Below are 72,089 nucleotides of genomic sequence, written 5' to 3' on the forward strand. Positions count from 1 at the left end.
CATTAAGGATGGGCAGTTTGGAGCCTACATGCAGGTCCACATTCACAATGACGGACCCGTTACCATCGAGTTGACATCACCCACTGGTCCCACAGACTCTAGACAGCTGTCCAAGCTGGAGAAGCAGCAACAGAGAAAGGAGAAGACGCGCGCTAAGGCCCCCTCTGAGTCGAGCAGAGAGAAGGGCTCCCAATGCTCTAGACAGGACCCTAATGCCAGCAGCAGTGCCGACAGCAACGTGTCATCAGAGAAAGCCCTGTAGGCAGTAAGACACCATGTTGCATGATGTGACGTGAAGCCATGTTTCCGGAGGATGTTCTTTTTTTTCCCCCAACATTTATTTTTGGGCTTTTATTTGACAGGACAGTAGGCTGACAGGAAATGGGGAGAGAGATGGGGGGGTGACAGGCAGAAAAGGTCGTCAGGATCGGGGGTCGACCCGCGACACGCTGTCAGGCTGGATTATCAGCCTAGGTGCCCAGACGGTTACGCCAACCGTCCGGGCCGTCTGAGAATGTTCTTGAACCTAAGGAACTCCGACACCTGAACTGAACTTCTGCAAAAACCTGCAACAAACCCATTTGTCCGTTTTGGCAACTAGAAAACTAAAATTACTAAAAAACTAAAAAAATTACCTGTCACGGGCAATAGGGCAGCCCTTTGTGTCAACCCCTGGTTAATGCCCTTATATGGACATGCGTAACATCACAGCACAGCCCATGGCTAATATGGAGATCCCAACGCCAGCCCAATGCAAGAGGCATCTAATCAGCATTTAATCTCATGACTTTCTTCTCAGCTGTAAACTGTGCCTTATAATCACAGGGAACTCAACCGCAAATAATTCCCCCTCATGAACAGCTATTACTTTACTTCAGTGGTTCTCAAACATTTCAATTTCAAGGATGCCCAGTTTATTCAATTAGGCCACGGAACCCCATAACTCTGAGAGTGTACTCTCTCTGAGTTACGGACATGTAGGCTAAGGGTCCATTTGGTTCCTAACTATCAATTTATATGGGGGACCTCTGGGGGTCCCGGACCCAAGAACCACTGCTTTACTTCATATGTCATTTCCACCTCTTGGTGTTTTTCTGTCTGTCTAGAGAGAGGTACTGTAAAGCTTTGTGGTGGTGGAGGACCTTACAAACAGAATGGAAAGTATTGAGGTGTAGAATGACAAGCCAGGCAAAGATGGTTTCAGAGTTGTGCCATTTACTGAATTAACCAACACATTTACAAATATTTCACTCACAAAGGCTACAGCATAACCCCAGGACGACAGATACAAAAAAAAAACCTGCTCATTTCCCTCAGCTGGTACACATAAATACAAATGAACTCCGGACTATACCATCACCTCCATAATACAGGGCACTGTCACATTCCCCCTCTAACTCTAATACACCTTGCCTTCAAGAGCAACATTTACAGACACTCAATTACTAATTGCAAATACAATGCCATTACAAGTCAAAACATGTGTCTAATCAACTAAAGAAATACCAAACAAAACCCCAAACCAACAAAACCCCTCCAACCAACACCCCTATCTCTTCCCTGGACCCATTGGTACGGCCTGACAAGTTAATTGCCAGGCATAGCCAAGGCTATGATAGAAGAAGGTACAATCAGTCCGGGGGCCAGTCAGGCGCCATTGACGTGCATGGGAGGCAAACTGGATCCGGAAGTTCAGTGAAATAGGCGGGTGCATATATGAAAAAAAAAGCACCTAACCCAAAAAAAATTGGAACAAAAGGTTTCTCAACAGTTTTTTGTAGTATGTGGTGTCCTGAATAACATACTAAAAGTCTACCAAAGTTTGACCACTTTTAAGGTGTTATTTTCAAGATGGCGTCCAAGATGGCCAAAAAAACGTTAAAATAGCTTAATTCCTTCATTATTTATCCTAGACAAGTACTTTTTGTGTCTAACCCCATGTTTTTGGGGCCTGGGAATCCATTGGACTTGTCCAAATTGCAGAGATACAATTAGATAATTGTGAAATCCTATATTTTGTTTGCGACTCTATTAACACCCTCTGAAATGGTCACCCGTTTCAAGTTAACTTAACTAATTATATAATAAATGTCCAACAACTTATTTTTATTTTTTACTGGAACAAGGCTTTAAAGGGGAAATCCACCCCTTTTCAATATTTAACTATGTCATTAATATATATTAACATTGCAAATTACACCATGATGAGTCATCACAGTGTAATTTGCAATGTTAAACCCACAATCAATCCTCCAGTTCAAGGCAACACAGAAAGGGGGGAACTTTTTTCTTATTTCCACACAACTCCTTTATGCTATATTAATGACATGGTTAAATATTGAAAAGGGGTGGATTTCCCCTTTAAGATATCCTCAAAACACAACACAACAAATAGTCACAATTTGCAGAAGGTGGTGGCAGAGATTATTGTCAGTTGCAATATAGTATTGTTTTCAGTATTGCCCAAACTAAATTCATCTTTGACTACACCCCACCCAAAAACAATTTCTTGCATTTTGAACCAATCTCTCTGCACCCCTCCCCTTACCCACCCCACAGGAACTTCATAACTCCTCCCCTACATACACGAGAATATTTATTTTTCTCGTGGACAAGCGCAGTGTCATCTTGTAGACACACAATTTTGAAAAACATTGAATAGATGTTTATAGAACTTTTTAACACATTAGGAAAGCAATCAGTGTGAGTTTGCAAAGAGGGATGGGGTGGTTATGGACAACACATTCTCACTCCCAACTAGTCACTTAATGAAGAACCGTCAGTAGCCCCTAAACGTCCGATTATGAAGGTCCTGGTTCCCCTAAAAGTCCGATTTTGCAGTCCTGGTTATTTCTCCCTAACGCCCTAAAAAGTCCAAACGGGACTATGTCGTTTGCGCATGCGCAAATGAACGTTCACCATAGTGTGATGGGTGTGGTGGATTGCTCCATTTACAACGCTAACGTCCAGGTCATAAACGATCAGATTTCAAATATGAAGTGCTTAACTAAAGGCCACGGATGTTATAATTGTGTACGTTCCAGCTTGAGTACCCATATCTTCCGTATTGTTCAATAAAAAGCCTTTTAATCCGATCGACGGCCATTTTCTCCGTCTTTTCATCAGCTTTCAACTATGCGATCCTATCGGTCGGGAGGTGTATTGCACATTATAACTCTATGCGAAAATGGCCGACGATCGGATTAAAATGCTTTTTATCCAACAATACGGAAGATATGGGTACTCATGCTGAAACGTCGGCATGTATAACATCCTGGGCATTTAGGTAAGTACTTCATATTTGAAATCTGAACGTTTGTGTAGACGTTACAGTTGTAAATTGAGCAATTCATCACACCAGGTTGAAGAATGTCCATGACCGTCATCTTTCAGGCCTACCGCTGATAACCATTAGCACATTGGTTCTCAAAGTGGGGTCCGGGGACCCCCAGGGGTACTTGAGGGGGTTCCAGGGGGTCCCCAGCTAAATGATGGACAGGGACCAAATGGACCCTTATGGGTCTGTAACTCTGAGAGTGTACAAATGTAACCAAATGGACCCATTTGGTTCCATTTGTACACTCTCAGAGTTAAATTAACATTGATTTTACAATATGAATGTGGGTCCCAGAGACCTACATGCCATTAAATGGGGGTCCGTAGCCTAATGCATGTCAAACTGGGGGTCCTTGAAATTAAAATGGTTGAAATCACTGCTAGAGAGTCGTAAAAATCTTCTCTTATGGGGGTCCCTGGCTTATCTTTTGAAATGGGGGTCCGCGGTCTAATAAGTGTCTATTTGGGGGTCCTTGGCACGAAAAAGTTTGAGAACCATTGCATTAGCACATGAAGTCAATTCATTGTTTAATTTCAAATAAGTTTAATTTCACTTATACCACTTCATTCTGTTGATGTTTCTATTTTACTGCTACAGCAATTCATCACAAGGCTTTTTCTTTACTATTTAGCATAAATATAGTCCTGGTTATTTCTCCCTGGTTATTTGCCCCCCCCCCTCCCCCTTTTTTGTACATACTTTTTATTTTATTTTGATCATGTTTTGTTTTGTATATATTTCATTATTTTCTCATGACCTTTTTTGTACATAATGGTATATATTTTTTTCCCCCTCTGTATTCTTATGTTGATTTTTGAACTGTTTGGTTGCTACTACATATGTCTATGAAATTAATTCAAGGACCCCAATGGAAACAAGCCCGCAAGGACTTTTTTGGCCGGACCTTTTAGACAAAAGCATTATAAATGTAACTGTGTTGTTTTACATTCTTTTGCCTAATAAAAATTTCAATCAATCAATTCAATCAATCAATCCCTAACGCCCTAAAAAGTCCAAACGGGACTATGTGGTTTGCGCATGTGCAAAGGAACGTTCAACATGGTGTGGTGGGTGTGGTGGGGATTGCTCCATTTACAACGCTAACGTCCAGGTCATAAACGATCAGATTTCAAATATGAAGTGCTTAACTAAAGGCCATGGATGTTAAAATGGTGTACGTTCCAGCTTGAGTACCCATATCTTCAGTATTGTTCAATAAAAAGCCTTTTAATCCGATCGACGGCCATTTTCTCCGTCTTTTCATCAGCTTTCAACTATGCGATCCTATCGGTTGGGAGGTGTATTGCACATTATAACTCTATACGAAAATGGCAGCCAATCGGATTAAAATGCTTTTTATTGAACAACACGGAATATACGGGTATTTTTGAGGGATCGTACATAATTTTAACGTCCGTGGCCATGGGGTAAGCACTTTATAGTTGAAATCTAGACGTTTATGTAGATGTACGGGCCGTAAATGGAAAAAATGCAAACATCAGGTTGAAGTGTCATGATATGAAATCTATCTATCTACATTGGACTGACACAACGTGAGCTAAGAGACGTGGTTTAAATGCAACATAACACACATCACCACCCAAACAAACCTGGAAATATTCTGTGCATTTTCATATTTTGTTGATCATTTTTCGATAAGTGTTTGTTGAGAACGAGAGATTTGTTTAACTTTTCCAACCCCGTGACGTCACGTCAGATTACTTCCGCATTCCGCGTGTTCGTACTCATGTCTCTGTCAGTGTCAATAAAGATCTGACAAAACAAATGTTTTATGATCTATCTAAACGTTCAAATGTTTTAAAAAGGTGCTGACCCTATGGCCACGGATGTTACAATTATGTGCGGGCCCTTAAAAGTACCCGTATCTTCCGTATTGTTTAATAAAAAGCATTTTAATCTGATTGGTGGCCATTTTATCAGAGAGTTGTAATGTTGCGTGAGTGCAGTACACCTTTCAACCCATAGGGTCAGGTGAAAACATATGGAGAAAATGGCCAGCAATTGGATTAAAAGGCTTTTTATTGAACATCACAAAAGATAGAGGTACTTTTGAGAACCCATACATGATTTTAACATCTGTGGCCATGAGTTAATAATTTTATATTTAAAGTGTGAAGAGTTATGTTGATGTACAGGATGTAAATGCAGAAGTGCAAACACCAGGTTAAAGTTTCGCCATGACTGCCATAATGTATTATGGTTTCCAAGTGCTATACTGCCACCGGACATAAACATTAAAACAGATCAAATAATTAAAATCTTTTTTTATTGTTTTTTAACACCCTCCCTCACTAATTGGATGACGCTGAGTCGAATCGTGGGTTACATCAATAGTCTACAATTTTTCAATTAGAAGTTATAGATTTTTGAAATATAAAGTTAAGCTTTTCTCACATTTTTCAAAAAAAAATTTTTTTTAATTAAAAAACACATTTTCAGACTCAGAAAAGGACGTTGAATTGAATGGGATAGGTCTCGATTTTTTTTAACTTTTGGGAAAGTGGTTTAAAAAAGCGTTAAATTGTCATAAACGTGAGGCTTTTTTCACAAAAATATTTTTTTTATTTTTTTATTTTTTCGACCGTTCCAACCGCTTACTGAGATGATTTCGAGTCGAATGGTAGGTTACATCAATAGTCTAGAATTCTTTAATAAGAAGTTATCGATTTTTGAAATAGTTCAAGGTTTAGCTTTTCTCACATTTTTTTTTAAATATTTTTTTTTTATATTAAAAAACACCTTTTCAGACTCAAAAAAGGACACTGAATCGAATGGGATAGGTCTCGATTTTTGTAAACTTTGGGAAAGTGGTTTTGTCAAACATTGATTTGTACGTGCGGTATCGAGCACCTAATCTGTGATAAATCAATGGAGATATTTTTCAAAAATCTGAAACTTCTCTCCATCCATGTTGAGAGTAAGCCGGATTTATTGGAACCAATCCTGATTTTTTCTGACACTGATAAGTTCAAAAGTTCACCGAAAAGACTGCAAAGGTCGACGCGGCCGAAACAATCGCATTTGTTTTAATATCTCAAATACGATAAGGACTTATAGTCCAATGTTTGGATATGTTGTTCAACTTGCCAAGACGCACGCATGGATATCTTGTTTGTCCCTAACCGACATTTTTACCAATTTCTGAATTTGGCTCTCAGTATGGGTGAACGTTCTACGACTCCATGTACCTTATGTCATTGTCAGAAGCAAACGTTAGAAGTGTCGTAGCGGGACAAACAAGACATCCATACGTGCGTCTCGGCGAGCTGTACAACATATCCGAACGACGGATTCTAAAAACGTATCGTTAAGGAGATATGTCGTGTTATTTTGCGAAATAAGTTGAGATTAGTCCCCAGCCATTTAAGGAGAACGGTAAGGCCGTGTGCGAGAAGAGTTATACGAGCACGTTCGGGGTGGCGCGCTGATGCATATACTGGTGTCCGATTTTGTTTTTACTATTTTTGAACAGTTTTTCGCTATTATCTCAGCCACTAGGGGGCGAAAACACAATCGGACAACGGATTCCGTATCTGTTAATCAGCCCAAACGCGCCAATATAAGTTTCCTCACACGAGGACATGTGGTTGCGAAAGCTAGGGTTACGCGCTTTCTCGATTAACTTGGCCACTAGGGGGCGAAAACACGATCGGACAATGGATTATTTATCAGCTCTTCAGCGCGAACGCGCCAATATAAGTGTCCTCTCACACGGACATGTGGTTGCGAAAGCTAGGGTTACGTGCTTTGTTGATTAACTTGGCCACTAGGGGGCGAGAACACGATCGGACAATGGATTATTTATCAGCTCTTCAGCACGAACGCGCCAATATAAATTTCCTCTCACACAGACATGTGGTTCTGAAAATTAGGGTTACGGTCCTTCTAGAATAACTTGGCCACTAGGGGGCGCCGAATCGGACAATGGATTATTTATCAGCTCTTCAGCTCAAACGCGCCAATATAACTTTCCTCACACATGTTATTATTATTATTATTATTATTATTACCCTTATTATTATTATTACCCTTATTATTATTATTATTATTATTATTATTATTATTCCAGTGTGTTACTGCTCTATACATTACATTATTATTCCAGTGTGTTACTGCTCTACATTCAATTATTACCCTTATTATTATTATTATTACCCTTATTATTTCAGTGTGTTACTGCTCTATAATTACATTATTATTATTATTATTATGATTATTATTACCCTTATTATTATTATTATTATTATTGGAATACAATACACACGGGGTGCCTTAAATATTATAAAATGAATTACAAAAGCGATATCAGCGTTGCATCATTTCGTTTAAAGTACTGAGAATTGGGAAATACTCCAGTAAAGTAAAAATACCTCAAAATTGTACTTAAGTACAGTACTTGAGTAAATGTACTTAGTTACTTTACACCAACGCCCTATAGAACCACAAACAGCAATTATTTGATCTGTTTTAATGTTGTAATGTTTATGTCCGGTGGCAGTATAGCACTTGGAAACCATAATACATTATGGCAGTCATGGCGAAACTTTAACCTGGTGTTTGCACTTCTGCATTTACAGCCTGTACATCAACATAAATCTTCACACTTTAAATATAAAATTATTAACTCATGGCCACAGATGTTAAAATCATGTATGGGTTCTCAAAAGTACCTCTATCTTTTGTGATGTTCAATAAAAAGCCTTTTAATCCAATTGCTGGCCATTTTCTCCATATGTTTTCACCTGACCCTATGGGTTGAAAGGTGTACTGCACTCACGCAACATTACAACTCTCTGATAAAATGGCCACCAATCAGATTAAAATGCTTTTTATTAAACAATACGGAAGATACGGGTACTTTTAAGGGCCCGCACATAATTGTAACATCCGTGGCCATAGGGTCAGCACCTTTTTAAAACATTTGAACGTTTAGATAGATCATAAAACATTTGTTTTGTCAGATCTTTATTGACACTGACAGAGACATGAGTACGAACACGCGGAATGCGGAAGTAATCTGACGTGACGTCACGGGGTTGGAAAAGTTAAACAAATCTCTCGTTCTCAACAAACACTTATCGAAAAATGATCAACAAAATATGAAAATGCACAGAATATTTCCAGGTTTGTTTGGGTGGTGATGTGTGTTATGTTGCATTTAAACCACGTCTCTTAGCTCACGTTGTGTCAGTCCAATGTAGATAGATAGATTTCATATCATGACACTTCAACCTGATGTTTGCACTTTTTCCATTTACGGCCCGTACATCTACATAAACGTCTAGATTTCAACTATAAAGTGCTTACCCCATGGCCACGGACGTTAAAATTATGTACGATCCCTCAAAAATACCCGTATATTCCGTGTTGTTCAATAAAAAGCATTTTAATCCGATTGGCTGCCATTTTCGTATAGAGTTATAATGTGCAATACACCTCCCAACCGATAGGATCGCATAGTTGAAAGCTGATGAAAAGACGGAGAAAATGGCCGTCGATCGGATTAAAAGGCTTTTTATTGAACAATACTGAAGATATGGGTACTCAAGCTGGAACGTACACCATTTTAACATCCATGGCCTTTAGTTAAGCACTTCATATTTGAAATCTGATCGTTTATGACCTGGACGTTAGCGTTGTAAATGGAGCAATCCCCACCACACCCACCACACCATGTTGAACGTTCCTTTGCACATGCGCAAACCACATAGTCCCGTTTGGACTTTTTAGGGCGTTAGGGATTGATTGATTGAATTGATTGATTGAAAATTTTATTAGGCAAAAGAATGTAAAATAACACAGTTACATTTATAATGCTTTTGTCTAAAAGGTCCGGCCAAAAAAGTCCTTGCGGGCTTGTTTCCATTGGGGTCCTTGAATTAATTTCATAGACATATATAGTAGCAACCAAACAGTTAAAAAATCAACATAAGAATACAGAGGGGAAAAAAAAAAATACCATTATGTACAAAAAAGGTCATGAGAAAATAATGAAATATATACAAAACAAAACATGATCAAAATAAAATAAAAAGTATGTACAAAAAAGGGGGAGGGGGGGGCAAATAACCAGGGAGAAATAACCAGGACTATATTTATGCTAAATAGTAAAGAAAAAGCCTTGTGATGAATTGCTGTAGCAGTAAAATAGAAACATCAACAGAATGAAGTGGTATAAGTGAAATTAAACTTATTTGAAATTAAACAATGAATTGACTTCATGTGCTAATGCAATGGTTCTCAAACTTTTTCGTGCCAAGGACCCCCAAATAGACACTTATTAGACCGCGGACCCCCATTTCAAAAGATAAGCCAGGGACCCCCATAAGAGAAGATTTTTACGGCTCTCTAGCAGTGATTTCAACCATTTTAATTTCAAGGACCCCCAGTTTGACATGCATTAGGCTACGGACCCCCATTTAATGGCATGTAGGTCTCTGGGACCCACATTCATATTGTAAAATCAATGTTAATTTAACTCTGAGAGTGTACAAATGGAACCAAATGGACCTGTTAGGGTCCATTTGGTTACATTTGTACACTCTCAGAGTTACAGACCCATAAGGGTCCATTTGGTCCCTGTCCATCATTTAGCTGGGGACCCCCTGGAACCCCCTCAAGTACCCCTGGGGGTCCCCGGACCCCACTTTGAGAACCAATGTGCTAATGGTTATCAGCGGTAGGCCTGAAAGATGACGGTCATGGACATTCTTCAACCTGGTGTGATGAATTGCTCAATTTACAACTGTAACGTCTACACAAACGTTCAAATTTCAAATATGAAGTGCTTACCTAAATGCCCAGGATGTTATACATGCCGACGTTTCAGCATGAGTACCCATATCTTCCGTATTGTTGGATAAAAAGCATTTTAATCCGATCGTCGGCCATTTTCGCATAGAGTTATAATGTGCAATACACCTCCCGACCGATAGGATCGCATAGTTGAAAGCTGATGAAAAGACGGAGAAAATGGCCGTCGATCGGATTAAAAGGCTTTTTATTGAACAATACGGAAGATATGGGTACTCAAGCTGGAACGTACACAATTATAACATCCGTGGCCTTTAGTTAAGCACTTCATATTTGAAATCTGATCGTTTATGACCTGGACGTTAGCGTTGTAAATGGAGCAATCCACCACACCCATCACACTATGGTGAACGTTCATTTGCGCATGCGCAAACGACATAGTCCCGTTTGGACTTTTCAGGGCGTTAGGGAGAAATAACCAGGACTGCAAAATCGGACTTTTAGGGGAACCAGGACCTTCATAATCGGACGTTTAGGGGCTACTGACGGTTCTTCATTAAGTGACTAGTTGGGAGTGAGAATGTGTTGTTATGGAGGTTAGTGTAGAGCTGTCAGAACTCGCCTCGGTGCCTAGACAGAGGGGAGTATGAGGGGTGGGTTTGGTCTACAGTTTATTGGGCCTAGGGTTCCCCTCAGGTGGGTAGAGGGGAGTATGGGGGTTACTGGATTGCTTCCTGGGCACTTGGAGCACAGAAGAGCAAAGTTAGGAGCAAAGGAGACCCTGAGCTTCTGATCTCCCCCATGTCCGATGTGCAAAACCTCCAACAGAAATGATATGCCATTTCAACGACAGTTCATGTATCATTTCAACGACATGTATCGTTTGCAGACAGTTCTGCAAACGATACATGAAAGATAAACGCCTTTGCCAGATCTCACTCCAAGTGGCAAGCCTGCGCTCTCCTCGTTCTCAGCTCCTCCAAAAGCAAATTAGCATTTGGGATGCAAACGATTTCTAAGCCACGGCACGCTGGAGGACGGAGTGAGGAGGAGACAGAAATTAAGGTATTGGAATTTAGCTAATGCGTGAGGCTGAGAGGAGTGTCCCTATGTCGCCTGGCTCACTGGATAGTCCCACTGGTCCCAAGTGAACCTCCACGCTGGCTCCCGAGATAGGCACTCCCAAAATAGGCACTCTTGAGTTAGCATACTGATAGGTAGCCAGTGGTGGTGGTTGTAAGACCTCCACATGTTGCAAGACTGTGTCAGGCAGACAGTCGTGTCCCTATGTATGTTGGTCCCAAATGGACTTCCTGGCGGGTCTGGCTCCTATGCCCGAGATAGGCGCTTGTGAGTGGGCATAGGTAGTGAGGAGGCGGGTGTATGCCGAAAGCAATGCCTGTTTGTTGGATAGCAGCAGGGACACAGCCCCTTATGGGCGTGGAGGTCGGTTAGATTGGGATTATATGGGGAGACTGGAGCCAAGGGCGTCATGAGCTGTCCCCTATACGTACCTTCTTGCTGTTATAATTATCCAGAAAAAAAGATCAAGGTTCAAGCTTATTGCCAGCAGTACCAATCACAAGACAAAGACATGTGAAATTAATTTTGCTCTAAAACCTCACACAACTACTCACAGGAATAAGGAGATGTCTGTGACAAGCAAATCTGAACCTTATCCACACCACACTCCTCCACCACCCCTGTCTAGACACCCAGTAGAAGACACTAGATACATGTGGTGATAGCTCTGTACTGACATGCACACCCTCTCTAGGCCCACAAGTGGCCATTTTTTTCCTACTGAGTGTAGTGCTGTGAGCTTGTACATCGGCTATTTTCACAATGTTTGCCTCTTTCTTACCTAATATTTGAGACAATATATATATAGATAATATAGTCTTAAGAGTAATTAAATTGTAACTTTAGAAATGTGCAGATACCCTGTATACACTTATACTGTATGTTGGTTTGTTTACTGTTGAGTGAGAAAACAATGTTGCACATTAAGCTAACCATCTGGGGACCCCCCAAAATCATTTGGGGGACCCCCAGTTTGGGAACCAGACACCTTTACAAACAAATTGGTGAAGACATTTCTCGGTAAGGAATTTCTTCCAAGATTTGTGTAATATTCCCAGTCTATCACTTGGCAGCCATGTTTTACAAATGTCACAGTACCACCCAGTAATAATTAATTTATTCCTTATTGGTATCCAAAGAAATTTTGAAAGCTTCAACAGAATGTGAATTACATGTATAGGTGATGAATTCACCAATCCTGGGCATTATGACATGTAGAAAAGGGAGAAATGTCAAATTACATTGTTAAATATGCTTATAACCAATTGCTTCAATATTTAATTGTACTTATAATCACTTGACTATAATGTTTATATGCTAATTGGATTCCTAGATCACCAAAACATGGGGTGAGGCACCATAATTACTTGTGTAGGGCAAATAATGAAGGAGTAATGGTCTTTTAAGGAACTGGTGGCGGCCATCTTGGAAATTTGACATTTCTAATGATCAGATTTCGGTAGACTTTTGATATGTTATTAAGTACACATGATACTACAATAAACCATTGAGAAACCTTTTGTTCCAATTTTTTTTGGGTCAAACCATATTTGCACCCGCCTAAAATACTTTGGAGTCAATGAGAGCCGACTGGACCAGTTTGTGAACAAACACTATTTCTGAACGATTGCGTTCTGTCAGTTAATCAGTTCAGGAAAATAAAAGAAGACATGGCAGGTTGTTTTTATTTTATTGAGGCATCTAAACAGCGCCATGAATTGTTTCTTGCTCATCAGCAACGCTATACTTTGGCATGTTCAAAAACATACTTTGTGCTCTTTAGATACCTCAATAAAATTAGACAGTGTGCACATCGAAAAGCAACACAGCAGAAAACAATGTGTGATACAGTATGTCTTCTTTTATTTTCCTGCACCGAGTATTTTACAAGGGTCTCAATCATTCAGAAATATTGTTTGTTCATAAGCTGTTCCACCTGGCCCTCATTGACTGCAATGCACTCCAGGCTGCAGTTTGCCCCCCAGTGCGACGAATCTGTCAGCTGGAATTGCTGGATAGCGAAAATGACGTAGACGACTATACCTTCGTTTGAATTACCTTGGGCATAGCATGTGACAATGCCCTGTATTATGGATATTAAGGAGTTGATGGTACAGTCCGGGGTTTATATGTACCAGCTGAATGTGCATGGTCTGTTTTGGTATCTGCCTGGGCTTATGCTGTAGCCTCTGTGTGTGAAATGTTAGTTAGTTGTGTTGGTTAATTCAGTAAATGGCTCTGAAACCATCTCTGCCTGGCTTGTTATTCTACACCTAGCTGTAGGTTACACCTCAATCCTGCTTTCCATTCTGTTTGTAAGGTCCTCACACAAATAGACCTAGCCCCAAGCTAGAAAAAGTGCTCCACGGAGCGCAGGTCTCCGCCAGGTCAGGTTATTGTAGGCCAGCAATGTTCGGAATTTGCCAATCAGCATGGAATATGAAAAATCGGACGGAACGATCAAGACACACTGTCTTGATCACTTGACTATAGAGATAATGTGTACCGATTTGCAAGATGTTTGGGAGTTACATTTTTAGGAGTAATATAAAAAAGAAAAGTGTTGCAAAAATCGTCCTGGTGGCGCTATGATAGGGCAATGTTAAAAGGGTGGCATTTGTTCCTCAACGTAGTGTGAATGTGCGTGCCAAGTTCCACCGCAATCGGACACTGCGATTATGATTTGCGACATTTTGTTTAAGACGAGCCACTCCTGCAAACTTTAGATGTCAATCTTAGCCAATCAGGATAGAATATGAAAAATCTAAGAAATCCCTCTTGATCACATGACTATAGAGATCATGTGTACCGATTTGCGTGAAATATGGATAAAATCTGAAGACTTAATATCAAAAAAAATGTTTTACATAAGACTGGTGGCGCTATAAAAGGCAAATGTGAAAAATGCAAGGCAAAGGTTTTTCCTTGTTCTCTAGAGAGTGTGCGAACAAAGTTTTACACAGATCGGTGCATTTATAGGTAAAAACACAAATCGGCCTGTTATAGCGCCACCATGAGGCAGATTTGAAACATTTTAAGTGGCATATCTTCCTGGGCCTAGTGGGAATGTCTGTGCAAAATGTCACAGGAATTGCAAGCTGTGTTCATGATATGAGGCATTTTGTTCAAAACGGACTACTCAAACTTTGGAAGCCAATTTTAGCCAATCAGGGTTAGGGTTAGGAATATGAAAAATCTGAAAGACCCGTTTCGTATTATGACCATAGAGATACTGTGTACCGATTTGCGGGTTTTTGTACAAAATCTGTAGGAGAACTGTCAAAATATTTGTTTTGCGCAAATCGGCCTGCTGGTGCCGCTATTAAAGGCCAATGTGAAAACTTTGGGGCAGAGGTTCTGCTCTGGCATCCAGGGATCATTGTCTCCGCCATACCTTTCGGCCTGGCGGAGACAATGATATCAGTTGTTAATGCAGTGCCATCTGAGGGAATCAGAGGGATCAAAGGTCACAGGCATTCAATGTTGTTTTTTGGCCTTGCCCCTATAAAAACTTTCTATATTGTGCAGAGATGTATTTGATTTTTTTTTGTTATGAACTGTAGGTGGTAAAAGTCCTACATTTTTAGCAATTTTGTGTCGAGAAATGTTTTTAAACTTTTTCACTATTTGCCCACTATTTGCAAACTGGTGAACTTCACCCCATTCTTGCTTGTGACTGACTGAGCCTTTCAGGGTGTTCCTTTTACACCCAGTCATTACACTATCACCTTTCCAATTAACCTCATTAATCGTTTTTTGAGCATTCAAATCCTCAACTTTCCTGGTTCCTTTTGCTGCCCCTGTCCCAACTTCTTTTGAAAGATGTTGCTGGCATCAAATTCAGAATAAGAATATATTTACAGAGATCAACACATTTGGCACGGAAAAACATTACATATACTATTGGCTTTGCACTGTTTTCGTTTAAATGTATGTCTAAAACGTATTCGCAAATCAACGGATTTGGGGTGTATGTATCAGTTCAGTACTGTGGCAGACAGTCCCATCCAGGTGGCTGCTGACTCAGTCACCCTCTCTGTTCTTTCAATCATCAACCCTTAACCCAGGGCATATAAAGGCCACATGGGATAAACAAATTATAACCAAATTGTTGTTGCCTGTGGTATATGGAAGGCTGATGAAACCCTGCCAAAGTTTAGATAGCGACTGTCCAGGTGATCAAGTATACATTTCCATAGATTATCTGTGCAGGAGTACAACAAGCAGTATATACAGCGGAAGGAGGAGGAGTGAAGGGAATGGTTAGAGGAGGTTGTTGTGAATATATTGTATGTGAACTCCTCGTATGCAGTTTCACATCACTGACATAATGAAAAAGTAAAGGCTTTCTTTATGTTAGGGGTGCAACCTGTCCTGGGACCTGGATGGAAGTGCTGAGGTGCAGTGCTTCTTAAACTTATTTCCTGTCCCCTTTGTCACCCTAACGTTTCTTAGTAAAACGCTAGCCTAGAACTGTTTACATGTTTGCAGAAATGACAGTTATCTACAGAATACATCTACAAGACTTCCTGTAAATCGGGGAGGCTATAGCGCCCCGTGCGGGAGGCCATATTGCACCCGTGGTGAAAGCCTGCTGATGTTGCTCAACATCGGGTCCCTGTTAGCCACAGCACATCCTCCCATCAGCACATCTTTCTGACAATCCAGGATGTGGCAAAGGGGCCCTGCCGATGACTTTGCTTATCTCACCTGATGAACTTTTGCACTTCACTCACTTACACATATAGGCATAATTTATTTGTGTAATAGCTACGCCCATACGAGACCGCCTCGGTGGGCTGTCCAACACTAATTCTGTTGTATATATGTGACTGCTTGTCTTTCAATAAATTAGAACATGTTAACTTGGACGCTTGTTTGAGACTTAATGTGTTCCCGATGCATCGCTCTTCTTCTATGCTGCTATAACTGAGACATCACCTTGTATTTTCCTATGAACTTCTCTCATCCACATCATCTGACCAGACTTTGAATGACCTAGAGAATAAAATCATTACAGAGGTAAAGCAGAGAGCATCATTCGGAGGACAGTGACTGAAGAAGAGACTTCACCAAAACACCCAACTCAGAGATCTGAGACACTCTGCTGGCATCCAAAACGTAAGATCACTTTAACCTTGTGTTCATTGTTAGAATTAAAATTTTTGATATTAAGTCTTCAGATTTTATCCATTTCACGCAAATCGGTACACATGATCTCTATAGTCATGTGATCAAGAGGGATTTCTTAGATTTTTCATATTCTATCCTGATTGGCTAAGATTGACATCTAAAGTTTGCAGGAGTGGCCCGTCTTAAACAAAATGTCGCAAATCATAATCGCAGTGTCCGATTGCGGTGAAACTTGGCACGCACATTCACACTACGTTGAGGAACAAATGCCACCCTTTTAACATTGCCCTATCATAGCGCCACCAGGCCGATTTTTGCAACACTTTTCAGAGGTTCTGCTCTGGCATCCAGGGATCATTGTCTCCGCCATACCTTTCGGCCTGGCGGAGACAATGATATCAGTTGTTAATGCAGTGCCATCTGAGGGAATCAGAGGGATCAAAGGTCACAGGCATTATGTTGGTTTTTGGCCTTGCCCCTATAAAAACTTTCTAAATTGTGCAGAGATGTATTTGATTTTTTTTTGTTATGAACTGTAGGTGGTAAAAGCCCTACATTTTTAGCAATTTTGTGTTGAGAAATGTTTTTAAACTTTTTCACTATTTGCCCACACAGTTGTTCACAAACTGGTGAACTTCACCCCAGTCTTGCTTGTGACTGACTGAGCCTTTCAGGGTGTTCCTTTTACACCCAGTCATTACACTATCACCTGTTTCCAATTAACCTCGTTAATCGTTTTTTAAGCATTCAAATCCTCAACTTTCCTGGTTCCTTTTGCTGCCCCTGTCCCAACTTCTTTTGAAAGATGTTGCTGGCATCAAATTCAGAATAAGAATATATTTACAGAGATCAATACATTTGGCACGGCAAAACATTACATATACTATTGGCTTTGCACTGTTTTCGTTTAAATGTACTAGACCATACCCGGTCGACGCATCCGTGGGGGGATATGCGCACATGATCTGGCAACCCGTGAGGCGACATTGTTTGACACATAAACGCTAATAAGAAGCTGAGATTTGATGAAATCGAAAAACGGGCTTCACAGTTAAGTTCAGATGGTAATGGTCAATGGCTGTGTGCAAAATCAGAGCAATTGCTCCAGCCAGTGAGGAGAACCGGGTAGCTTCACCACTACAGAGGTTACTAGAATTATAGTAGGACTAGACCATACCCGGTCGGCGCAGCGCATCCGTGGGGGGATATGCGCACATGATCTGGCAACCCGGGAGGCAGTTTGTCCCATAGCTGGGCAGCCGCAGCTATGGGACGACATTCTTTGACACAAAAACGCTAATAAGAAGCTGGGATTTGATTAAATTGAAAAACGGGCTTCACAGTTGCGTTCAGATTGTAATGGTCAATGGCTGTGTGCAAAATCAGAGCAATTGGTCCAGCCAGTGAGGAGAACCGGGTATCTTCACTCACGTACCACTACACTCACGTACCACTACAGAGGTTACTAGAATTATAGTAGGATGTCTAAAACGTATTCGCAAATCAACGGATTTGGGGTGTATGTATCAGTTCAGTACTGTGGCAGACAGTCCCATCCAGGTGGCTGCTGACTAACCAGCGCAAGCTGGTCAGTCACCCTCTCTGTTCTTTCAATCATCAACCCTTAACCCAGGGCATATAAAGGCCACATGGGATAAACAAATTATAACCAAATTGTTGTTGCCTGTGGTTATCCTATATGAAAGGCTGATGAAACCCTGCCAAAGTTTAGATAGCGACTGTCCAGGTGATCAAGTATACATTTCCATAGATTATCTGTGCAGGAGTACAACAAGCAGTATATACAGCGGAAGGAGGAGGAGTGAAGGGAATGGTTAGAGGAGGTAAAGCAGAGAGCATCATTCGGAGGACAGTGACTGAAGAAGAGACTTCACCAAAACACCCAACTCAGAGATCTGAGACACTCTGCTGGCATCCAAAACGTAAGATCACTTTAACCTTGTGTTCATTGTTAGAATTCAAATTAAAATAGTTGTTTTCAGAAGAACATTGAGAAGAGTTGTTTAAAATGTTTGGTTGTGACATTGTTATATTCAGCCAACTGCACAAAAAAAAAACATTTATGTCTTACTCTTGGGTTACAGGGCAAACACAGTCTTCAGATGAATGGCACACTGGAAAACGGCAACTCCTCCATCCCCTTCATATCCTCAGAAGACGACACTTATCTGGCACTAGCAACTGCTATCAACTATATCTACCTCATCCTGAGTCTCCCCACTAACAGCTATGTTGTGTGGCTGATACTCAGTGGAGTTGGTGGGCCAATAGCCTCAGAGTTCTTTTATCTCAACCTGACTGCATCTATGATCATCGTTTCACTGGCCTCTGTCTTTTACTTTGCATGGCGCTTCACAGGCAACTTAATTTATCAAATGGTTGATTCCTTTGCTGTTTTTTTTTGCTGGTTCTCTGTTCCATCGTTCCAGTGTTGTATCTGTGTGGAGCGTTACATAGCGGTGGTTCACCCTGTGGTATTTCTCAGGTACAAAGCTCTTCGGTACAGGGTGGCCCCTTGCTGCATTGTCTGGCTGATGGTTTTTGCATTCAGCTCGCTATATTTTTGGTCAGAAACAGTGGTGTCATACATCTTTCTGGGCTTTGCCATTGTGTGCATTTCTGTGGTGTCTTTCTGCTGCTTCTCGGTCCTCAGAGCTCTGAAACAGCCTGGACCAGCTGAAGGACAGAGGGACAGTGGGGAGGGAAACAACATGAAGAGAAGAGCTTTTAGACTTATTCTAATCAGCTTGATAGTAATGTTACTGACTACAGTGTGCTGTATCATTTATCTTCTATCTTCACTAATCAATCTCAGCCCAGTTGCTATTTACATCACATATACAATAGGCGCAATGTCAGGCCTTGTTCATCCTTTGATCTACATCCACAAAGCTGGGAAACTGCCATGCTTCAAGGAGCTCTGAAAGCAGGATAGATCTCTTACCAGACCTGTGTGTGATGTTATGTTTTAAATCAAATCTAAATTTTCCACTGTGTCAGAGAAACTAATTAAAATTATTCAGCTATTTTTTAAGTTGTTGTTCATTAAATGACTCATGGTAGAGAAAACTGTTTCAGAAAATTACATTTTAACTAGAAAAAGTGCTCCTCGGAGCACAGGTCTCCGCCAGGTCAGGTTGTGGCCTCCTGTTGGCGCTATAATAGGCCAATGTGAAAAGGGTGCCATTTCTTCTTAGGCCTTGCATGGCAATCGGACACTGCATTCATGATTTTAGGCATTTTGTTAAAAAAAAAACGTTTTGCCAAATTCGACCTGCTGGTGGTGCGATAACAGGCAAATGTTAAAAGGGTAGCATTTGTTCCTCAACATAGTGTGAATGTGTGTGCAAAGTTTTACCACAATCGGACGTTGCGTTCATGATTTGCGGCATTTTTTTCAAAACGGGCCACTCCTGCAAACTTTAGATGTGAATTTTAGCAAATCGGGATGGAATATGAAAAATTAAACAGATCCGTATTGATCACATGACTATAGAGATCATGTGTGCCGATTTGTGTGAAATTTGGATACAATCAGAAGGAGTAATGTGAAGAAATATGTTTTACATAAGTCGACCACCTGGTGGCGCTATAAAAGGCAGATGTGAAAAATGCAGGGCAGAGGGTTTTCCTTGACCTCTAGGGAGTTCGCATACAAAGTTTTACACAGATTGGTGCAGTTATAGGTGAAAACACGAATGGGGCTGTTATAGCGCCACCATGAGGCTGATTAGAAAAATCTCAAGTGGTATTTCGTCCTCGGCATAGTGGGAATGTGCGTGCAAAGTTTCACGGAAATTACATGCTGTGTTCATAATTTGAGGCATTTTGTTCAAAACGGAGCAGTCCTGCAAACTTTGGAAGCCATTTTTAGCCAATCAGGATGGAATATGAAAAATCTGAAAGACCGGTTTCGTTTAATGACTATAGAGATACTGTGTACCGATTTGCGTGATGTTTGGACAAAATCTGTAGGAGTACTGTGAAAAAATTGGGGCAGAGGTTCTGAATTGGCATCCAGGGAGTGTGTGTGCACAGTTTCGCTGCGATCAAGGGAGATTAGCTGTCCACAGACGGACGGACGGACAGACAGACAGACAGACAGACAGACGGACAGACGGACAGACGGACAGACGGACGGACGGACGGACGGACGGACGGACGGACGGACAGGGGGTAAAACATACTCTCTCGCCAGGCCGAAACAATACGTGTACTTTTTATATACATTTTTTTTTAAACTGGCAATCAAGGAACCACGACAGGAACCCTGCCCGCCAGGCACATTGTTCCACGGAAGAAGTTGACCTTTTATGTACAGTATTGTATCTTCTCAGGTTTGGTCAAAAAATCGCTCACAATGTATGCACTGCTATCTATTTCCTCCTCGCACGAAAGTATTGATCGTGTTAACAGACAAGCACATAAACTTGATGACAAGTAAATCAGAATAAGAATTTATGTCACGTCACAGGATTACAGGTATTAAAGTGTCGGGAAGGCAGAGGGCAGAAATGTTTCTCGTGCAGGTGGGTATCCAGCATATATAAATAGCAACAGGTATTATATAAACTCCCTTCTACTATGTTCTACTATGTGCATGTATATACAATACAATTCAACATGGCAACAGGCAGTGGTGGAAAAAGTACTCTGTTACAAGTAAAAGTCCAGAATTCAAACTTTACTTTAGTACAAAAGTACTGGTATCAAAGTGTTAAAATAGCAAAAGTAGAAAATACTCTTTATGCAGAATGTCCCATTTCAGAAGTTTTCAAAAGTATAAAATATATAAAAATCATTTGAAAATAGCAGATCTACAAGCACACAATGCGGTGCTGCTCACCATGGATGCTTATGATGATGGCGCTGTTGTAGAACGCCTTGAGGATGCGGGGGCTCACCATGAATTTGTTTCTGCCATCCAAAGCTGCAACAAAGTTACATTCATCCCAGCTCTCTGTATCTCTTTGAGCTCCATTACTCAAACAAGGTTGCTATCATAGGCTGAACGCTTTATGCTCCGATATTACCACACTGATCTAAAACACATTATCTACACATATATACCTAGATTGCAATCAATGTAACCCTGCAATTACAGTACATGCCTAGTCAACTTGGCCTCAAATGTTATATGCAAGTGCATGTTTCCAAGAACATACATGCTCTTTAAGTTGATGCTTATCATCTCTGCCGATGTCACATTCTGCTTCTTTCACAGCCCTGGGTAGAACACCCGGCCTGGCGGAGATATGCGTTACGTTTTATTTGAGGTAGTTTCCTATAGGAGCATCAAAAGAATGTCTACAACCCATTATTTGTCTTTGATAAATTGACTCTGGCCATTATGCATGAATTATGGCAGAAAAGACTTTTGTATTTAGACGTTTTGATTATTTAAGGACATTTGTTGTCAGAATTTATTTAGCCAGGCAACTGTAAGGCACGCACGTACGCACGCACGCACGCACGCAGAGAAGAGATGACTCTGCACCGTTGATGCATTAATTGTCAGTGACAATACATGTGCAGAAATAGGAAATAATTAACACCTTAATTAGCTGTATTTATATGAAACTGATATAGAAATGCAAATAATTGTATGACAGGAACTAAAGACTTCAGCATGCTTCCTCAGATCAGCTGAAATGTCTTTTGGCGACAAATAAGGGGGAATGGGGGACGAATATATACTTTCGTAACTCTCGAAAAGGATACTGAAATTCTGTACTTTATAGATATTATTATTTACAAGCAATTAAAAAACATAAGTGTCACCAATCAAATGTGCCAATGTGGATTAAACACCAAAAAGCCGAAGCTTGTTTCTGTCATGGTCCATTATGAGACATGTTATGATAATAACTAAGGAGCCGTTACTTATAAGAGCATCTTTGAAGTAATATTCTTAGGACTTTGTTTTACAGAAACATGTTATCTTCTGCTACTGAAAACACAGTTACATGTTGCCTAGCAACGTTTCAGTAGATGTAACATGGTGTTCTATGTGTAGCAGGGCTAGGAAAAGCAATGACTACGCCACCCACACATATAGGAGTGAGGGATCCTTTAAACACATTAACCATATACTGTATATATATAGATATATAGGACTGAACAAGGTAAGGTTCCCCAGGAAGGTACGGGTTCAGAATTAACAGAACCAGAGGCTGATGTATCAAATGTGTCAAGTTTATTCAACAGTTGTTATAAAAAATAGTCAGGTTCAAATACAGAACGGAAGAAAGCGGTTAGTGCTAGAGTTCTGCAAAAAGGGACTGAACTCAAGAGGCAATAAGGGTAAGGGCTTCGGGGCCTCTAAAGTAAATATACAGAAATTAAACAAATCAAATCCAAATAATGCAAAACCAAAAGAAAATAAAGTAAATAAGTAACCAAAAGCAAATAAGCAAATAAGCAAATCAAAACAAACTACAAATAAGCAAAACCAAAACCAAAGTCATGCAATGCTAGCTAATGGCCCAGTACAGCTCTGTCCTCAGTCAACCCTATTGCACTCAGTCTAAATAGTATTTATATATATATATGGCACGGTGGGAAAAACAGTGATTTACAGTTCAGCTCCTACAAAAATCAAATAATAAAACATTAGACCGACCCTCCAACAATTCATCACTTCATTAGGCTCCTATAGCAAGATGACAAAATACAGAGAAATAACAAACATACCCAAATAGTCAATGTATGCTCATGGCTCCAATTGATAAAGGCCTGCACAGCCACAGAGTACTGCTACTCAAAGGACCTGGAGGCTTCTGGAAGTACAGATATATATTAGTATAATTAACAACAGGCTAAACTCTTATACATATACTATGTTTACAATGAGTTATAAAAACCTTGTCATTTGTTTCAGATTGTCTTACCGAGAATTAGTCTGTACCCCTCATGCCTCCAGGTCTCTCTCACAAACACTCAAACCAGGCTTCTGGCTAGACAGGATCGAGGCCACAAACCTGGCCACCCCTCTATATGCACTTTCCTTAAAGGGCCAGTGCTACATATGCACAAGAAGACGTGTCAGGCCAATTATTGGCTCAAATGGTGGCTGCAGCGCTTTAGCACTGTCTTTAATCATATAGAGAACATCCATCTATCTTCTGTTCTGGTGCAGTTCCCCCTTTGTTCTCCAGCAGAGATTGTTTGTTCCCATATGTTCTTGGACTAAATTTCATTTTGTTTTGCTGTAACATCACTTCAAAGAAACATGTAACAATATGACAGTTTGAAACCAGAAATAATAGGGTACATTTCACACACATACACACACACACACACACACACACACACACACACACAGACACAGACGCGCACGCGCACGCTCACACACACACACACACACACACAGACACAGACACACACACACACACACACACACACACACACACACACACACACACACAGACACGCACGCACGCACGCACGCACGCACGCACGCACACACACACACACACACACACACACACACACACACACACACACACACACACACACACACACACACATGCACATTGAAATATACGTACACAACATGTCTGCACAGATTTATTCTAAATTGTACTCCCACCACATGTGGACATACACACACACACACACACACACACACACACACACACACACACACACACACACACACACACACACACACACACACACACACACACACACACACACACACACACACACACACACACACACATGCACATTGAAACATACGTACACAACATGTCTGCACAGATTTATTCTAAATTGTGTTGGAATGTCATTGTGTAGCTGCGTACAGCTGGTGGTCCTTATACAGTATGAGTTCATCTTCTGCGTTATTATTTTCTTTGTATTTGTACTTATTTTGGCTGAGGCACATTTGAAATCTAGAGCACTGTGACTGAATATCGTCACCTTATCAAACTAATGGCCTAAGTCATTTTTTGAGGAAATGATATTTTTGCCTAAGTCAGGTCCTCATGACACTGGCCACCTCTGGTAAAATCGCCCAACTCCTAATTGAAAAGGATCATGCTGTTCACGCCCCTTTTAGTATAATGGCCTAACTCCCTAGTGTGACTTAGGACAAAATAGGCCTTTTGTTTGGCCTAAGTCACATGTTTTTGTGACTTAAGCCGAATTATTTACTGATTTAGGCCATTTTGTAATTTGTTTTGCTTTTTATTTTGGCCTAAGATTTAATCCTATTTAAACCTATTTCAATCTCTTATGTTACATAACTGACAGACAGTGTTATTTCTATTTAAATAGCCATAATTTATAATAAACATTTTGGGTGAAATGATTAAGAAATATCATATAGTTTTGTTCTGGATCAGTTTTTTATTTTTCCTGAAAACCTTGAAAAAATGACTTAGGCCATTAGTTTAATAAGGTGACGATATTTACCTCTATAAATTCAAGCTGTCTGTGTCTGCCTATCTACCACCTTCCTTGACACACAAGCTCAACTACTCTACACTCTTGTCTTCATACCACAGAGACCATCAGTTGTGCAGTGCAGTCAGAGGTTGAGTTATAGCGCCTCATATATGCCTCAGGAAGAAATGGAATCACTGTGGGTAAAGCGTGTGTGTGTGTGTGTGTGTGTGTGTGTGTGTGTGTGTGTGTGTGTGTGTGTGTGTGTGTGTGTGTGTGTGTGTGTGTGTGTGTGTGTGTGTGTGTGTGTGTGTGTGTGTGCGCGTGCGCGCGTGTGTGTGTGTCATTGTAACTGTATTAGTCTTGTTAACGACACAAACATCAGTCTTGTTGATTGCTGAAAGGCTGATCAGTGTTTGATTTAGTATATGAGAGAGAGAGAGAGAGAGAGAGAGAGAGAGAGAGAGACTGTGTGTGTGTGTGTGTGTGTGTGTGTGTGTGTGTGTGTGTGTGTGTGTGTGTGTGTGTGTGCGTGTGCGTGTGCGTGTGCGTGTGGGTGTGTGTGAGGGGGGGGTGGGTGTGGGTGGGTGTGGGTGAAAGCTATATGTCTGGTTAACATTCTACAGTGCTGTCTTTTCTTTAACTCTGTGTCACTAATGGACGACAATCCTCGCTCTCCCATGCAGCTTTCCTTTTATGTCCTTTATTCACATTACCTGTGTGTCCTCCCTTTTTATCTTTATTCGTGTCATTGGTCTTTTGTCTTGATGAGCTCTTCTAACTTTGCAAAGGGGCATCCTCTGTCCCCACTCTGTCCCCTGTGTGCCATTAAAGAAAGGTATTGTATTCGATGTTCCAACTATCTTTCTGGGCCATTATGCTCCTCGGTTACAAAGAAGCAGTAACGGTAATGGGGATGGACACATAAATGGGTGGATGGAAAAATGAATGGTTGGATGGATAGGTGGTCATTTCTAGATAGTGGAGCTAGTGAAACATTATGTCTCATAACACACATTTTGGTGTACAAGATACTGTAGACTACTTGTTGCGCAACCTTGCTGGGACTGCTGCTTGCTATGCGTTTAAATGAAAGTCCTTATAACTTTGCACCGTTGAGCCAGCTCTCTCTCTCTTCTGGCACCCCCCCCCCCCCCCCCGCCTCCACCCAAAGCACTATTACTTGAGCGAGAGATCACAGAAATGCTAATCAAAACCCTGTTTGACAATCATGGTCGCATGACTCACACGATCATTTGTACCTAATTTGGTTTCTGCAACAAACATTGACATTGTATTTGTGGTGTAATCGCTTTTGGCTCTGTGATGTTTAGAGGCCTCTCAATATGTATGGTTAAATCGGACACATTCAAATTTTGGAAGCCTATCATCATAGCCAATCAGAATGAATATGAAAAATCTGAATGATACATGTTTATCACATGACTCCAGAGATAATGTGTATCGATTTGTGTGAATTTTGGACAAAATCTGCATAGGAGTAGGAGGAGAAAATGCAAAATGGAGGAAAATCCACTTGCGTCATAACCAAAGGTATGCAAGGAAATGATTTTTTTTCTTTTTTTAGTTTTAGTTTTATTTTTATTTTTTGGGGGGGGGGGGGGGGGTAGATTGTCTTCCTACTGGGAGTGTGGATGCAAAGTTTGACGCTGATCGATCCAACAATAGCTGTGCACAGAGTGACGAACAATTACAGGGGCGAAAACATATTCTCCACTGTTGGAGAGAATTATTCTAAAATCTTCTAAAATCTATCTAAAATCTGGTCAATCAGAAATCCTTTGTCAGACAAACAGACAGACAGACAGACAGGGAGAAAGAGAGAGAGAGAGAAAGAGAGAGAGAGAGAGAGAGACTGAGACAGAGCGACAGAGCGACAGAGGGAGAAGGGAAGAGGAGGCATCCACACTCTAACATGATCATCACATTTGAATTCTCCTCAAGTATAACTTTAACCATCGAGGATAACTCATTTGCATTACCAAACTCAACATATCAAACTCTAGCGCTTAATCACGCAATTTAACACCTAATCCATCATCACAATAGGACATGCTGTAGGCCTTGAAAGTCAAATACCCTTTATAGCCAAGTACAGGGATACATGCCAGGAATGTGTTCAGGCACACCATGCAGTGAGAACCCAACATACAACAATTCACTTTTAATGCAGGACTACTACTGAGGAAGTAGACATACATGTTTCACATTATTGTAATAAGACATTGCAGAACATACATAAAGACAGTAGACTAAACAGCAGGTGTTGGTTGTAGATGAGATGAACAGACTGTATGATTGTCAGTGTTGTAGGTGTAGTATGTAAGCTACTGTAGTACTAAAGTGCCTTGTTCTAGAAATATTCAGCTACACTACCAAAAAAGGCTACACTGACAGAGTCTTTCCTCCAGTCTGTGGAATAGTTACTTCATCATGAGAGGCCCGGGCTCTACCTTACCTGCATCATTTATTGTTTTGTTCTCCGGTTCTTGGGCTTGAGCAGGGCAAAAAGGATTATGAAGGACAAACAACACTGTTTGTAACGATGTCTGATGTATCTCAAAGCCTGGGGCTCAAGGCGTAGGAGTTTTTTTTATTCCTGAACAGAGCGCCTGTCGCATACAGTATGTGTGTGTGTGTGTGTGTGTGTGTGTGTGTGTGTGTGTGTGTGTGTGTGTGTGTGTGTGTGTGTGTGTGTGTGTGTGCGCGCGCGCGCTCGTGCGTGCGTGCGTGCGTGCGTGCGTGCGTGCGTGCGTGCGTACACACTACAGCCTCTGAATCATCCTAACCTTCATCATTCGTACAAGGCTATTTTTTGTTAATCATTTATGCCGATCAAATAGTCAAAGGGAGCGTTTTATTCAGAGCATAGAGGCAGCACCTTAATGTTTATAATGTCATTTTTTCATATTTCATCAGTTATTATTATTACTGTTGCTATTTTACCTTTCTATCTTTTTACATTGCATTTTTTTATTGTTATCCACACTGTTGAGGATGCTTGAAGTAGAATTTCACTGCCTAGTATGTACTGTAACATTAAACACCCTTGAACTGCAAGGAAAAGTTTGTGCTGCACCCCCACACAATTTATTGCTTTTCATTCAACAACAAACCCATTCATGTGGTATACTGTAGATTTTGGTACAGACACTCCCAGACATATTTTATAGAATGTCACTGACCTTCATTTAACTGGAAGCTTCGAAGAGGCACACAATGCAATATCATATTTCCCTGCTAGGCTGAGAATGCTTATGCACGCGTGTGATAATATATGATAGATGACTGAGGTGTAACTTAGTGCAGCAGATGCACAATCAGGTCAGGTCTAGAGGTAACTTTTATGGTCAGGTCTATTATATTCAGTGAAGGAGGGCGCTAGAGGAAAGGCCCTGGGGTCACCAAAATCAGCAGAGTTCATCCTGAATTCTACCTAATAGATTGAGATAATATCTTGTGTGCAAAGTTAAAACTTTTGTCCGAGGGTGATGCTAGAGGCAACGTCACAGGGTGCGTGAAATGGTTAGGATTCTTCCACTTCGCTCAGCATGTTTCATGGATATTGTTGCATACCGCTGCATGGATGAACCCTACTCAGGTGCCACCCTGCCAATTAAAGCTTTCACTTGCACTCCAATTATCTCAAAATCTAATGGGCAAATTGGCATGTTCCCAGGAGGATTAACCCTAACTATTTGAGTGACCCCCATGAACTATCCTCAAGCACCCCCCCTAAGGCTATCAACCTTTTACACAAGATCACATCCTTTCATTCCAGGATGAACCCTACAGGTTGTCATCCTTCGGCCAATTTCTAGTTCAGTGCAAAAATCAATACAGACTCTCGGGCTGCTAGGGTGCTATTTTAGGAAAACAGGCAAACCGGCATGAAGCTGCCGGGCATGGTAACAGATGTTTGGTATTTTCTGGACTGGAGAAGGGCATGGGTAGAACATGGGCGAATGTAGGCAAATGACCATCGCCTGCTGAGGTAAAAGTAATATCTCCTGTCTTGTGGCCAGTGTAGGATGTGATGCGCACAGAAATCCATTTGTTGGTTTGTTGTCTGTTTTAAGTGGTTGTAGATGTTGTTCTCCTCCATCTTGGCTCACTAAGAAACTACAGTCAATGACGGCCAAGTGGGGTCAACCACACACTTCTTTGCTGTTGATTGAGTCAGCGTTCACCAAAGTTAAACTCGGTACAAAGCAGAGGATGCTTATTTGCTTTGCTTGCTAATGTTTTATTTGCCCCTTCGCTTGCATAGAATGGTAGTGAACAGGAGGTGAATATTCAATTTGCGCATGTGTGACCTCGGAACCTTGGAAATTCAATTTCACACAACAATGCTTATTCGCCCTTTAACTGCACCTCATGCCAACTTGCTTGCCCCAAAATAGGGCCCTGATAATACTCCTGTGTAATAACATTCCCAAACCTTCATTGCTCATATTTTATGAATCCAAAAGCTAACAAGGTTGAAGACATTCTGCTACATTTTATCAATTGAATTAATTAAAATTAAGGATGTGTTATTCATAAATCTGCACACAACTCAGATACATTTAAACCATGTGACACAAAGATTAGTCAAGTGGCTGAAAATATGCAGCAACTAAATAATAACTGTACATTCCAGCCACATAACATTACCCCCGTCTTCAAGCAAATGAATGTATGCATTAGAGTAGATGCACTTCAGCAGATAAGAACAGGGCAGCTCCATTTATGGAAATGAGCCCCAGTATCTTAAAGTGCTCTGTAAACTCCATTTTCCCAATATACTCAAATGGATGCTGGCATCCTGTCTCTCTGAGGGATTAGAATTGGCAGTGACATTAAGTGGCAAATTACACTATCCTCGCTACTCATTTCATGGGTACATACAAAGTACATACATATTGAATACAGATTAACCTAAGGTGGTGAGGCCCTCTAAGAGAGACCGTAACTGTACTCGGATGAGATATGGGACCATTTTGTATTCATCCCATGCCTACAACAAACCAGCCAACAGAGAAGATGATAAGCTTCTGACACTACGACACCATGTCAGACCATCAGCATGATGTCGGACTGTCTCCAATTCTATTTACCTTTTATTCTGATGTGGGTTTTTTTGTTTTGTTTTTTGACAATTGTATTTCGAAGGATTATAGCTTGAGATTCTGACCACATAGAAATGTTCGGTCTGACTGACTGCCACTATAAGGACTCAAGTACATTTTGAGTTTTACAATACAATACCTTTTGGATAGGTATTATATTGAGGTGTTGGTCTACAAAATAGCAATAGCCTGGCTGTGTTACATGGGCTTGATTGATTGATTTAATACTTTATAAACAGTTTGCAAGAAGTACAGTGGTACGATTATAAATGATGCTGAAAGGATAACACAAAAAGCCCTGAGGGCTTGTCTCCATTGTGGTCCTATGTATTCAATTCATCGACATTTAAAGACATACAGTAACATACATGCTGCACAGGCTATTGCCCCAAATATTATGAAAGTAATGTATTGGGCTATCACATCACATTAAGTTTACATTAAATGTAATACAGTGGTCTTGAGCTTGGTCTGAAATTCCCCTTTACCCTGGTCTTGAAAAGGATTGACAAAAGCTGTGCTAATTTCAGCCCTGCTACATATATTGTATGGTATGTGATAATGAGGTTTCTGTGTCACACACACAAACACACATTCTTTCATGCTGAACACATGCATTGAAACACGTGAAAGTCAATATCTTTTATAACATGTACAGTACACTGTATGTACAGGACCTATACATGGGACGTACCTTTTGTTGTTGTTCGCACCCAAGGAGCACCCAAGGAGACACATACAGTCATTACTTTTTCTTTTTCGTTGTCGTTCCTTAGAATATGGTAAAGTGAAGGTTTATAGCCCCGGGAAGAGTAACTGCTGCTATTGTAGCCGCGATGTCGCGATGCATTGTGAGCTTGTAGATCTGCTATTTTCAAAAGATTTGTATACATTTGAAAACTAGTGAAATGGGACATTCTGCATAATGAGCACTTTTGTACTTTTAAGTATATTTTGATACCAATACTTTTGTACTTTTACTCAAGTAAATGTTTTATTCCGAACCTTCACTTGTAACAGAGTATGTCTACATTGCAGTATTGATATTTTTACTTAAGTACTTTTTCCACCAATGGCTTTTTCCTGGTTCCGCCTCCTGTCGCAAGAGATCACTCCTCACAACAACTAATGCATGGAACCACACTGCATTCTCAGAACATGGACGCAGAATTTCGGTCATGGTGTGAATTCGACTAAACAGAATGGGGAGGGGGGAAAAGACACTTCCTCTTGCTTGAAGAGGGTCTGTCTGTTTGTCTGGGCTAATCTGCACATTTCTTTTGCACACTCCCTGTAGGCCAAGGTACAAAGGCCAAGTAAATCCCTGAACATTTTTCACATAATGTGAATATTTTATTTTGTGTGAATATATTTCACGTTTTGTGAATGGTCTCAGATCAACATGACGTCTGAGATCTTGTTTATGTTTTATCTCATACTGTATCTCTTTTTAGACAAGCCTTCAAAGCTAATAATTGGTTTACAAGGTAAATTATGTATTAGGAAACAATTCCTTCCCATTGAAAAAGATACAGCGATATATTACTCATACTGGGTTAGAGGTGAATAATCAAGGATCTCTTTTTGAGAAGACCTGCTGTCAGAGAGGTTTCACAAGATCTCAAAATCTACTGGGTTATAAAGGCAGCATTTGATTGTGAACCAGTTAGATAATTCACCCCTTTTGTACAGTTTGTCTTTGTTTGTATTTTATTTAATTTGCCTGTTCATTTTGTGTTTATGTTTTTTTTTGGGGGGGGGGGAATAAAACAGGGAAGCACCTGATACTTGTTTGGACTATGCAATGTATGTTTTTTTTATCCACAATTAAGATATTTGAATCAAAATCTACAGGGTCGATTGCCATGAACCCTGCTGAGCACATTCCTGCTCCCACTCTATGGCCTTTCCTCTAGCACCACCCTCAGTTTGAAAAATAGCTCATAATAATAGACAGATTGCAGGATGAACCCTACTGATGTATGGTCAACCCTTCATGCCCTTTCCTTTAGCGCCACCCATTCCAGTTAGGTGTAAGGAGCAGCACATGCTCTGGGGGCTAGTAGCAGCGCTTTGAAACTCTAAGTTTTGTTACACTTTAAATAACATTACAGATTTTGCTGTGTAGAGTAGACAGACAATAACATTTTCTTTCAAACAAGATTTGCATGTCGAGATTGGAAGAAACAGGCGCTGCATATAGGTACAAGCCTAGGTTAAGCCAGACACCCATCACGCTTGCGTGCACACACCCCCACCTGCGTGCACAGTTGCTTGCGCGCACACACACACACACACACACACACACACACACACACACACACACACACACACACACACACACACACACACACACACACACACACTCTGAATGAGGCAAGAAGCATTAATACTGTAGTTAAATAGACGCCATATGGAATGTGATGGATGCTCCTAATAAAGCTACAACCACAGTGCCCTCACTTCCTCCACACTGGTGAATATCACCACTAAACTCCTCTTATGCCAGGAAGGACACAATTCAACAACATTCATTCTGTACTCATAGGTATTTGGTGTTACCATGGTGCTGTTATGATGAGACTGGGGGGCTTATACTTGTACTGATAGTGTCATATACTGTAGGCAAGGTTTGATTCATACTGGCAGCACATTCACTGCAGTGCAACAAGGAGTAGCGGGTTATTGGTTTGCATGTTTGTGTGTCACAAACAAAATAAAGGTTAATGGGTTTCACACATCCCCACAACATGAAATCAAGTCTGACATGATTTTTCTTTTTCATTAGTAATTTATTTCCAAAATAATTAGTTAATGATCTACAAAATAACATTTCACAGCCTTTCACAATAAGTCTGTCCAGCTCGTCTGTTTTGTATTTCTTTGCGTTAGAGGAGTGATGTCAGCACGACTTCTTACTATGGCTGATACAGTAAGAATCACTTTATTCAAGTATTGAGCTTTATCCGCACGCGCACACACACACACACACACACACACACACACACACAGTTGCCGTCTCATTCACACTGGTTACGCTCAACCATTCTTGACAATTGTTAATGTCCTCTTTTCTTTTGAGTTTTGTTTGTTTCTTTCAGCATAAGGGACAGGCTGCCTCAAGCTTAATGTTTGCTCTGTTGTACGATGGTGTCAGGGTCGAAAATAGCTGATCTGCAAGCTCACAATGCATTGTGATGTTGTAGATCTGCTATCCTCAGCAGCCAACACAACGGACCATACATGATGCATTTTTTGGAAACAAAGAAGTGAGCAAGCAGGTTTGGAGAGACATAGACCCCTCTATCCTTTTGGCTTCTATGAACTCTCCACTGTATACTATAGACTTGAGCTTCATTCACACTGTACCATACTGCCCCCTTGGGGACACAAAAAAAATTACTTGATTCTCAATAAACATTATTTAACGGTCCAATCTTTCATTCTAACGAGAACTAATGACTACAGTCTCAAAACATTGGTAGTATCCTCCCCATTGGAATCATGCATCTGTCTTGGTGTTGAGAAGCATGTTCGTAGCTTTGAATATGTACCTACTGTGTTGTGTACTGTACACAGCATGTGTTCTAGAGTGTTGCATGTGTCTGCATACTGGCATGAGTCCAGGATTATAATAAAGTGCCTTGTATAACAGCAGCATCCTGAGTGGAGTACAAGGAGATTGTGGCTGAAGGAGATCTTAGCATTACAGATTGAGATTTAACTGTATCGCAATTCTCTATATGCTTCATAAAAGGCATCAGAGAGGGCTTGTAGTTGAAGTTGTCAAATATAGTTTCAAAATACACAAAAATTGGCTTAAACATACTTGTTTAGGTCATAATTGTTTACGTGCATTTCTTTTATGTAGAAATATATTTCAACAATATATTTTAACCAATAAAAACGTGTTTTGCATATTTTGAAGCATAAAAGACATTTATCATCAGTATGAGCAAAGCCACTTCTGAGTGTATATTTCAGCATTATTTCATAAATGCTGCAGAATTGAGGTTATCCCAGTGGCTCACTTGGATAGAGTACACATCAATAAGGCTATATAGTCCTTCCTGCAACTGGCCTGGGTTTGAATCTGACCCGAGGCTCTTTACTGCATGTCATGTCATCCCTTCTTTCTCTCCCGCCTTTCCTGTCGCTCTCTCACTGTCACTGTTCATCAGAAATAAAGCAGCTAAAAAATTATCTTTAAAAATAATGTTGGAGAATTATCTCCCAGCCTTTCTCAAAGCATCAAGATAATGGGAAGATAAGTCAACACAATATTAAAGTTTTACAGAAAGAGGATCAAAAGAAGTTATGTTATGGCAGGTGAGTTAGTAAAGTCTGTTTGCAATGCTAAAATATCAGCATAGTGAATGCAAACAAGTGAGAAAATGGCAATATTGTACAATTCAGGGCCATGTTAATCAAAAACGATTGTTATGTATCTACATAAGTGTTAATCTAACAGTTCAGAGTAGTGCAGTGAGACGCATAGGGTCTACTCTAGTGTCTGAGATGTGTGCCGTGTTTAGCAGGCACAGTTGGCACTGTAGGGATATTAAAGGACACATGGAAAAGGTTCATGGAAGCCTGGGTCTTGGTGCAAGTAAATCTGGAAGGATCAAAGCAATATACTCGAAACTGAGTAAATTGGTATGGAACTAAAAACTTACAATGAACTATAACTCAGACTCCTGTGTATGTAAATGGCAGTATTGGAGGTGGTGGCAGATTCTTACTGTAGTTTGAATCCTACATTTCATGATCAGTATGCAACTGTTGGGCACCCTTTGTTAGCTCTACACTAAAGCATGAACACTACACTACAAGGGAGTGGGTAAACATGTCCCCAAGCAATCTCTCCAAGAACAACATCCTGTAGATTAACAACTTAATAGCAGCTCAAATCTCATTTTGAATTAGCAGTATCAGAGAAACAGTAGTTGAATGAAATCAAAGAAATGCTGAGGATGATGCTCCTTAACTCTTGACTTAACGCTTAATCTTAAGATGTTAAGGTACCGTGAACATTTGAACATTACAGGTATCATTAAAAAAATAAAGATGTCCCTTCCTTGCATTTTAACATGGGCAGGTCATTCCAGTGAACATATATCAATTTAGATAATCTTTATAGACCTCCATTCCTTGTGTGGTCTCATGGTGATGATGATGGAACTAACAAATGAGACTTGGCATCGTTTTAAGTGGGCTTTCTCTGGCAATTCCAGTTACGGGTCACAAGCATTCTGGTGTTCACCCTTACCAGAGGATTGGGCCACTGCAAGTCAGTCACCATGAATATTTGGCTTCCAGTTTCCACACAAGAACTGACAAGATACACAAGGAGAGAAAGAAAAAGGGAAATCTACACAACCCCATGAATCTTCACTTCACTTCCATTCTTCTGCATTTCTTCCAATCCTTGCGATTGGCCAGAACAGAGCAAGGGCCAGGCATTTTGGAATGGGACAGTGACAGCCTGTGTGACACACTGGTTGACCTTGCAGGGTGGGCAGGGGGTTGGAAGGGCAGAGGTCATCCGCAGCATGCTCAGGAGATGATGATGATGCCAAAGTAGTTCTTGAGCTGCTCCAGGAACATGAAGGTGAGCACTGTGTGAGGAATCAACCGGATCCCAGCCGGGACAAGACCCTGCAGGCAGCATTAGACAGATGATTAGGACCCTGATCTGCTATTACTGTAGTTAGCTAGGTGTTGTCCAATTACAATTATCATTTTTAGCAACGTATCTCTTCAGTGACATTTAATCAAAATCAGGAAATTGATCAAAATTCATACTTGTGGCATTAAGGTATTGAGGACATAGTAAGTTATGTACAAGGCCCTCCATGTGTGAAGACACGGTGAGGACTCTTGGACTTTAAACAACTTTAACCAAGGATTCAAAGATTAAACAGGGCAGGGTCTTATCTTATTCTGGACTTATTTATCCGTAGTGCCAGAGAAAAGCTGTTAGTGGAATCTAGGGCAAGAAAAGGCCACTGTATTGACATTGAGCAAATTACTAAAATATTGTGATTTCCTGTGATATGGAACGTATCACCCAAAGACAAAAACTATACACCGATAGACAGAGATGTGCGTGTGATGGGCTCAAACCTTGTAGAACCCCATGGGACCCAGTTTAGCAGTGTCTCGCACGCAATGCATCACCCCCTGTAGACACAAACACACACACATACACACACACACACACACACACACACACACACACACACACTTAAAACTGATATTGGGAAAGACAGGAGGTTGGAGAAGAGTTGCCGAGAAAGTAAATGAGTAAATGAGTAATATGGAATGAGGCACTCACTGAGTACTCTCCTTTAGAGTTCATGAGCCTTGTCTTCATCACATCCAGAGGTTGACACAGGAATGTAGCACAGCCTCCCTGCAAATCAAACAGTTTATGAGTGACTGTTAGGGGTGGGACGATATGGGTATCTCACGATACGATATCTGTGGCGATATTAGGCCCTCGATAACGATAATATCACGATATTCGATATATTGCGTTATCACGATATATTGCATGAAATTTCACCAACGATATATCACGATAGTCCTTGTATTCAATTCATAAACACTTAAGATAGCACCAAACAATTCAAAAATCATCATTACACAATATATATATGAGAGAGAGAGAGAGAGAGAGAGAGAGAGAGAGAGAGAGAGAGAGAGAGAGAGAGAGAGAGAGAGAGAGAGAGAGAGAGAGAGAGAGAGAGAGAGAGAGAGAGAGAGAGAGGAGAGAGAGAGAGAGAGAGAGAGAGAGAGAGAGAGAGAGAGAGAGAGAGAGAGAGAGAGAGAGAGAGAGAGAGAGAGAGAGAGAGAGAGAGAGAGAGAGAGAGAGAGAGAGAGAGAGAGAGAGAGAGAGAGAAACTGTAAACATGAACTACATTATAACATTGTAAATCCAATGTATTGGTATATCTGTTTAACCAATGAGGCGGACTGATACTCACAGCAATGAAGCTAGCGAGGAAATGGGTGAACATGTTATCCCCCATCATGCCTGTTCCTATCACCAGCTGCTTGGCCTGGTCATAACATGCCAGCTAGATGGGAGGGGATTAACATTAATGTTAAAGAGCATTAAGTATTATGCAATGATTATGTTCCGACTGTATTGAAGCAGGCTATTCCCACAGGACATAGATTCAGACTATAGTGAATACTATAGTTTTTATATAAATTAGTTGATTAACGTTTGTGACAAGACCGTGTAGCAGCATGAGCAATTACATTTTAAGCAATTATAGTTTATCTTAACCCTTTAAGACCGGGAACGCATCTGTGTCACTTTAGATTTCTTTGGCTATTCAAAAGTAGCAGATATACAAGCTCATAGCGCGGCACCGAGTGCTGCACTATGCACCGTGAATATTTGTGCAAATCTTTGAATATATATATACATTTTTAACTCAAATCTTTAGCTTCTGGGGGTCCCTGCAACAAAATATTTTCAGATGGGGTCCGCGGCCAAATACTTATAGTTTTGGGTGTCCTTGACATGAAAAGGTTTGAGAACCACTGATATATAGAGAAAAAACTGTTAGGATTTAGAAGACATTTCGTATAATCCCCCCAGAATCAAAGATTTGAGTTACAAATGTTCGCTTAAAAAAAGTATATATATTCATTTGCACAAATTTTCACGATTTTTCAAAAATAGCAGATATACAAGCTCATAGCGCAGCACAGAGCCCAAAGAAATAAAAAAAATGACCCAGATGCGTTCCCGGTTTTAATGGGTTAACATCTGTACTGTATCTCCTTGTCCAGCCTGTAAAGGAACTTTGAGCTGCAGACTACATGGCTCACCTGTCCCACGGTGACCAGTGCTCCTCTGCTGGAGGCCATGGTAGCTCCAGAGAAAAGTCTCTTCACACCCTCTACGGGACAAGGAAAGGTCAGGCATTGAGCAGGTGGGGATAGAGCATTGTGTCTGTGTACGGTATAGGAGTACATTCAAAGGTAAATTGCATAGGATTACGTAGATTTCCCCACTGGTGGGTTGTACAATCCTACCTTCCCTGAAGACTCTGTATACTCCATCGATAGCGTGTTTGTAACTGGGAGAGACAAACACAGGTAGGTCATACAACAATACGCAAGAGAAAAGTCCAGCAGGAGCCTTCGTCAGGTTTGTCAACAATTGTATATATACGATACGTATATTTTGACTATATCTTTCTGGTTTTGAACTTGGAACCTTTTGTTCATAAAGCAATGACACACTCCAATCCTGCTGTTGAGTACTAAACTATTGCTTCTAGTGAACCACAGGACTCACTTTCTCCTCAGCTCTGGTGGTAGCTTGACATCATTCTGCATCCTTCAAAGAAACAGGAATTAGTTTAGTTTTGCTGTTCTGACACCAACTAGTAAGAATACAAAACAAAACAAAACAAAAGAAACGCTTCTGTAGCATTTGTAGCATGCACTTGTGGTTTGGTGACAGTTGTGTGTATATGTATGTATCTATGTACTGTATGTTATTTGTATTTTTACCCAGCAGGCACTGTAAGTGTCCAAGAAAGATGTCCTTGAAATTAATTTCATAATAATAAAGGATATGTGTATGAATGTTGACATTCTTACCTGACATTCACCAGGTCTGCTGGTGTACCAACAAAACCCCCAGTGAAACCTGTAGGCAGAAACAGAGACGCCAGAGAGAGTGTGAGTGTGAGTGTGCGTGCGCGTGCGCGTGTGCGTGTGTGTATGTGACTGTGTTCTTACCGCCAAAAGCTGCCAGCATGACCTTCTGGTAGAAAGGCATGGGGCCTGTGTTAGTGCTGCCCATCATGTCTCTCACGGTCTCATAGACAGCAAACCTAGTCATGGAATAGGACAGCTACAGACAAAGAGCAGAGCAGAGAGATACATTAAGATTAAGAAGCAAAAACCACAACAGGATAAGTGGGCACCAAAACCATCTGGGCACTGTATTGCAAAATGAGTATCACAATATAAATGGAGGAAATGCAAAGACAAATGGGGTTAATTAAAATTAGCCGTCTGAATTCTAGTCACTCCTCAGACTACTCCTTACACTAGACACATCCCACCACCAGGGGGAGCCTCTGCTATACAGTCTAAGATGTGGAGCTTAAACGGGTATTTCACTATAAAACACTTCTGGGGTCATTTTAACCTACTGCCTGAAGGGGCCATGTTTTTGAGAGCGCTACCAGGAGGATGATTTATGCAAAACACATTTTACTCCTACAGTAAAAAAAACATCACGCAAATCGGTACACATTATCTCAGTCATGTCATCAAGAGGGATTTTTCAGATTTTTCATATTCCATCCTGATTGGCTAAGATTGACTTCTATTACCTGGACTGGCAGAGACCTGTGCTCTGAGGAGCAAATGTTTTCTAGTTTTATTTAATTTCATTATGTTATTTCATTTTTTCATAAAAACAAAAGACAACTGAAAAACACTTCTAATGCTCCTTCACGCTTTAGAAAGCACAATATCAGTGACCAGAAGCAGAAATGTGTGTTTTCAGTGAGTCTAACATTGTTAAAATTGAGTAATATCTAATATCTAAATATTGAATGAAGCAACTTAAACACTGGGGTGCACACAAAAGCACGAGTAGACATTAAAATGTCCCAAAGTGTTTTAAAGTGTAGTTATGGGAGGTGAGATCTGAATATTCAAACAGCTACCTTTAGCACCAGATTGGATGAGACAGCTATTGCTGTGCCCGCCTGTTTCCTAAACATTAGGCCAGTCACAGTGCCTCAGCCGTTCTACTATCCACCAGTCACATTTGTTCTCCCATGGGGAGACAGCCACAGACAGCAGTGTCCCCAACCCACCTCCCTAGTTTTCAGTTTGTTATAGGGAGGGGGTGGGGTGTGTGCATGTATGGGCATGTGTGTGTGCGTGTGTGCAGGGCTAAAACATGCTGCAGAACAGGCTAAAGTATTTTGCATTCTAACTCCATTTGACCTTTATTTACCCAGATGCTTCCGCTGCAGGGGCTACATTTGTCTTAAGTGTTGAAAAGGGCATTGTCCAATAACAGACACACGGGATCAGAGGCCAAGCAAATATAACCGTCTGCAAAGGTCTTTCATAAACCGCTTGAACTTTGCAAAAGTCCTTAAGACACCATTACTGCTTGTCTTTGGCAGTTGGCAGTCCAACCCGATCTCACACAACTTACATTAGTATACATTGCACGGACTGGCAGTCAAAGTACTCCAGCACACGCACACGCACACATGCTTTGTAGATTACAGTTTACTTAGCTGCTGCAACCCTTTTAACACCCATTAGAAGAACTTCCTTTCCTTATTTGACTTGTAACAATATTACATATTATACAGATGCTATCAACACAATTGGGTGTAACTTGTTACTAGGGCGATAGTACCTACTATAGGGTATTAGTTATCTTGCATTGGTTTTGACCTTGACCTGATAAGAAATTGCTTTGTTACAGTTTAAGACACAGTTAGGAAATAGAAAGACGTAAAAAGATGGCAAGATGTCACAATTTACAAGAGAATAGAACATTAATCTTACAATTCACTAATAACAATATAAGGAAGAGTCAAATATATAAAATAAAAAAATAAGTGACTATAACAAAACCAGAGTGCCTAAATCAAATGTACTTAGATGATATGCCATTGGTAAATATAAAACAAAATAATTGAATTTAGAAAGAGGTAATTCATAATATAATATAATATAAAAGATGTCTTAATGTTAACTTTTTAAAATCATCAACCTAATAAATCAGTTAGTTGAGAATGAGAAGTGTGATTGCATCAAGTCTCATGATGTCTGTCGTGCTTTTTTGTGTGTCCTTTGTTTTGTAACATTGAATAAAAAAGAAGTAATAAAAACAAAAAAAAGGTCTCATGATGTCAGTGACAGGACCAGTCACAGTCGTTTCAACAGCCCTAACAAGCGGAGGTTTGAATCTTGCTCACTACATTAGTGTTAAACCAAAATATAACAATATATTTTATCTCAAAGATTTCATCATCAGAACATACTGTACCATGTCATGTAGAATTTAGCTGGGTTAAAGCTGTACAGTCAATTCAGTTCAGCTGTGATAAGGCTGTATAATCAATTCAGCCTTCCATTAAAGCAGGGGTCAGGGAACACGTTTGTATGAACGTGTACTATGGGATGAGAGGTACTGTTGGGTACAGGGAAGGAACTAAGGCTATTGGTGCTCCCTATGTATGGAACAAAATGGGGGGAAAAAAGTAAGTTAATGTCCTTGTTTCTTTTGCTATTTTAAGATTTTTAGCTGACCTTACGCCCAACCTACACCAGACTTTTCAAAGCAACACGCACACACGCGCATATACGCACACACGCACTTTTAAATCCAGTCCTATTTTAAAGCCTGTGTATGCGGGGCTCGCGTATCCGCGTGCCTGGTGTAGACGGTATCATTGATATCAATTGGATCTTTCCAAACGCGCTGTACGCACGCAGTAAATTCCACGCATACGCACGCTTTGAAAAGTCTGGTGTAGGTCGGGCGTTATACTGGAAGAAGGCATATGCTGCACCTGCTTGGTATGATATTTGGTATTAATATTTTTTTTTTACTTTTTTGTATGTGTCCCTTGTTGTCTATGTTATGTCTGTAAGATCATTGTCTTTTTGTATACAGGGCGCTATTGAAAGACACCCTGGTTTCAATGGATTTCCCTGAAATAAACGTTTCAATCAATGATGTCAGACGTCGATGACATATCTGTGACATATGAATCCGAATGTGGGCAAGGTTTCAGCAGGACCACAGCCTCTTTGACTTCCAATAGCAATTAACCACTTAAACCCCAGCATCCGAATTCTGGGGAAAACTTCGCAGAAAATAGCCGATCGACAAGCTTACAACGCGTCGCGCTTGTCGATCGGCTATTTTCAGCAAAAGCTTTCCCCACAATAACAGAAGACAGAAAATACACTAACATAGAGCCCTGAGGGACTCCGCTCAACCCTATGGGGTTTAAGTGGTTAAAGTTAAATATTCCAGGCCCGGAATGCTAATGCTAACGCTGACAGCGACGACCCTTGCTGCGTGTCACTCCCCATCTCTCTCTCCCCATTTCCTGTCTACTGTATTCTATCAATAAAGGCAGAAAAAGCCCCCCAAAAAGTTAAATATTCCAAAAAGTATAAAACATGTGGCAGCGTGTATGCAAAGTTTGGTATAAGATTAGCTCTGGACACACACACACACACACACACACACACACACACACACACACACACACACACACACACACACACACACACACACACACACACACACACACACACACACACACACACACACACACACACACACACACACACACACACACACACACACACACACACACACACAGCCTCTTGTAGAGCAAAGCTGTGAAAAGAGGAAGCATTTCAGCCTTCTTGTGTACGGTGAGTTTTTGTGTTTTATTACAATAAACAAATCGATATTAGAAATGTGAGTGCCTGAATCTGTATCCAATTTTGCTTTTTAATATCAGTCATCGTAAAACGATAAATGCGGGAACGGTAAAGACATCATAACATGTACAGAACACGCTTTTCGTACATGACTGCAGGCGTAAGAGAACACCCTTGTTTTTCCATGAATATAACCACAGAGAAATCGTAGCTGAATCAACTAACCACAGAGAGCTATCAGTGGACTCATGTCGACAGGAGGGACAAAAGATGTATAAACAAGCCAAACCAAACAAAAGCGAGAGAGATTTGATAAGCACTTTTATGTAATGCTGACTGGAACAGAATTATACCAGAGCACACTACTATAAAGTATGCATTGACTGGTGCATTAAGGCACAGTGACTGCACAAATAAATATACAAATCAACAGTAGCACACAGAACATGCTCACACACTCACCTGTCTACAAAGAGAGGCAGAGAGGCCATTATATAGAGCCAGCAGTCCGTCATTCTTCACCACATGAACAGCCATCCCCATCATCCTCATCTTCACCTCCTGCTGTGTCTGCAGGTGCACCTGATGACAAGCAGAAGCCTACATTAGAGCTGTTGAACATGATGTACATAAATGGTGCTGAGAGACAATGTCAACTGGTCTATTATCTATAGACCATAGAAGTGTACAGTCTGCGCACGCACGCACGCACACACACACACACACACACACACACACACACACACACACACACACACACACACACACACACACACACACACACACACACAGTAGAACCATTTATCCGAAGTGATATTCTGATGATTGTTACATGCATTAAAAACACAAAGAATTTATATTTTCAGAACATTAACGCAAATCTGTAAGATTCAAGTCCTAACCAGGGATTTGAACTTGGGTATCCTGTGTGAGCGCCATAACTTTGGGCAGAGGAGATATTGCGCTTTGAGCTCCCCGCGATACAGTCTTAATTGTTGTATTAACATACCTACCATAGAGTTTGGTTAAAATTATGTTTTATTTCACCCACTCAAAAAGTTGTGAATTGCAGCTTTGAAGACTGTTTAAAAATATTTTTTTGCTGACAATCCTATCATTTCTCAACACATAGTCATCATTTTCAACTTTTCTAAGTTTAAGCTACTCTGCATACAATTTTTGAAGACTTTGACAGACTTCGAAAAAACTAATCCCAGTGCACGGCTGACCAGTAGGTTTAATTGAGCGAGGTTCGGAATAAAGTGGTTTCAACTGTACTGCGGAGTGCAGATTCATACACAGTCTGGAATGTTAATTTAGCTCTGAGTGTAAAAATGGACGCTTAAGGGTCAAACCTAACTTTAACGTTAAATAAACACTGAGGATCTTGCAGTGTATCTCAAATTGTGGAGATCTGAGCACTGGCATGCAGGAAAGGGCATGCCCAGTCTCTGGTGGTGGATATAAAGTGATGTAAGCACATGTTGTACACATTCAGTACACACAAACAAAACAAAGCCATGCATGTCTGGTACAGAAACATATAAAGAGTGGTGTGCTCAGCCAAACAGATAATGCAAGGTGGAAAGAGGACCAGGTCGAGTATTAGTGGCTGAGACGTGGCATGTGACAATGAAGGAGGTGTCTTCTTGTCTCTTAGGCAAGTGAAATTTCCCAATCAAAACTTTCAAAATACACCCCCGATATTAGCTACTTGTAAGCATTCCGTGGGGTGAGGGTGATAGTGAGTCGCCTGGTGTGCAATGCCCGTGTTGCAGTTTGGCCGATAGTGCCTTGCTCAAGGGCAGTGGCGGTGGGCACCACCTTTGTCAATACACCCACCTGCCGGTGCTCTGAATCAAACCACCGACCTTTTAACCTCTCTAACTCTAGACCAACCTGCCTCCTGAAAAGCAAATAAAATATAAAAAATGAAAATATTATAACTGCAGTACTTAATGTGGTACAACAACAATAGTAGTACTATGCCAGCTGCATAGATATAAGTAACATTATACATCAATAATATTAAAAAAAAGAAATATCTGAGTGTTCATTTTAACTCTGGGGGTATAAAGTCATTCGGGTCTGTTTCTACAGTCTCTAGAGTTAAATTGACTCTCAGGACTTTACTGCGCACATTAAAAAAACATCAGGAGGGAATGCAGCTTCAGGTTGCGGCCAGTGTGTTGCTATTAAAGGCTAAAGTTGGCTCTGAATGATAGGTAATAACTGTGCTACACTGTGCTACACAGGTGGTGGCAAGGGCACTCAATAAATCTCTCAAAAGGTAGACAATGACGAGCAGTACGTGCGCATGCACAAACACGCAAACAGGCACGTAAAAGTGAATTGCCCTTAAGTTGGCAGGGAAGGTCTTATCTATATAAACCCGGGCTTCATTCCAACTGTGGCCTCTGCCTGCATTCAACCAATCAGCACTGAGAATGCCTGAGGCCTGAAGGCCACAGAGCCATTCAAAACATAATCATCATGCCTCTGTCCTCCTCTCTCCCACCATCTCATCGCTAACTTGAATCAATGGATGTTTGATTTGATTCACTATTCCATCAAACACTACTTTATCTACCAGTCTTCAATCGTGATCAGGTTGGGTATAATTTCCTCCAGTGTTCGACCAGTAGAGTTTTGCCAGTCAGCACTGAGCCGTCAGTCAGATGCCAAGTTCTGATCATGAGAATTGAGAGGGCAAAATGCAACAGTGCTGCTTCATGCATACACACACACATACATACACTGAACACCATTGGTTCTCAAAGTGGGGTCCGGGGACCCCCAGGGGTCCTTGGGGGGGTACCAGGGGGGTCCCCAGCTAAATGTGTTAATACAGCATCACAATCATTTCAACTACCTTAACCATATTTTAGACTTTTGCTATTCAAAAATAGCAGATCTACGAGCTTGTAGATCTGCTATTTTTGAAAGATCTTGAAAAATGTGTGCAAATCTTTGAATATGTATATTTTTGTTAAACTCAAATCTTTGCTTCTGGTGGTCCCTGGAACAAAATATCAATATCGGCCAAATACATATCATTTTGGGGGTCCTTGACATGAAAAGGTTTGAGAACCAGATCTACAAGCTCTACAAAATCTACAACGTTGTGAGCTTAACAGGTTACACCCAATTGTGTTGATAGCATCTGTATAATATCTAATATTGTTACAAGTCAAATAAGGACAGGCAGTTCTTCTAATGTGTGTTAAAAGGGTTGCAGCAGCTAAGTAAACAATAATCTACAAAGCGTGTGTGTGTACTCTCTCTTTCTAGCAGTGCTGTGTACATTTTCACGGCTAAAAGCAGAGTGATACAGTCTAGTTAGTCAAAGCCTAGGTCCCTGTCTCCTGAAGAACAGTAACACACCGGTAATCACATGTTCTCAATGGTAATCACATGTTCTCTACTTTAAATTACACTACAATTAGGCTATGTATTTCTAAATGTAAATTAATTAAAAGAGACTGCATTACATAGCCGTAACTGTTATTCACAAGACATAATAATGGGGTTTAACTGCATGCATAATCCATGTTTTGTTTGCAAGAGCCCATCACAGTAGTACTGTACTATTGTGATGTGATGCGTTTTATCTTGATACAATAATTAGACAAACATTTATTTGAAAATTAACAAATGGAGATGATCTACAGACTTCATGTTGATTATTATACTTTTCCTGTGTGTGTGTGTGTGTGTGTGTGTGTGTGTGTGTGTGTGTGTGTGTGTGTGTGTGTGTGTGTGAGAGTGTGAGAGAGAGAGAGATAGACAAGACACACAGATAGAACAGGAACCATGTGGCCCGACCACACGGTACAAAACTCCAAACTCTTTCAATCATTCTCTCTCCCAGTCAAATTCCTTGAAAAACTTGAATCATGTATACTGTGGAAAAATGTGCTGCCAACAACAACTCACTCAATTGTGTGTGTGCAGAGAGCGAGAGAGATATTTTGCTGCTCCGGTAGCAGTGAGTGCTACCAGTCCATAACCACCATCTACATTCATCAGCCACGGTCAATGAGTTGGCCTAATACTGTTTCATAGGTAGAGGTAGGAAAGACAATGTTTTATTTCTAAGCATCTGGATTCAGCAATTAAATGGAGTGGAGTATCTACACCGTTATCCACCACATGACCATACAAAAAATGCCTACGAAAAGGTCATTTCTTGGTCTTTCAGGCAGCATCCTCCTGATAGTGTACTGCATGCAAGCACTTACCCACTTAAACCCTCTCTACTTAATTAGTAAATGTGACATCTATGAACTTTTTTTTCTTTTAACTCTACACCCAATATCTTCCCAGAAAATATCCCATATACGGCTATTCTCTGCGAATGTTCCCCCAGAATAGGGATGCTAGTGTTCAAAGTAATTGCACAGTAATACTAAACTAGTAAGATTATTACCTAACTGCACTGCAGGCTATGATGTACTGCACAATGTAATAACAGTGACATTTTTCATAAGTAATCCTACTGCCTTGAGCTGTTGTTTGAGGTGATGTCGGTAAAGTTGAACCCATTAAGTGTGTCCTCTGCTGACTCTGCGGTGAACCAAAACAGACACTGCATGACCCATCCAGATACACTTGGATACACATGCACACAAGCGGTGTGCTGACATGGCATGTGTGACCTTGGGGCTTGGAAGGGAGAGTGATTGTGATTGTGTGAAATGTGTCTTCATCATATAAATGGTAACCTAAAATAAATCTGTCTTCAACATCTAAAATTGCACCAGCATGAAAATGTGACACTGTCACTCACAGACTTTAAAAGCCCAATGTAGGCTATGGGTCAATAATTACACTGACTGAGGCACACTTTAAGGAGAGAGAGTATGAGAGGCTAATCCAACACAAAATGTTGCAGGTGTTTGCCTACTGTATTCGCTAGGTTGTGTAGAGCAGTGGTTCACAAAGTGGGCTCCAGGGACCCCCAGGGGTCCTTGAAGGGGATCCCCAGACAAATTAGTTAATATAGCATCACAATCAGTTTAACCACTTTAACGTCCCCAACATAGGCTATTTTCATAGAATCATTAAAGAGATAAAAAAAGAATTGAATTATAACTTGTGTATGTCCCTGGCACAAATTATTTTCAGATAGGGGTCCGTGGCCAAAACACATATTCATTTGGGGGTCATTGATATTTGAGAACCACTGAGGAGGAGTAGCACAGATGTTCTGAACTCTCTTCAGGAAACAGCTGGAAGCCTCGTCCCGCAGACAGGCCTCAGGTTAAGCTACATGCATAGTACTGCCTCCATAATGCACTTACCTTGATGAGATCCAGAGGATGCGTGCAGCATGCGGCCCCGCAGGAGGCGAGCCCCCCGAAATACCACCGCGACATCCGCTTCTCCGTCATGTTTCCACAGAGTCAGACAGCAGGCAGGCTACCGGAACCTGGGCTCTGGATTGGACCGTACCGTGCCGTGCCAACACACAGTGACTTCCTCTCCTCTATCTATCTACCAGTGCTGCTGCTGTTCTCCCGTCAGGCCTGCGTCCCCACGTCGCTCGCTGTAGCTTCGTGGTTCTAAATGATAGACTCGTCTCGGACTCGTTAATCTTCAAACATACCGAGGCCGGCGGTCGAATACGTCACACGGCGAGACGAGGGGACTTTGGGTTCCCAGCAGCTTCACGCGCACACGCACGCCACATCACGTCCCAGCACATCACGGACGGTGGATGCGTGGAAGCTGCTGCATGCATGCAGGGTCAGCGCGTGATAGGAAGGAGAGGAGGGGAGGGGGGGTTGTGTCTGTGAGAGCTTGCACGCGCAGCCAATTGCCACTGCGGACAGAGGAGCTGCCTTCCCTTCCCGTGGGGCTGGTGGTCCGGGGTAGATCCAAAGTTCGCCGACGCGCGTGTGTGCATGTGAAAGAAGTGTGTGTTATTATCAGTGAGGTCTGCTTCAAACGCCCCGGCTACTAGTCTTCTTCTTCTACGATTTTTTCCCCCCAACCCGCAGCAGTGCAGTGTACAACCTCGCACAGACACACACACAACACAACCCACTTTCATCATTGTCAACCTCCCTGAGGTTTTTAAAGAGACACGCACCCTCGGTCGGGCTGCATAGCAATGCCGGAAGCCCTTCCTGTCCCTTTAAGGAGAAACATACAATACAACATTCTCGGCAAACCCAAAGTTCTGAGTTCTTCTGAGCTAAAGTCAACCACATTCTCTCTCTCTCTCTCTCTCTCTCTCTCTCTCTCTCTCTCTCTCTCTCTCTCTCTCTCTCTCTCTCTCTCTCATTCATATATATATATATATATATATATATATATATATATATATATATATATATATATATATATATATATATATATATATATATATATATACATATATACATACATACATACAAACATACATACATACATACATACATACATACATACATACATACATACATACATACATATATATAGATATATAGATATTAGATATAGATATATATAGATACACATGCACACACACACACACACACACACACACACACACACACACACACACACACACACACACACACACACACACACACACACACACACACACACACACACACACACACACACACACACACACACACACACACACACACACACACACACAGTACATAATATATTCTGTAATATGTATATATGTAGCCAATAGACTGGAGTCATGCTGCACATATTGCATTATATTTACATGAAAATATACTACACTTGCTGTGACAAAGGGCTAAGGGCATACAATGTGCCTCTGTTTCGTGCCTCATTGGTATGTGGGCTTGTGCCAAATAAATCCTGTGTGGAGACATGTAGCCATTGTAGAACTGTTAGTAGGGTAGAATGTCTGCAGGCATTCTACTGCTGGGGAAGGCCTTCGTGTTATGACAGGTGTTTCAACGACTTCGGAGTCACGGTCACTGGCAGTGGCTGCCTACTGTACTAGTTACAATCTATAATAATTGCTCAAGTTAAGTCACCTTTATTTATATAGCACATTTAAAAACAACAGGAGTTGACCCAAAGTGCTTGTACTACATAATGACTCAACAATCCAGGGCAAAGGGCAAAGTTGCAAAAGGAAGCCAGTTTCTTTCAACAAACACACATGTACACAAGACGTGTGTGCACAGAGATTCTATCTCATTGTCTCACTTTATCTCTCTCTCACCCTCCATGTGTGTGTGTGTGTGTGTGTGTGTGTGTGTGTGTGTGTGTGTGTGTGTGTGTGTGTGTGTGTGTGTGTGTGTGTGTGTGTGTGTGTGTGTGCGCGCGCGCGCTCGTGTGCGTGTGCGTGAGAGAGAGAGAGGGAGAGAGAGTATTGTTTGTTCTTCATTAGCATACTTGATAAAACAGCAAGAATGGATGTGTGTGTAGAGAGGGACAGAGAAGGGAATAAGGTCAGGGTAATTTCCATTGGATGCTGAGTGAGCTTTTGAAACTACAGGAACTTTGAGAAAGGTCTGGAGATAACACTGAACTACAGCTATCTGTGGAGTTTCACCCTCAGGGTCTATCACCTAGTTTCTCTAATCTGTCACCACACTGAAACAAGGCCATGGGGCTCAGTCAGTATTTCTACACACCATTTCTACACACATGAAGAAATGCAATGTCCTGTTCTGTGCCTTTCATGCAAAAACAAAACTGCAGGACTGTTCAATAATCAGCCACCTTCCTCCTTGTTTTGTCTGTGTCCGTTTTTATGATCATTTCCAACTGCTTAGGCCAGCAGTTCCCAAACCTTTCTGGATCGGGGCCCACTTGAAAATCTCTAAAGCGTTCGCGGCCCACATCTGACTACTTAACTTGGAGTTAAGTGGTCAGATAGGTGGGCCAAGCATTTTCAGAGCATTTTTATTGCAATGATCTATTAAGGGAGGGTATCACAACAAAAAACTAAATTTTCAAGCTTTTAAAGACAAATTATCCTGATATCAAATGTTTGCATATTAATGTTATATCATTAAAATCTTAGTGTTTTGCCAATTATTTGGGGGCCCACTTGCAATATCCTGACGGCCCGCCATTGGACCACAGGTTGGAAATTGCTAACTTAGGCTATCTCCAATATGCACACACATAGTCTTTACATTTGTGTACAAGTAATTTTCTAGATCACTGTGAGTAAGGCAATAGTAGTCCAACTCCAACCTCTACTGACGCCAGACATGCACCAGCTTGTTTTACCTTTGATTATGAAATCAACTTTCAGGGCAGTAAAACTGACTGCTCATTGGTGTTTAGGGACCTCTAGTGGCTAGATGCTAATACTAACATTCTGTTACATTGAAGCACAAAGATAGACCTAAATTAGTATGCTGTCAGAAGTATTCTGTATTTTAATATAGACAGTGGCTGATGGTTTAATTGGCTTCCACTTAACTCCAGTCCCAACTCTCTTTCCTGAGATCTGATTAGTGATCACCAATAAAAAAGAAAGAAATAAATCATTAGAAAGTCAGAATTGTATGTTTCTGTTTTGAATTTGTAAACAGGAGTAGCCTGAGTTTGTGAGTTTGGATGGAATATCTATGATGACCTTGAATGACATTATCTAACTAACTTGACGCTGTGTAAGATGACAATTTCCTCGGTAAAGTGATTATGCACTCTCAAACCAGGAAGCAGATGGCTGCATAAATGCTGGCTATTGTTATCAAAGAACCATCATAGTAACTAATGTTTTCTTGTGAGTGGGTCAGTGGGATAGTCATGACTCACACTGGCACGTGCTATAAAGATCTTCTTTGTTCGTTATGTTTCTTCTGTGTGATTATCTTTGTTCTGTGAATCTGTGCTCTCTTTTGCAGAGTGCACATTAGTGTACTGGAAAAAAACTATGATTGACAGCAACAGATTCTGTTTTCCTGTACCTGACCTGCGACTAAAATAAATAATAAAAGATGTGATGTAAAAAGTAGGCCTGGTAGTAATAATAATGCATCTCTATAGGTCTTCCTCGGATGAGGCTTCCAGTGGCGTGGATGGACTCCAATTTTGAAGGTAATCCAGTTTTTCCTCAGTTCTGTTTGGACATAGCATAGGATGACTGCAGAACATGGAAAGTACAGTAGATCACACATACTGTGTCTATATATACTCTACAGTCTGCAGTACATATACAGTACATATAGTACCATTACCTATACAATCTCTCCCATGGGAGTGCGTGTTCACAAGGCAAACAGTTATCAAAACATTCCACACATCGCCCACACATGCACCAGCGTACACAGATATACATACGCACATTGGCCCTCTGTACACAAACTGCCCACACAAAGCACAAACACAAATGGGCATGCACACACACACACACACACACACGCACGCATGCACGCACGCACGCACGCACGCACGCACGCACGCACGCACGCACGCACGCACACTCACACGCACACACACACACACACACACACACACACACACACACACACACACACACACACACACACACACACACACACACACACACACACACACGCACACATGCACAAATGCATACTGTACTGTACACTGAGGAGGCAGAGTGGCATTTTAGAAATGGCAGTTACACACATTAATAAACATCTGGCTATTAGAACACCCCACAGTTCATTTTCACACCCACCCAAATATGCCATACATGACAATTAGAAAACACTTCATTTGAACAGATCTTTATTATAAATAGAAATAACAGACATCACACACTTTAAAATAATTAACAGAGCATGGGAATCACGATAATTTCTGTTATTGAACATGAAATGTATAAAAAAGAAAATTCACATAAAACATTTAATAAGCACAAAGTGTTTCATAAGAGAAACAATATGATACAAATGTGATTTGACCTCATCATGTCAGAAAGTTGCTCTGACTAGTTTTTGGTCCCTATCTTTTTGGGTAACTTATATATCCTGTTAAGTATAATAAACATGTATAATGTGTATATGTTTATATGACTGTAAGTGTGGGCTTGTTTCTTTGTACACGTTCCATATGTCATAAAAAACATCTCATACAAAAGACTTCTCCTGCTGTTTAGCCTCTCCTGATGCCACTGGTGGTGATGGGTTGTTTTTCACTGGAACACCAAAAGTAGGGAGAGCTGTCCCACCTGGTGGGGCAGAGCCTGCATTCAACAGTGCCCCTCCCACCATCAGCAGCACACTTGCCACCCAGCCAAGGTACAACGCTGGCCCCAGCTCCCTTTTTAGAGGTGCTGCAACATTTGGGTCATAGAAATCCCGGATTACTGAGTGGGCAGTCCAACAGATGGGTATCAGGTAGACCAGGCCAGCTAAGAGGAAGAGGAGCCCGGCGATCCTCGACAGGCGAGCCTTGGGGACCTGGTTACCGTCTCCCATGCAGTGGGTACCTTTTGACCCAGCCACCCCAAGTGTTAGGGCCAGCACGCACAGGAGCAAGGCCAGTACAGTGAGGCCACGGGCAGCCTGAAGAGAGACAGTTAGAGCCAAGGTGGAGTCATAGGTCTTGCACTGGATCTGACCTGTTGTCTGGGAAAGACAGTTCATCCACAGTCCTTCCCACAGCACCTGAGCGATCACCAGCTCTCCCCCTACAAAGGCAGAAATGCGCCACAGTGGTGCAGCACACACCAGCGCTCCACCGACCCAGCCCAGCACAGCCAATAGCATACCCAGCACCTGAAGACCCGTAGATGCCATGGTCACACAAAAAAAGTATAGTCTTTGATCTTGCGGTAGTCGAAAATTCAAAAGTCTTTTTTTTCCTCAGGACTTTTTGAAGGTAAACTCGCAGTTCTGTGATTCTTTTGTAGATAGTGATAGTGTTATCACAGTGTTTGTCTTAGATGGTCATCCTTCCTCCTCCTTCCAGCCTCTCTTGGTTAACACTGTGGAATGTACTGAAAAAGTGAAACAACATTGTTCATTCACTCAGTAAAATGTGAAACAAGCATTCTGTAGATGGTTGTTACTTAAAAAATATGTATCTGCTAAACAGTGTACAGTACTCTATATACTGTACATAAATAATGCAATACATAAAATTGTAGATTTTGCAGATTTACTGTAAGGCTGGTCCCTCATGGGTCCAGCAAAAATCCAAAATTCTGTGAAACTTACTTCAGTAGCCATATGATTACGTCCAACAGCCGTGTTTTGGTGGTCCTCTGTGTTTCTCTGTGGTAAAACAATGTCAGTGTGACTGGCCAGTCTGTCTCTCTGGAGCTCATACACATACAGGGTGTAGGAGGGCAGCAATGTGGAATACTGCATGCATCTCACACACACACACACACACACACACACACACACACACACACACACACACACACACACACACACACACACACACACACACACACACACACACACACACACACACACACACACACACACACACACACACACACATACACATGTCACCAGTTATGCAAAAAAGGATGGTAGTGCACAAGGACACTTTGTTACACGATATTGCAGCGAGCTCATGGACTAGGAATGAGGAAAGTTTGTCTCCCTCTGTTTATCTTTCTCTAATTCTCTGTTTGTCTTTTTAGTTTGTATACAGAACTCTGATTGAATGCTAAAATTATAGTTACTTAAAATAAAAACCCTGAATTCAGATAAATAGAAATGTGTGAACAAAAGTTCAAAGAATCAGAAATGTGTGTGCATATTCGTGCATGTATTTGTGCGTGTGTGTGTGTGTGTGTGTGTGTGTGTGTGTGTGTGTGTGTGTGTATGTGTGTGTGTGTGTGTGTGTGTGTGTGTGTGTGTGTGTGTGTGTGTGTGTGTGTGTGTGTGTGTGTGTGTGTGTGTGTGTGTGTGTGCTGTGTGAGTATTCGGTTAACTTTCTTCTGAGTGACCTGTCAGATTTAGTTAAAAGGTGAAAGAAGAAGAAGAAAGGGGGGGCCTTTCTCTTCAAGTAAAAGAGTTTCCTGTTTATTGTGTGTGTGTGTGTATGTAAAAGAAACAGTGCAACAAGACAAAGCCCCACTAGCAGACATGTGGTAGCAGACTGTTCAATGGGGCTTTTGTTAAATAGAAAAATGGAAAATTTTGCCTAAGGGAGGCGCTAGAGGAAAGGCCACAGGGACACCAAAATACATAAGGTTCATCCTCCGGGGAACATGAAGGGTTTACAGAAAACTTTTTCAAGACATTTTCAAGATACCTTATTTGACACCAAAATACATAAGGTTCATCCTCCGGGGCACATGAAGGGTTTACAGAAAACTTTTTCAAGACGTTTTCAAGATACCTTATTTGGGACCAAATAACATAACTATAGCTGTCATTAGAGGCCTGCCACTATAGCGGGAACCTCTTCATCCTCTTAGCAACAACTCTTTACTCATACCAAAAACTATTAGCATATTGTTTTTTTCTCTTTTTTTTCTCTTTCAGAAATCTTCCCAAATAAATCTTGCCTATCTATAAAAAAAAAAGGCTTCCTCTTCCTATACCTGAGAACTTGGTGGGGCACTCTATCCATCACCCAGGCTTATCTGAGATGGCTCTAAATAAGAGTACGTTCGTAATTATGTGAGCTGTGCTGGCAGGCAGCTATTTCTGAAGCTGTGATGCTGACAGACAGCTTTCATCTGAATCAAATTGATGGGTTAGGTATAATGTTTTCCACTAGTATGTGTTATCTCAACTTTGTGCATGTGCTTCAGTTTACAGTTATATTTGATGTTTTACTGAACATAATCTGTGGTGCATTCTGAGGCTACAGTTCTTGCAGGAATATTAAGTACAGGCTCCAGCCTCCAGGATTGTTGTACATAGCATAATCCTCCACTAGATGGAATTGTTACACCACAGCCGACATAATTGGTCTGTTTATTGTTATGTGATGGGATGGTTTTGTTTCTTGGTGAAACTACCACATATTACAGGTAGGCCTACTGCAGTCTGCAGGTCAGGTAATATCATCATCAGCTTGACGTGTGACTACATCAAAGAGAAAGGACTTGGCAAAGGTAAAGAGAAGGCAGATTATTTGTACAGTAATGTGAATATGTCTGACTGTGTATGTTGGCTTACTGGCCAATACTCTGTTGAGTCAAATTTCATTATTATATTCTAAAACAGATTAAGGCTGGTATTTTGTTTAGTTTTTTAGTTGTTTTTTCAATCAAATTCACCGTGTAGCCTATAGGTGTAATCTATGTACTGTATTTGCAAGGCACGATTATTGTTTTCTCTATTGAAAAACATTTAAGTTGTTTATGATAGCAGACACATTGGTTGCCTGAAAAGATAACATATTATTTACATGTTACATATGATATATATATATGAGATTTTCTTAAGGTTAAAAAAAAATGAATTGTGACTCTCCCCCATATTTTAATGTTTTAATCATTTCAATTTAGCTCTATTATTTTGGATGCAGTATCAACTATGCTAAACTGAATTAACTAAACTAACCTAAATTAATGAAATGAAATAAATAGAACATTATTTGACATTCTATTTCCCTTTAGATAGGTCAGTGTCAGTGACTATCAGGAAGTACAAACCTGATGGAATCTTCCAACCGCCAACACTCCACTGAGATGGCTCTGAATAGAAGTGAGTTTTATTGCTTGGTTGTATTATTTTGTTATCATATTAACAAGGTAATACATATGTGTTACAGAAGGGAGTTCATGGCAGCTGCTCTTTTTAATTGGACTTTAACCATAAGGGAGTGCCAGGATAAGCAACAGGGACAGGGTGTCATGTGATAAAGTGAGCAGAGGAGGACGGTGTGGTAAAAGCCATGGAGAAAGAAGATAGATGTGGGATTTTGTCTTATACTGTATATTCAAAACATTGAATCCTCATGTTTGCAGGTCCTAGTCAAAAAGACTCTCAGGGGCTGCAACAAAGAATAAGAGCAGACATACAGACGCAACTCTTGGGCTCCAACAATCAAGACCTAATAGCGACACTAGGTGAGTCAGAAGGAGAATATTGTAATTGTTTGCCCCAGTAACAAGCAAAAATCAGTGGGGTGGCCATTCAGTCACACGATTCACCATACAATGCCAATTTGTGTGCCAACAATTCAGATTTACACTGGCACTAATGCAGTTAGTCCATCAGTGCGTGAACATTTATAAGAAATCATGTTTTTTGGAAAGATATTTCTACATCACAGTCAATTGTTGTGTGTGTGTGTGTGTGTGTGTGTGTGTGTGTGTGTGTGTGTGTGTGTGTGTGTGTGTGTGTGTGTGTGTGTGTGTGTGTGTGTGTGTGTGTGTGTGCGTGTGCGTGTGCGTGCGTGCGTGCGTTCGTGCGTGCGTGCGTGCATGTTCATTACAGTCCGATCCAATGATGTGGAAGAGAGAGATCGCTACAGACACCAGTGGAGAAGAGAGGACAGGCAACGTGTTACCAGTGACAGATTGGAGCTACTTGTTGCTGTGATTATAGGAGTAATAATTGGCTGTATCAATAATTGGGTTGATTTTGGTGGTGGAGTCACAGGTTTTATCACTGGAATATTGATATGGTTTTTTACTGGACTGCTCAGGAACCGCTGGAGCCCTTAAAGGAGCACTTAGCCCATTTTCAGCTTCATCTTCAAAAGATCCGTAATGCTCATTATAAGATCCATTTCTGTCCACTCACTCATTGTCTCATTGGTGGCTATGGACAGTTCTGAAACCTGCCTACCAGCTACCAATGACATTATGATCGGTTATAGACTACAGCCTTGCTCTTCCTGAAAAGCTGCTGAAATAGAAGCCATTGTTCTTACAAAATAACCACTGAACCAAAACAAATTAAAAAGTGTGAAATCTTGTTTAAAATTACCTGCCCCTGCTGATGATGTCACTGGTAGGCAAGTGCTGAACATAATCATAAACGATGACAAAGAACAATAAAGAATTACAGCAAGAAAGAGAATAATAATAGCACAGTGGTCATCACACAGAGTGTATATTGGTCATACATATCATAAACTGAAATGTATAGGACCTACTGCATGTGAATTAGTATCGTGAATAGTATATTTTTATCCCTCCCATCTAATCAAAAAAATACTGTTGCTTCCCAGGTGGTTGCGGAATTGCTTTTCTCAGTATGCACCAGGGCACAGGTCTGCTATTGTATTTAGTATTCCAGGCTGGAATGCGAGGATTGTGGTTTTCCATCTGTCTGTGCGCTTTTTTTTGCAAACACACTTTTTACTACTACTCCAACAGATTTTGTCCAAACCTCACGCAAATTGGTACACAATATATCTGTAGTCATGTGATCAAGATGTATCTGTCAGATTTCTCATATTCAATTGTGATTGGCTGAGATTGGCTTCCAGTTTTATAGCATAAAATGCTACAAATCACTTTTCTCGCACACTCCCAGTAGCACAAGGAAGATCTGGTACTGCAAACATCTGCCTCATGGTGGCGCTATAACAGGTTAAAAGAATAAAAGTCTGCACAACAGCGCATTACTCCTAAAAGTGCTTTTTTTTTTAAACTTTAAAACAAAGAAAAGTGCCCTGGGTAGGTAACCCGGCCTGGCGGGGATCTTTTCTTTTTTTCTTTCTTTTTTCATATTTGTTTTTATTTCAGTCAGATAACTCACGAATAGATTGAACCAATATTATAGACCGAATATATATTGAACAAATATATAGAAGTTATGCAGACCTTATACTGTATGTTCATGAACACATGTGGAAATTAGTCACAATCAAGACTATCAAATATTATTGTACCTTTATAAACCATTAGGGATAACATAGCTTTGTATTATAATTGTCACTTGGGGTCACTAGTAAAGTTAATAATTACATTTTATGTGTTATAGTTACACCACAGCCAACATAATTGAGGTCCTCTTGAGTCTAGGATTCGTTTTCCTAGAAACACTGAAGCTTGTTCCGTTTTCCTGCAACACTACAGTCGTCAGAGAGAGAGAGAGAGAGAGAGAGAGAGAGAGAGAGAGGGAGAGAGAGAGAGAGAGAGAGAGAGAGATCGAGATCGAGAGAGAGAGAGAGAGAGAGAGAGAGAGAGAGAGAGAGAGAGAGAGAGAGAGAGAGAGAGAGAGAGAGAGAGACCAGTATTTCGAGAGAGAGAGAGAGAGAGAGAGAGAGAGAGAGAGAGAGAGAGAGAGAGAGAGAGAGAGAGACACTAGTATTTCGGGAGAGATAGACCAGTATTTCGAGAGAGAGAGACCAGACCAGTATTTCTTGAAAGATCAGCATCAGATTCTGTGTCCGAAAACTCCATCCATCCAAAGTTATTCAATGGAGGCTAAATGTTTTGGGGGTAGGTGAATTCAGCCTCAACTTAAGAAATGTCTGTTCATTGTTGTTTTCAATACCCACCTATTTATAATTGGGGGTTTATGTCCTTTTAAAAAACAATTTGCATTTTGCATCCCAGATTCTACCACTCTTGCTTGAACTCATAGGGCGCCACGGTCACACCAAACTATGGTTGCCCGCTGATCATGTTCATACTTGTTCCTGTTTTTTGAAACATTTACATTTACAACCAGCACATCTACATAAACGTTCAGATTTCAAATATAATGTGCTGACCCCCCGGCCACGGATGTTACAAGTTAAAGCGCATGGCTCTAAGTACCCGTATCTTCCGTATTGTTCAATAAAAAGCTTTTTAATCCAATCGCTGGCCATTTTCTCCGAGTTTTCTCCATATGCTTTCAACTACGCGCCCCTATCGGTTGGGAGGTATATTGCACCCTGATACATTATTAAAAATATATATAATACATTTTAAAAAAATTGAAAGTGGCCGGCGATCGGCTGTCCTGCCAGGTACTTGAGGGAAGGAGTAATCAAGTTATAAATAATCAGTTGTTGCAGGTGTACAATGAAAACACCAGCTGAGCATACCTGCTCTGGCAACTTAACACATTATTTCATGAGAGCTAGGCTATGAAATCATGCAATATCATTTCCATAGTGTCGCCTCATAAAATAGCTTACTTGCCTATCATTCAACTTTTCAGATCTGCATGTAAACATGAAATGCATCAAGTCTGGTTATTTCCTAATCATCTCTTATTTCACAGGGATGTTAAAACACAGTGGTGGAAAAAGTATGCAATTTCTTTACTTAAGTAAAAGTATCAATACTGCAATGTAGAAACACTCTGTTACAAGTAAAAGTCTGGAATTCAAAATGTACTTGAGTAAAAGTACAAAAGTATTGGTATCAAAATGTACTTAAAAGTACCAAAAGTAGAAAGTATACTCATTATGCAGAATGTCCCATTTCACAAGTTTTCAAATGTATTAAATGTCTTTTGAAAATAGCAGATCTACAAGCTCACAAGCTTATAGATCGGCTATTTTCAAATAAGGCGGGATGTGGTTAATGTATGTTTTGTAATAATCATCAAAATCTGCAAAGTAACTAGTAACTATAGTTTTCAAATAATTGTAGTGGGGTAAAAGTACATATTCCTTCCGCTTCGGAAGTGAAGCGGAAGTTGTCAGACGTCAGCGTGAATAAAGAGTATTGGTCAAATAAAAGTGCGGTGTGACCGTGCCCTTATTGGTTTAACACATTTTTTTTTCCTGACAGACTCGCCCGCTGACATTGCCTCCGACACAAGGATTGTGCTGGTGGGGAAAACCGGTGCAGGGAAAAGTGCGACAGGAAACACAATCCTGGGCAAAAAAGCATTCGTAGAGGATATGTCCCCGTCTTCTGTGACAATCCGCTGCTCCAAAGCAGTCGGCCACGTTGACAGAAGAAATGTCAGCATCATCGACACGCCAGGGATCTTTGACACTAAGATGACAGACGCACAATTGAAAAGTGAAATAGAAAGATGTATCGTTCTGTCCTGCCCTGGACCCCATGTGTTCCTGCTGGTCCTCAACCTGAAGGTGAGGTTCACACAGGAGGAGATGAAAGCTGTCAAGTGGATCCAGGACAACTTTGGCGAGGAAGCATCCAAGTATATTCTGATCATTTTCACTGGAGGTGACGGACTCAAAGGAAATTCAGTTATAACCTACTTACAGAAAAGTCCCGAACTCATGGATCTAATCAGTGGCATTAGTGCTGGGTACCTGGTGTTCGACAACACACGTGAGGATAATCGCACTCAGGTCAATGACCTGTTTGAAAAGATAGATGAGATCATGGAATGGAATGGAAGTCACTACACCAGCGAAATATACCAAGAGGTACAGAGAAAGATGAAAACGGAGGAGGGATGGAAGAGGTGGGGGGACACAATGGAGTCTGTGGGGTCTAGTCTGTTTCTGGCGGCAGCAGCAGTGACAACTATAACCTGCCCTCCTGTGGCTGGTGTTGTTCTGTTGGCAGAGGAGCTAGCAGTTGCAGCTAGAGTGGGATCAGCAGTCATGGCTGTAAGTGGAGGGATTTCCAAATATCTCAGCAGGTGGATGAAACCAAGAAATGACCAACAGCCCTGACCTTCATCATCTCCCCTCTTTTTCATTGAAACTCTCATGCAACTTTTTCTAACTACAATTTGCTTTTTAAGAACACTAAGCCTGACTGTGGCATCAGGCTCACATACAGTATATCACATTCAATATTATTCTAATTTGCTTAAGCACAGCAGCAACATAAATACGAAATAAATACGTAAATTATCACATTAGCATGAAACATACGTACATACTTATGATTTACTTAATATATATAATTAATTACTCAAGCTGCTTGATGCTTAGATGATTTTTCTGATTTTTTTTTACACTTATTTTTTGACACCTTACAGGTCCACCTGGTTACATTTGTGGATTTGTGTTCAAATGGATAAATGAAAACTGAGGATTTTCCTGTGTAGGCAGGCATATGACCTGGTATATTATATTTACATTCCCTATTAGACAGCTGATAAGCTCAAGATTACAACTTCCTCCCCTTTGATTGATTCATTGTTTTGATTTGATTTGTGTGTGTCATGCACTCAGTGTGCCAAGCCTTCATGAGCTTATAAAACACCACACATAATGGTGAAATGTTAAATATTACAGAATCAGATTACCATACAAACTCTCTAGAATAGATCATAAACAAAATGTTCCTATATCAAGTCCTATTGTGATCCAGCCAAAATAAAATAAAGATACAGTAGTAGTACATTTCAGTCTCTTCCAAATCACATAAAAAGTATGTCTTCTTCTACAAAATAACCTTTGACTTAAATAGAATACTTGCACACTTGCCTAGGCTTTTTGAAATAGGGAAACATTAAGCTATAGAAGCAGCACAGAGACCATACAGTAGGAACAAGTAGTTCCTACAGTGTTAACTGTTCATGATGTAATCTCTGTATTATCATGAATATTTCTCCTTGAATGTCTTCAGGAAATCAGACTTGACTTCTATGTTGCTGTACCTTTACCTTAATTCCAAAACCTTAACTTAAATAAACAGCTAGATAAAGATGAAGCAAAGGGTGTAGAAGTACACTAAGGTATGATCAATGTTGCCCGGTTCAACATCAAGTGCAGTATTATTATTATTAGTAGTAGTAGTAGTAGTAGTAGTAGTAGTAGTAGTAGTAGTAGTAGTAGTAGTAGTAGTAGTAGTAGTAATAGTCGTAGTAGTAGTAGTAGTAGTAGTAGTAGTAGTAGTAGTAATAGTAGTAGTAGTAGTAGTAGTAATAGTCGTAGTAGTAGTAGTAGTAGTAGTAGTATAGTTAGTAGTAGTAGTAGTAGTTAGGGTTGTAGTCGAGACCACCTTAAGTGAGTCCAAGTCAAGACCAAGTCCAAGGGGGGGGGGCGAGTCCGAGTCAAGACCGAGTCCGGAAGGCCAGGGAGGGGGTCGAGTCCGAGACGAGACCGACAGGAGGCGAGACCGAGTCGAGACCAAGACCACTTTTTTTTAAATTATTATTATTTGATAGCTGTCCATAAGCATCAGACAGCTCTCTTATAATGTTAATGTGAATGGGCTCCTCATAATATGGGTTTAATACAATTGTTTCATTGCATTGTAGTGACTTGGACTCGAGTGGACTCAGTGCGGGTCGAGTCCCGAGTCCCTTAGTCCGAGACCGAGTCAAGACCGAGTAAAATCATGGGCGAGACCGAGACGAGACCGAGTAAATCAAAATGCGAGTCCTATTGTGATCCTACTACTACAACCCTAGTAGTAGTAGTAGTAGTATTATGAGTTCTATACTGGAAAATGTATTTTCTGTTTACTAAAGAGATGGAGAGACCCCTGTACTTTTCCCTTTACTTTCTCTCATTTATTATTATATGGGTTGCAAATGCTTCAAGAAAACCTGGTTTTCTTGAGGCCCACCTTGAGAACCTCCAGGTGGGCCTCCAATCTTTTCTCCAAATGTACAGTAAATCCTCTGAGTGTTATTCCTCCAAATGTACAGTAAATCCTCTAAGTGTTATTCCTCCAATGGGTCCAATGTGACAATTATTTGGTCACAAGCTCTTGTTAATACTTTTCATTGGTTCAATACTAATAAACCCCACAGACAGACTTAATAACTTTCACTATCACTTGAACAAAATTCTAAAATAGCTGATCTACAAGCTCACAATGCGTCATGCAACGTGTTGTGAGCTTGTAGATAGGTTATTTTCGCTACTTTTCTGTGAGACTGTAGTATGATGAAGTAGGGCATTAATTTACAAAAAAAAATGGACAACAAGTTTCTACCTGACAGCAACGATATTTGTTTACTATTTTTCTCACTCTTTTCTTTCTTCGTCTTCTTTTTTCTTCCTCTGAGCCTCGGTCTCAAATATATCGCTATGCCAAAGCCAAAGTGCAGTAACTACGTTTTTGGACACAACGACTTATTTGTGTATCGCAAAGTTCAAATTAGCCTTCGTGATTTTGGGGGATAAACAATTACCTCAAGAACAGATATACAATTAGTGTAATATCACTTATATGCCGATATCTCATTTGGCTGACCAGTTGAAACACTTTTAAACCCGTTTTTCAGTAAATTTTGTGTTCGTAGTTACTGCACTTTGGCTTTTGTAGGCAGTAGCGCTCTCCTCCATTCCCCCTGATAATTGTATGCATCTTGTCCAACAGCTCCTGAACTTGAGGCCTCTTTCTTATTGTTGCTCAAGGCATGATATAGCTCCCATAGGAGGTTAAAACATCTGCACACTGGTTTTAAAGCTCCAAACCAATTGTATTAATGGTGCAACATTTCGAACATATAGGTCTTCATCAGGCTATATGGTCGAAATGTTGCTCCATTAATAAAATTGTTTGGGAGCTTTAAAAACCAGTGTGCAGATGTTTTAACCTCCTATTTGATTCTTGCCGTGATGTTCTGCACCTATTCTAAAACACAGGTAGATCAGATGTGCACACAATCTCTCCTCCTTGAAATGATATAGGCCTTGCTCCCTAGCCTGGTAAACCACCCACTCGGAAATCGCATTGCATTTGCATTTGATGCAAATGCCATGCCATTTACCAGGCTACTTTAGCTCCCCAGCGCTTTTCACAAGTTTCTGAGTTTCTGCACCAGTGAATAAAGGTATTCTCTATTGGCCCTTTCTTCAATGTTTAACTGTGTCCACCTTAGTACACCAGAGTAGCCTTGTTTTCAAGTGTGAATCTCACCTTCAAAGTGATTATTCTTAGCAGAAATACATGAGGCCCGGCCAGGCAGTGACATATGAATACTCCTACTGTAGCAATTTCGTCTGTCACCTGCTTCTCTGTGCCCGGTTCAACATCAAGGAGCCTTGGGTGTAGATCACTGTCAGACGAATTCCCTCTAAAGACCCTTCTTCTTTTTCACGCTGGTGGGTTACAGAAACAGGGTAAGCATCTTGTTTGAAGATGCCTATTCTTCCCAGGATGGTGTTTCCTGTTGCACTCTTTTCTGATCTTGTCTTACCCAGCAGAACAACCTTCAGGTGTCGAAGTTGGCTGATTTCTGTGAATTAAAATTAACAAATTAAACAGTAGGGCTCAGTCACCTGTTCCTAGTTTGGGCGCGCCACTATATACTGTACTGTAGGGGGAAAAAACGAAACCATAACACAAAAGAAAGAAAAGTTAAACTAACCACATTCTTCCTTTGGGTAGAACTGAAATGATCAAGTGACTCTGGAATTTAACCCCTATTCATACGTTATTCTGTTTTACTCTATTATAAACAGTACTTTATACAGAGGTTTTATTTTGGAGCTCAAGCTCTGTTAAACATCTAATATGACTTTATTTTAAAGAATGCAACTGGCCTGATAAATGCAAGCTTATGATGTTTTTGAGTGTGCACTATTTATAGCTGCATATTTAATAACAGGTATCAGCGTATAACCAATGATGCTCTTAATAAATACAAAAACATGATATAATTGCAAACAAACCTAATGCACAGCTTGAAATAGTTAGATTATTATTGGATTATTCCTCAGGGATTTATAAAGTTGTAATATAATATCTTATGATATATTATCTTATCATATCAAATAAATGCAAACTATGCTGCTTTATCATATTAGATACTGTAAATACACAGAGAATTTCATCACCTTCCACGTCTGAGGTTACAAATAATATGTCAGCACTTGCTCTCTGTTTACTGTGAAGTGTGAAGTGAAGTGAATACTTTATCTACCACCCATCTTAACATGGCAGCCTTTCGGCTGCGGAGTGCATTTTATTTTGCACGTTTATTTTAATGATCAATCAATCGATTGTGTTCCACCTTGGCTCAATGGAGCTAGCATAGGCCTACTTTAAATGATCTATCTTATTATTACAATCTTAATGATGTGTTTTGCCAATTCTTTGGGGGCCCACTTGCAATGCCCTCATGCCCCACCAGTGGTCCCCGACCCACATGTTGAGAACCACTGGTCCACTGTTTTATCTGAAACTCTTTACTGATGGTTGCATCAAGGATGGTTTAGTAATTTTTCATTGGTATGTCTCCTGCCCTGTGAATCTACAGGGCGGGGTTAGTTGTTCCAAATGCACACAAGGAAGGATTAGTATATATAAATGTGGCATTATCTAGGTCTACATAAAGAAAAATGTATGCTGGTTTTAGGGATCAACCAGAAATGATATTACACAAATACAATAAAATAAAAAAGCAAGTCATTAGTAACATAAAATGTTAAATAGTTGAAAATGTGCATGTATATTGTTGCTGTCGGGCAGAAACCTTAGTGTCCCCATATTTCAACTTTTAATTCACAGATGAATAACACTTCGTTGAACAAGGGTGCCACGCAAAGTAGTGAAAATAGCCGATCTACAAGCTCACAACTCGTCGCAATGTGCTGTATTGTGAGCTTATAGATCTGCTATTTTAGAAAATCTTTAAAAGTGAAAGTGAAATGGGTGCTCAGGTGGCACAGTGCCCACCACCGCAGAGTCTGATTGATTGAACAGTACATGGACATGGGTTTTATAAATATTCAACCGATGAAACGTATTACCAAGCTTGTGACTAAATAATAGTTACATTGGATTCATTAGAACAAATGGTTATTTTTTCCACCTCCTGAAAAGTAACAGTTTTGGACATAGGCTACAAGGTTTCAACACGACAACAACTATATGGATTTAATTCATTCTTAATTAATTCTTAAGGTGTGGAAGAATTCATTTGTAAAGAAATACCATGTTTCTTGAAGAAATACTTGAATAACAGTGAACAGGCTCTGTTCTATGCTTAAATGCTGTTCATTCAAATGTGATCTCATGGCAGCTGTCTGCCATTGTCTCCCATTTCCTTGAAGGAAATGAGCTGTAATGTTAATAATAGCACATGAAGACAACAAATCACTGTCACTCTTTTATAAAAACCCTTTGGAACAAATACGCAAGACAACCAATTAATAAAATCACAGTTTATTAGAAATCATTTTAGTTGTGTAATGACAAAATCTGATTTCAATTAGGCTACCAAAACCACAAGGTGTGGGTTCCTTCCATGTTAAAAACAGTTCTTGAGAAATCTATCTATCTATGAAATAGTTTAACACATGCTGAACTCACACATACCACCACAACCCCTACAACCCCTATAACGCTTCCCGCTTCCCACCCACCCACGCGCGCGCGCGCACGCACACACGCACGCACGCACGCACGCACGCACGCACGCACGCACGCACGCACACACACACACACACACACACACACACACACACACACACACACACACACACACACACACACACACACACACACACACACACACACACACACACACACCTTAAAATCACAATGACTTGTATATCACTAATACTTTCCTGTAGTTTCTGCACTGTAAACCAATCAACAAGCATTAACATGTCCATTATTTGAATGGTTCCACTGGGACACGGGCTTGCAACTAAGCCTTTTCCACAGGCAGATAGCAGTTACACCACAAACAACTCCCAGCAGGAGTGTAGGAGCTCCTAGAGCCAGGGCTACTGTTGTGTTTGCTCCCACCGCAATTACTACCCCGGCTAACACTAGTACAACCCCGGCCACTGACGCCACGCGTATGTTCTTCCTTTTACCCCTCTTTTCCTTTTCCCTCTCTTTTTCCTGCTGCTCCCTCTCAGCATCCCAGACTTTCCTTTCGTCCTCTTTCTTCTTCTCTTCCTCCTGTGTCCTCCGTTCCTCCTCCTCTCGCAGCTTCCGCTGAGCTTTCTCGTACATCTCGTTGGTGTAGTGCTTCCCACCGTTGTCCAGTACCATTTCCTTGATCATGGTGATGAGGTCTTTGACCTGAACGCGGTCGCTCCTGTCGTTGTTGTTGAAGGCATGGTACCGGCGTCCGAACGTGATGGAGAGCCTCCGCAGTTCCTTGCACTCCTTCAAGGCGTTGTCAGCCTTTCCCTGGTCTTTACACGTGAAGAGCATGATGGTGTACATGGAGGCGTCATCTCCAAAGTTCTCCTGGATCCACTTGACGGCATTCCGCTCCTCCTCGGTGAACCTCACCCCCAGCCTGATCACCAGCAGGAAGGCGTGAGGCCCCGGTATGGACATCTTAACACACTCCTCTATTTTGGTCTTTACCTCTTCCTCGGTAACGACCGTGTCGAACAGGCCTGGCGTGTCGATGACCTGCACCACGGTCCCGTCCACTTCTCCACTCTGTGTCTCACAGTTCTTGGTGACAGACACAGGGCTGGGGTCCTCTTTGAAGGCCATTCTTCCCAGGATAGTGTTCCCTGTCGCACTCTTCCCTGAGCCTGTCTTGCCCACCAGGACTATCCTCAGCCCTCCGGACAAATCCAGACCTACACAAGGAGAGGCAAAATCATTGTAGCTGGTAGTGATTACATATATATATATATATATATAAATATATATATATATATATATATATATATATATATATATATATATATATATATGTATTGACACCAAGCCACTCCAATATTAGGCTATGTTGCTGGGGGAAATGAAATGAATGAACGTACCATCGTAGCCAGATAGGCCACTCCCCTCCGACCGTTGAAGAGTTCTCTGTTTTTTCTCTCTTAGAGGTATAGCTGCATGTGATACAAAATAATACAAATGAGAGGTGGGTCACAGCTAATGTTGGTTACTGTGAACATCTACAATATATTCTTCTCAAATTTCGACACTGTCCCTCTGTGAATCACAGACGCTGATTATGTGATTCACATTCACATGCAGATTAATCCAGAACTTTATTGTCACATCTCAGGTTTATAGGTATAAAACATAATGTAAATTCTGTGTTATATAAGCTGCCATCATTTGAAGTTTCAAGAAAGAACAAAGGGGTAAAGAGTACAGAGAGAAAGAAACACGGAAAATAATTGTATAAATGGACACAGACTCATTCTTAATATATGTACTGTATTGTCTTCAGTGGTGGAAAAAGTACTCACTTTCTTACTCAAGTAAAAGTATCAATACTGCAATGTAAAAATACTAAAATACTACTGTTACAAGTAAAAGTATAAAAAAAATAGCAGATCTACAAGCTTGTAGATCAGCTATTTTCAAAAGGCCGAAATGTGGTTAATGTATGTTTTGTAATAATCAAAATCTACAAAGTAACTAGTAACTAAATTTCCATATAATTGTAGTGGAGTAAAAGTATAATAATTGCCTCTGAGATGTAGTGGAGTAGAAGTAAAAGTACAGTAAATTGGAAATACTCCAGTAAAGTAAAAAATACCTCAAAATTGTACTTAGGTACAGTGCTTGAATAAATGTACTTAATTACTTTACATTACTGATTGTCTTACCTTCAGCCATTATTTGAGTTCCCTCTCTGCCACACCAAGATGACCACAGTTGTCCGAATCCCAGCTCAAAAGATGTGAACTGAACTAAGACAAGCTCTGTGGCTCTGTACCCTCACGAGTTCACTGCATGGGAAATTCTGGAAGTTGTGCCTATTGAGAAGGGGCTTCCTATTTCCTTGTATTGTCTCCAGTTTTCATTTAAAAGTACACATCCCAGAGTGAGTGTCAACAACACAATAAATATTCTGACCAAGTCTCTGAGTCTACACTCTTCATCATAAATCCTCATCCTCATCCTCATAATAACCCTCATGATTCTTCAGAAGAGTACACAGGTTATTTTTTGGGATGGATGCTGAATGCTGTGACATAATGACATTTGACTGCAATAAGGGGAGGAAGGGACCGCACCTCTAGACTGCATCACATCCTCCCTTTGTGGAATACCCCTCCTGCAAAACATGCAGTACTCTGTCTGCCTGTTAGTGCTGAAATCGAGACCACAAGCAAGACCAAGGCCAGACCGAGACTGAGGCGGGTAAGACTGAGAGGTGGGGTCAAGAACCACTCAAGACCAAGATCAGCATCATTTTGAATCCTAATCAAGAATCTAACCAAATAACATGTACGAATTTAAGTATAAAATACAAATAGGTGCATTAAATGAATGTGTCTTAGAATTAGAATTGTACTTATTTACTTATTTATTTACATTAATATATAACAATAAAACATATTTATTTATTTAATACATTTTAGTCATGTCGGTAAGTGGAGAATGAGTGTACCACAACTGATTTCAACAAACTGTGGTAATACCTTTAGGAAATGAAAATGTACACACAATGTTTTATTATACTTTATTCAAAGATATGGCCCCAAATGTTCCCCTAACCAAGTTTATACACAGACCACCATACAAACTATTTATGTTACTCATATACATGTATTTTCACAAAATTGTAAAAATTAAAAAATAATTAATTAACCTCCAAAACCAACATGGTTATGTTGAAATAATATAAAATGTTCACAAGATGTAAAAAATAGAAAATAGAAAGAACTGTATCACCCCTCAACATTGTAAAAGTCAAACACTTTTTTTTTTTTTTTTAAAGATATTTTTTTGGCTTTGTCTGCCTTTATTTGATAGTAGCCTATACAGTGGACTGACAGGAAATGGGGAGAGAGAGATGGGGAGTGACACGCAGCATTAGCAGCCTAAGTATCCCAGGGCCGCACCGACAGATATTATCGGAGCAGAGGACATAAATGCCCCTCCACCCATTACTACCAGAGAAGCTAAATACACCTTTTGACACCAAGACCATTCTTCTTTTTTCTTTTCCTCCTCCCTCCTCTTCCTCTCTTGTCTAATTCTTTCCTTCTCTTCTTCTTCTTCTTTCTGGGTGGTTGGGGTGGGTGGGGTTTTGGGGTTGACCAACATGTCATTGGTGTAGTATTCTCCTCTATTTCCTTCCACCATTAGCTCTATCATCTCTAGAAGTTCTTCGACCTGGTTACGGGACTTCACTCTCGGGTTATTGATGAGTGAACGGTACCTACCCACAAGTGTTGATCAGTCTGCTTAGCTCTTTACTCTCTTTCACATAGTCCTCCACTGACATGTCTTGCAGCTCGTCTGCATGTGTGAACAGAACTATGGTGTACATGGAGGCATCAGGGCCAAAGTTATCTTGGATCCATTTGATGGCATCCCTCTCCTCCTCAGTGAATCTCACATCCAACCTGATCACCAGTAGGAATGCGTGGGGTCCTGGAACAGACAGCTTGACCCACTCCTCGATACTTTTTTTGACCTCCTTTTTCGTCATGTTGGTGTCATAGAGGCCTGGCGTGTCGACAACCTCGATTTTCCTTCCGCCCATTACCCTCCTTCTGACAAGACTTTGTCTCAGACTCGGGTGACTCAGACGAGCTATGAAGACATTCTTCCCCAGGATGGTGTTTCCAGATGCACTCTTTCCCGACCCGGTCTTTCCTAAGATAATGAGTCTCAGGTCTTTGGGCTGCTTAGTATCTGTGGCCAGTTGGACAAAGAAAGTAGTGAACAAATTAACAAACATGCACACCAAAAAAGAATGTTGTGTCAACAACACATCAACAACAATAGCAATGACAATAATAAAAGATGTCGCCTCTGTATGTGTGGTGTGTGGTGTGTGTGTGTGTGTGTGTGTGTGTGTGTGCGTGCGTGGGTGCGTGGGTGCGTGCGTACATGTGTGCTGCGTGTGCATCCATACCTTTGCATTCAGCAGTGAAGATCTGAACACATAATGTGACCAGCACAAGCAGGCTCCAATATGGGACCCAACCTTTCCTGTGCGACATCACCATAGCGCTGACCTAGAACCATCACAAAAAGTAAAAGATAATAAGAGTGAAGACAAGAAGAGTGTTTGATATATCATCATTGCCGTGTCATAAAATGTGTTCCGAAATATGCTGTTTGGTTTCATAATGTAAGACATCCAGGTAAATAGAAACAAACAATAGCCTTTACATATTCACAGACCTGTTTGAGCGTTTCCTTAAAGTTGGATTTATGGTACCTGTACTGCAGGTAGAAGAATATTCCTGATATGGTAGCTTGGTAGTGTTAGCAGCTCCTCATCCTACTAACAAATGATGCACTGCCAGACTTTCTTTTATATTTGAGTTTGAGTTTCACTGAACCTCCCTGCCAGCAAATATTTGCCCATTTGGTTTCAGAGTAAATGAAACTCAACAGTGCTGGCAGGCCCAGGGTAATTTCCCAAGCTCTTGTAAACCTAGCACACAATGTGCTTGATTGATAGAAGCCGGGCACCATCTACTGGAGTAAGGAGGGACAGCATAATAATATCCAGAACTGGGGAATAGTGTGTGTGTGTGTGTGTGTGTGTGTGTGTGTGTGTGTGTGTGTGTGTGTGTGTGTGTGTGTGTGTGTGTGTGTGTGTGTGTGCGCGCGCGCGCGCGCGCGCTGCGCGCGTGCGTGCGTGCGTGCATGCGTGTGTGTGTCCTTTCCATTCTCTGTCTATCATCTAATTGCGTGCACAAGCTCTACCTCCCTCAGTCCTTATCTCAGTGTCCCCACCTCCGCTGCTGTCAACCAGTGACTGATCAATGTGTTAACTGACATGACCATGGCTCCATCATCACACTTATTAACTCAATATTTCAACCTTCATCCCTCATTGCCCTCACTTTTTACCCCAGTGTTGAAAACATCAAAACAAAGCTATATTGGGGGGAAATGCGCATGGATTCATTAAGATAGAATCATTGCAACAATAAATAGCCTACACAGCAAAACACAAGGAGGCACTGAGACAACATGGGATCAAGTACCTATTCCGGCAACAATTTACAAAAACATATGTTTTGCAAAAAACATTTTTCAGAAAAAAATAAATATGTTTTTTGTTCTTTTTTTTTTTACTTCCCAAATATTATGCACAAAAGCAGACAGAACTGTGGGAGAAAGGTTAAAGCTCTCTATTCTGATAGTAATCATTGCTATCTAGTGTGTCTCCCCATCTCTCCAG

General features: G+C 40.8%; 5 protein-coding genes, 1 long non-coding RNA gene and 1 pseudogene across 7 annotated transcripts in view; 3 read left to right on the forward strand and 4 right to left on the reverse strand.

Annotated features, from left to right (window-relative positions):
• Nucleotides 1–262, forward strand: part of LOC311055004 (D-aminoacyl-tRNA deacylase 1-like) — a gene marked incomplete at both ends in the record, with an annotated part of 624 nt that extends 362 nt beyond the window's left edge. The window contains one exon of the mRNA XM_084071066.1: nt 1–262. This exon is cut by the window's left edge and continues 362 nt beyond it. Within this exon, the coding sequence (XP_083927192.1) occupies nt 1–262 (262 nt within the window).
• Nucleotides 263–32,639: 32,377 nt separating this feature from the next.
• slc25a10b (solute carrier family 25 member 10b) lies at nt 32,640–48,374 on the reverse strand. Its single transcript, XM_084078649.1, has 11 exons — nt 47,646–48,374; nt 42,805–42,924; nt 38,638–38,752; nt 38,497–38,545; nt 38,189–38,230; nt 37,924–37,967; nt 37,717–37,787; nt 36,858–36,950; nt 36,206–36,283; nt 35,995–36,051; nt 32,640–35,526 (listed from the first exon to the last, which is right to left on the reverse strand). Exons 1-11 carry the CDS (start codon nt 47,733–47,735, stop codon nt 35,425–35,427), a joined length of 861 nt encoding a protein of 286 aa, XP_083934775.1. The 5' UTR covers nt 47,736–48,374; the 3' UTR covers nt 32,640–35,424.
• A 3,641-nt stretch (nt 48,375–52,015) lies between these two features.
• LOC311064517 (claudin-4-like) lies at nt 52,016–53,534 on the reverse strand. The gene is made up of 2 exons (XM_084084376.1): nt 53,466–53,534; nt 52,016–53,245 (listed from the first exon to the last, which is right to left on the reverse strand). Exon 2 carries the CDS (start codon nt 53,043–53,045, stop codon nt 52,374–52,376), a length of 672 nt encoding a protein of 223 aa, XP_083940502.1. The 5' UTR covers nt 53,046–53,245; nt 53,466–53,534; the 3' UTR covers nt 52,016–52,373.
• A 2,301-nt stretch (nt 53,535–55,835) lies between these two features.
• LOC311038190 lies at nt 55,836–58,100 on the forward strand. Its single transcript, XR_014600019.1, has 3 exons — nt 55,836–55,925; nt 56,189–56,290; nt 56,661–58,100. It is a non-coding gene; the product is annotated as an uncharacterized lncRNA (long non-coding RNA).
• A 435-nt stretch (nt 58,101–58,535) lies between these two features.
• Nucleotides 58,536–61,015, forward strand: LOC311057654 (GTPase IMAP family member 9-like). The gene is made up of 2 exons (XM_084074663.1): nt 58,536–58,618; nt 59,906–61,015. Exons 1-2 carry the CDS (start codon nt 58,597–58,599, stop codon nt 60,766–60,768), a joined length of 885 nt encoding a protein of 294 aa, XP_083930789.1. The 5' UTR covers nt 58,536–58,596; the 3' UTR covers nt 60,769–61,015.
• A 5,283-nt stretch (nt 61,016–66,298) lies between these two features.
• Nucleotides 66,299–68,671, reverse strand: LOC311059382 (GTPase IMAP family member 9-like). The gene is made up of 4 exons (XM_084077262.1): nt 68,542–68,671; nt 67,741–67,812; nt 66,484–67,557; nt 66,299–66,350 (listed from the first exon to the last, which is right to left on the reverse strand). Exons 1-3 carry the CDS (start codon nt 68,549–68,551, stop codon nt 66,599–66,601), a joined length of 1,041 nt encoding a protein of 346 aa, XP_083933388.1. The 5' UTR covers nt 68,552–68,671; the 3' UTR covers nt 66,299–66,350; nt 66,484–66,598.
• A 1,083-nt stretch (nt 68,672–69,754) lies between these two features.
• Nucleotides 69,755–71,169, reverse strand: LOC311055014 (GTPase IMAP family member 9-like; annotated as a pseudogene). The gene is made up of 3 exons (XR_014602863.1): nt 71,115–71,169; nt 70,806–70,908; nt 69,755–70,582 (listed from the first exon to the last, which is right to left on the reverse strand). The product of XR_014602863.1 is annotated as a GTPase IMAP family member 9-like (transcript).
• Nucleotides 71,170–72,089: the final 920 nt, after the last annotated feature.

Source organism: Gymnoscopelus microlampas (genome assembly GCF_963454915.1).
Source record: "Gymnoscopelus microlampas genome assembly, chromosome: 2".
NCBI classification, from domain to species: domain Eukaryota; kingdom Metazoa; phylum Chordata; class Actinopteri; order Myctophiformes; family Myctophidae; genus Gymnoscopelus; species Gymnoscopelus microlampas.

Bases quoted from the DNA above. Each gene is read 5' to 3' on its own strand.
- LOC311059382 (XM_084077262.1), bottom strand. The intron at 67,558-67,740 runs GTACGTTCATTC...CTCCTTGTGTAG, and splicing joins TGGCCTATCTGGCTACGATG to GTCTGGATTTGTCCGGAGGG.
- slc25a10b (XM_084078649.1), bottom strand. From the start codon at position 47,735: ATGACGGAGAAGCGGATGTCGCGGTGGTATTTCGGGGGGCTCGCCTCC. The intron at 42,925-47,645 runs GTAAGTGCATTA...GCTTGTCATCAG, and splicing joins ATCCTCTGGATCTCATCAAG to GTGCACCTGCAGACACAGCA. The intron at 35,527-35,994 runs GTTTGAGCCCAT...TGCTGCCTGCAG, and splicing joins GTCCCATGGGGTTCTACAAG to GGTCTTGTCCCGGCTGGGAT.
- LOC311064517 (XM_084084376.1), bottom strand. From the start codon at position 53,045: ATGGCATCTACGGGTCTTCAGGTGCTGGGTATGCTATTGGCTGTGCTG.
- LOC311057654 (XM_084074663.1), top strand. From the start codon at position 58,597: ATGGAGGCTAAATGTTTTGGGG. The intron at 58,619-59,905 runs GTAGGTGAATTC...TTTTCCTGACAG, and splicing joins GGAGGCTAAATGTTTTGGGG to ACTCGCCCGCTGACATTGCC.